At 53.8% G+C, this 70,116-nt stretch overlaps 2 protein-coding genes across 2 annotated transcripts; one reads left to right on the forward strand and one right to left on the reverse strand.

Annotated features, from left to right (window-relative positions):
- Nucleotides 1–31,216: 31,216 nt before the first annotated feature.
- LOC135880899 (interleukin-8-like) lies at nt 31,217–32,683 on the forward strand. Its single transcript, XM_065407284.1, has 4 exons — nt 31,217–31,286; nt 31,377–31,509; nt 32,272–32,361; nt 32,632–32,683. Exons 1-4 carry the CDS (start codon nt 31,217–31,219, stop codon nt 32,681–32,683), a joined length of 345 nt encoding a protein of 114 aa, XP_065263356.1.
- Nucleotides 32,684–41,511: 8,828 nt separating this feature from the next.
- On the reverse strand, nt 41,512–55,766 carry TMEM72 (transmembrane protein 72). The gene is made up of 5 exons (XM_065407118.1): nt 55,697–55,766; nt 43,938–44,004; nt 43,538–43,609; nt 42,579–42,718; nt 41,512–41,975 (listed from the first exon to the last, which is right to left on the reverse strand). Exons 1-5 carry the CDS (start codon nt 55,764–55,766, stop codon nt 41,512–41,514), a joined length of 813 nt encoding a protein of 270 aa, XP_065263190.1.
- Nucleotides 55,767–70,116: the final 14,350 nt, after the last annotated feature.

Consider the following 70,116-nt stretch of genomic DNA (forward strand, 5'->3'; position numbering starts at 1 on the left):
GCGAGCCCCAGCATGGAGCAATGGCGAGGTGCTGGACCTCATCAGTGTTTGGGGGGAGGAAGCTGTACAGTCCCAGCTGCGCTCCAGCCGTAGGAATTACGATACCTTCGGGAAGGTATCAAAGGACATGATGGAAAGGGGCCATGACCAGGACACCCTGCAGTGCAGGATTAAAGTGAAGGAGCTGCAGAGTGCCTACCGCAAAGCCCGCGACGCAAATGGCCGCTCGGGTGCTCCCCCCGCGACCTGCCAATTCTACAAAGAGCTGGATGCGATACTTGGGGTTAACCCCACCTCCACTCTGAGCACCACCATGGACACTTCAGAGCCGGTGTGGGGGGGGAGGAGGAAGAGGAGGAGGAAGAGGAGGAGGAAAACGGGAGTGATGGTGGTGGGCCGGATGGAGACACCCCGGAATCCCTGGAGCCATGCAGCCAGGAGCTCTTCTCGAGCCAGGAGGAAGGTAGCCAGTCGCAGCGGCCGGTACTTGGTGGAGGACAAACAGAAGAGCATGTTCCCGGTAAGCGGGGTTTTTTTTCGGGAAGGAATTTTTTCGGTGCAGGCTCTTTGGGAGAGGAGGGTTAGGCATGCATGCCTAGATGCGGAATAGTGCATTGATGTGGTTTATCACATCGCGGTAATCGGCCTCAGTAATCTCCTCGAATGTCTCATCCAGAATGTGTGCAATGTGCTTGCGCAGGTTTATCGGGAGAGCCACTGTGGTCCTTGTCCCAGCCAGGTTAACGTGTCCGCGCCACTGTGCCGTGAGGGGCGGGGGGGACCATTGCTGCACACAGGCAAGCCTCATATGGGCCAGGGCGGAAGCCGCATTGCAGTAGAAGACCCTCCCTTGCTTCCCAGGTCACCCTCAGCAGCGAGATATCGTCCAGGACGAACTCCTGTGGAAAATGTTGGGACAGTGTTCAGTGTAGGTGCCCCCTGAAGCTGTTGGCTCTCCCCAAGGCACAGAAACCCAGAGGACAGTGCAGCCCTGAAACAATCAGTCCCCCTTACTCACCATTTTGAGGCTCCCGTAGGATATGTGTGCTCTGTTTTGGATGGGAAAATTATGCAATTGTGTAGACCCTGTGTGTTTTCTACTCCTTAAGTGCGGGGGGAATCATTATTCTGTCTGGTATAAACAATGCTGCCTCTGTTAAATGTTGCATTTTGCCTATACAGCAGCATCAACCTTGAGACCTCAGCCGTCCCTCTTATCGCCTGCTCAGAGACTCAGGAAGAGACCGCGAAAAAGCAAAGAAGACATGCTGCAAGAAGTGATGCGGCAATCTATTAAAGAGAATGAGAAAGCACAGAACTGGAGGGAGAGAGAAAGCAGGATCCGCCAGGAAAATGCAGCGCACCGGCGGCAAAGCACGGAGCACCGGCAGCAAAGCACGGATCGGCTCATAAGCATCCTGGAGTGTCAAGCAGACGCTATCCAGGAGCTCGTAGCCATGCAGAAAGAGGAGCAGTACCGCAAACGCAAACGCCCCCCCCCCCACAGCCCTTGTCCCAAAACTCATTCCGTTGTGCCCCACTGTCACCTCCAACCCACTTTCCCCAACTTCCATGTTCTTCACGCCACCCGCTGCCTCCAACACCAGTATCTTCACCACCCAGCCCTGAAAACCACGACCCTTACCCTCTGCACTCAACCCCCATCATCATGCAGTATAGCTATCCTGAAGTGCAGCACTCACTGCACAGCACACCAGACATACGCGAATCTGTGATTGTACCGTTCCCCACTCCACCCCCTTGTTTTTTTTCAATAAATAATTTTTTTTCTTTTCAATAAATGGATTCTTTGGCTTTGAAAACATTCTTTATTATTGCATAAAGTAAAAGATTCCTTAGACCAGGAAATAAACAGGCACTGCAAGTCTGCTCGTCTGCTTAGCAGACACTGATTCCCAAAGATTGGAACTACTGCACTTCACTCCCGTGCAGGGCACCAGATATCATTGCTGGTTTTCAGCCTCAAATTGCTCCCTAAAGGCATCCCTAATCCTTGCAGCCCCGCGCTGGGCCCCTGTAATTGCCCTGCTCTCTGGCTGTGCAAATTCAGCCTCCAGGTGTTGAACCTCGGAGGTCCATGCCTGAGTGAAGCTTTCACCCTTCCCTTCACAAATATTATGGAGGGCACAGCACGCGGATATAAACGCGGGGATGCTGTTTTCGGCCAAGTCCAGCTTCCCATACAGAGATCGCCAGCAGCCCTTTAAACGGCCAAAGGCACACTCCACAGTCATTCGGCACCGGCTCAGCCTGTAGTTGAACCATTCCTTGCTGCTGTCAAGGCTCCCTCTGTAGGGTTTCATGAGCCACGGCATTAATGAGTAAGTGGGATCTCCAAGGATCACAATGGGCATTTCAACTTCCCCTACCATGATCTTCCGCTCTGGGAAAAAAGTCCCGGCCTGCATCTTCCTGAACAGCCAAGTGTTCCGAAAGATGCGTGCATCATGCACCTTTCCAGGCCAGCCTGTGTTAATGTCAATGAAAAGCCCACGGTGATCCACAAGCGCCTGGAGAACCATAGAGAAATACCCCTTCCGATTAACGTACTCGGATCCTAGGTGGGGTGGTGCCAGAATAGGAATGTGCATCCCATCTATCACCCCTCCACAGTTAGGGAACCCCATTTGTGCAAAGCTATCCACTATTTCCTGCACGTTACCCAGAATCACGGTTCTTCTGAGTAGGATGCGATTAATGGCCTTGCAAACTTGCATCAACACGATTCCAACGGTCGACTTTCCCACTCCAAACTGGTTTGCGACCGACCGGTAGCTGTCTGGAGTTGCCAGCTTCCAGATTGCAATAGCCACCCGCTTCTCCACTGGCAGGGCAGCTCTCAATCTCATGTCCTTGCGCCGCAGGGTGGGGGCAAGCTCCTCACACAGTCCCATGAAAGTGGCTTTTCTCATCCGAAAGTTCTGCAGCCACTGCTCGTCATCCCAGACTTCCATGACGATGTGATCCCACCACTCGGTGCTTGTTTCCCAAGCCCAAAAGTGGCGTTCCACGGTGCTGAGCATGTCCGTGAATGCCACAAGCAATTTCATGTCGTACGCGTTACGCGGCTCGATAGCATCGTCGGACTCCTCACTCTCATTGTCACTTTGGATCTTAAGGAATAGTTCGACAACCAAATGTGACGTGCTGGCGAGATAAGTCAGCATACGCCTCAGCAGTTCGGGCTCCATTTCCCGCACACAGATCGCGCTGCACAGAAACCGTTGAAAGATGGCGCCAAAGGTGAATGGAAACAAAGGGATTTCTGGGATGCGAAGCGATGCATCATGGGGCGTTGGGACAGGACCCAGAATGCCCCGCACCCACGCTCCCTTCCCACAACTCACGGCGCCAGAATGGGAAAAGGTGCTCTGTGGGATAGCTGCCCATAATGCACCGCTCCCAATAGCGCTGCAATTGCCGCAAATGTGGCCACGACAGTGCGCTGGGCAGCTGTCAGTGTGGACAGACTGCAGCGCTTTCCCTACTCAGCTGCACAAAGTCAGGTTTAACTCACAGCGCTGTACATCTGCAAGTGTAGCCAAGGCCTAAGTGTAAAATTGGAGCAGCCAGAGTTTCTTATTTGAGGTACTGTGTCGGGGGAGATCAAATAACCCCTGATCCTTTGAAAGTTGAAGCCATTGTAAATTGGCCTGTATCCCAAACCAAAAAACAGGTCCAATCTTTCATAGGTCTGGTAATCTATTATAGAAGGTTTGTGTGCGGGGGTTCAGTGACATTGTATCTGCAATCATAGATTTATGTAAAAAGACCCAGCCAAACAAAGTCATTTGGACGAAAGCATGCCAGGAAGGATTTGATAAGGTAAAGAAGAAGTTTACGCTTGATAATTGGTTGGTGTAATCGAAGTGTAGAACTCACAGCCAATCTGGGGCTTGTGCCCCGCTTCCTAACAGTCTGCTTCCTAACTGTGCTGTTAGGTGAGTTGTCCCAGGCCTCGTAGTGCAGCAGGGAACAGACTCCAGCTCTCCAAGTCTCCAGACTGGGCACTGATGGTAGCTCGGCACAGTTAAAAGGGCATTGACACTCCTACCCAATGATCAATCCTGGTGCTACAGGGCCACCTTTTCCAGAGAGCTCAGGGCCAGCTGTTGGGAGTTGCTGAGCCCTCCAGAAACTGCAGCCTCTCTCGAAAATGCTGTGACCCGGGACCCACTCCTGGCAAGGGAGACTGGAATGGCTCAGGGAGGGCCAGCTCAGACAAAGGCTGGCTCAGTGCCTAGGGCATTAGCCTGGGACTCAGACTCAGGTTTATGGAGGGGTTCAGGGATCCCCTGGGTTCACCAAAGCATGTCACGTAAGGTCTCTACTGAAAGCCAGTGCCACACTGGCCATTGCGAGATGTGTGCCTGGGGAACGTGTGAGGAGTTATGTATCTGGACTGATTATATGTTCTCTAAGTCTGTGGGTTAAAACAGGTCACCCAAAGGTGATCCCCATGTGCTGGGCAGACAGGGGGAAGGAGACGCCCACCTTCCTCTGGCTGGTTGCATGCAAATTGTGTATCGTCTGAGCAAAATGGTAATCAATAGATTGCAGGGGCTGGAGGAAAACACAAACCCAGCCAGAGTTACCCTGCTTAGGGGTAAGACAATGAACTTTGGAAACCAGATGTGGAGTGCAGATGAACCCCCAGGGATTCCTCCAGTCAGGGAGGACAAGCTGCCATTGGACTTAAAGGGCTCTCAGCCAAACCAGTTGAAAGGGCCGCGGAAAGGCTGAGGGTGGGGGTGGGGGAAAGCTGTCATGTAGGCGACGGGGGAATGCCTTGTAATTAAGCCTAGTCTCTGGGACGCGTGTGATGTGACCATTTGTTGCCAGTTACTTCTACTCAAGGTAACTTGAATCTCTGCCCTTGGATGATACATGTGTCCTTGTTTTCACTATAACATGATCTAAGTGCTGGGCGCAAGGCCAAGCGGGGATCGGGAGCTGAATCGTGCAAGTGGGTGTGTTCTGTTCCTTTGGAAGCAGCGAACCAGAGAGTTCTGTGAGCGTCCAGTGGGGCAGGGGCTGGCACTCCAGGGATCTTCCAAGGGCTCGGGGTTGGCGTGTGCCCGTTGCTCACCTGTACTGAGAGCGAGGCCTGCGGAGGCTGGTGGGCAGGGCTTGTGCTGCCAGAGGCCAGTGGAGTCGGGAAGCTGCCCCCCAGCAGGCACAGACAAAGCTACCCCTGGGCAGCGTCATGGTCAGGGATGCAGGCTCAATTCCCTACTCTGCTATAGACTCACTGGGTGCCCTTGTGCCAGTCACTTCGTCCCTCAGATCCCCGTCTGCCCCTCCTCCCAGGGTAAGCACATTAATGGCTGTGAGGCGCTCAGACGCAATGGACAAGTCTCATGGCTGGCCGCAGGGCAGGGTTATATACAAGATGCTTGGGTGAGGGGCTGCCCCAGCAGGGTGTGCCTGTACCCCATCAGAGCGCGTGGGCCCCCTCGCTGTCCCAGCACATGAGCTTGAATGACAAACAGCTGCTTTCCACATACATAAGACCGTGTGTGTTGCACAATTGTTAGGCACAGTGACTCACTGGGAACTTCCCACCCACGCTGCCTCCCAGCCCTGCCAGCGTCCCCTTTTCCCAGCTGCTCACCTCTCTGTGCCTCTGCTGGTGACGGTTGTCTGTCTGTAACAGGGGCAGCTGCTGCATCCTAGAAGCACAGAAAGGCAGGGTCTGAGCACACGCATCACTGGGTGAGATGTCACATCTCATCCAGCTTCCCTTCCCCTGAAGAGAAGCAGAACTTGAGGGATAGCTCAGTGGTTTGAGCATTGGCCTGCTAAACCCAGGGTTGTAAGTTCAATTCTTGAGGGGGCCACTTAGAGGATCTGGGGCAAAATCAGTACTTGGTCCTGCTAGTGAAGGCAGGGGGCTGGACTCGATGTCCCTTCCAGCTCTATGAGATAGGTATATCTCCATATTATTATAGAACTCAGCACCCCATGTCTCTGCAGGGCTGAGCCCCCACGTGGGAGGCACCAATCAACCCAGCCTTGGGATTTTTCTGAGCCTGCCATGGGGCCAGTCCCACCAGTCCACCTCTCCGGGTTCTAATTCACACGCAGATGGGATGAATACCCCGGTGTGCAGAACAGCCAGGCCTGGCCACACACACACACCACCTTGCAGGCCATACAAGTGCTGAGGGGGCGAAGTGGCTTCTGGCCCAGAAATACCCCTCTGCTTGGGAAGAACTCACCCCCATGGCAGGCGCTGGGTTGGGCAGGCATAGCACCACTGAGCTATGCCCATCCCCGGCAAATCTGCATGGCAGGTGGCACAAAGAGGATGGCAATAGACGCATGTGGCTCAGATCAGGAGGAGCTTGAAGACCTGGGGCCATGCTCCCCGGCCCACTGCAGCTGCCAATGGAGAACTCCCTTGTGCAGGAGAACTCTTGTGCCCGCCACCCCCTGTTTGTGGCACAAAGGAGGGAGGGGTGCTTTGGGGGTGTCTATGCCTGAGTGGGGTGGCAAATCAGAGCCCCACTGGTGTCAGGTCACTCTGGGGCCTTATGTCAGTGGCATAAGTCAGAGCTGCCCCTTGGCTGCTCTAGCGTATGCCTGGGCTGAGTGCTACTGGTCCTTAGGCCTTCCCACAGTTCCCCCATGCACCCAGGAAGGACAGACAAGCTCTCCCATGACACACTGCAAAAGAATTCATAGAAGAGCTCTGCTGGCTCCTGCGCTAAGCACCATTGGATGTGCCGTAGCAGTCCTAGTGCCACATAGTGCAGTGCCAGGGCAGATGCAGGCACTCAAGGGTTACACTGCAGCGCCCCTGCCTCCCTCTAGCTATGTGGAGTCACGTGAGTGCAGATCACTCCAGGGAACTCTGCAATGAAAATAGAGCTGCAGCTGCCAGTCCTTAGACTTTTTGGCTGTCCAGTGGTTAGATGTTTGCTGCTGGTCCTTAGGCCACGTCTACACTACAAACATTCGTCATCTCAAGTTACATCGGCATACAGCCGCCGCAGTTAGTACAATACTTGTGTCTGCACACGTGGCACCTTGTGTCGGTGGTGCGCGTACTCTCCAGGAGCGCTTGTATCAATGCAGAGTGTGGTGCACCATGGGTAGGTATCCCATGGTGCAACTCACCACCGTCCAGCACATTGTCTTTTGGGAAGTTTTGGCAATGCATGATGGGGCTGAAATGAGTCATGCAGGGATGACTGGGAGCATGGGGTCAACTTCCCAGTTTGCAGCTGTCTCCTTCCTACAATGGCATCTGTCTCCTGTAATTTTTGCACCTTTTTTTCGAAATCGCACATACTCGTGCAGCCTTCCTCACTGTCCTCCATCTCCGACAGAAGCATGGAGCCTGCATAGCTCTGTGCTATTGTTATGAGCGTTACACGCACAGGGCGCGTGATCCTGCTGTATTTGCAGAGCCGCAAGAAGAACCGAATGAGTGGGGAACATGATTCTTTGGAGGACAGATTGCTATGGGACATACTGAGAGCCAATTCAAGGTTGTTGGTGGCATTCACAGAGCAGCCGCAGATGGTGGAGTGCCGCTTCTGGGCCCGAGAAACAAGCACTAACTGTGGGATCACGTCGTAATGCAGGTTTGGGATGATCAGTGGCTGCAGAACTTTCGGATGTGCAAGGCCACCTTCCAGGATCTGGGCGCTGAGCTCACCCCAGCCCAGGAGAGCTGAGCTGACAGTGGAGAAGTGAGTGGCAATCGCACTGTGGAAACTTGCAATGCCAGATTGCGTCCAGTGAGTGGGAATCAATTTGGAGTGGGGAAATCCACCGCAGGGGCCATTGATTCTCAGCAATGTGCAGGACATAGTGGATGGGTTTGCAGCAATGGGCTTCTGTCAGCGGTCCCTGATGTAGTCTCACATGGGGTCTCTACTGCTCCCTGTCTGGCTTTCTTTGGTTAGCCCCTAATCAGGGCAGTTCTTAGCCCCCTGGCCTCTAATTAGGCCCTGGAGTCTGCTTTGGTCCCTTTGGGCCTTGTTTCTGGAGGCAGCCTGGTACAGAGGTGTTGCCCTTTCACTGTCCCAGGCCTTTCTGCCCCCTTTCCTTCTCTGAGCCCTCTCCTTTTATAGCAGGCCTTGTTTCCCTTATTGGTTGCAGCTGTGGGTGCCTGCCTCCATGACTGGCAGTTGTGGCAGCTGCATAGGGGTGTGGTTAGCCTCCCCTCCCTCTACTGCCTCTGCTCAGTATGAGGTTTGTAGACCCCATTACTGCAATGGGACGATAGCTGGCATGCATTTTGGCACTAGCCCACCCTGCCACAGAGTACCTCAACAGAAAGGGCTACTTTTCTGTGGTTATACAAGCATTGGTGGATCACTGGGGATGCTTCACTGCCATCAGTGTGGGCTGGTCAGGGAAGGTGCATGCCACTCACATCTTTAAGAACACAGGCCTGATCAGAAAGCTGCAAGCAGGGATGTTCTTTCCTGACCAGCACATTACCACTGGAGATACTGAAATGCCAGTAGTAATCCTGGGGAACCCAGCCTGCTCCCTGCTCCATTGGCCCATGAACATAAGAATGGCCATACTGGGTCAGACCAAAGGTCAATCAATCCCAGTATCCTGTCCTCTGACAGTGGCCAATGGCAGGTGCCCCAAAGGGAATGAACAGACAGGTTATCGTCAAGTGATCCATGCCGTGTCACCCAATCCCAGCTTCTGGCAAACAGAGGCTAGGGACACCATTCCTGCCCATCCTGGCTAATAGCCATTGATGGACCTATCTTCCATGAATCTATCTAGCTCCCTTTTGAACAGCGTTATAGTATTGGCCTTCACAACACCCTCTGGCAAGGAGTTCCAGAGGTTGACAGTGCATTGCGTGAAAAAATACTTTCTTGTGTTGGTTTTAAACCTGCTATCTATTAATTTCATTTGGTGGTCCTTGTTCTTGTATTATGAGAAGGAGTAAATAACACTTCCTTATTTACTTTCTCTACACCACTCATGATTTTATAGACCTCTATCATATCCCCATGTGGAAGCAGAGAAAGAACTGACAGGAAGGGGATTGCAATGCATGGCAGTTTGTTAGCAAGAGTCAGGCTAGCTGTAACCCTAATAACGTGAGATTTGTAGAAGCGAGGATTGTGTGAGGCGAGTGGGAAAGAACTGTGTGAGAAGTTGTTGCGACCTTGTGTAGATAAGATGGAATGTAGACTAGAGTCTAAATAAGTGAGAAAAATAAGTTATCAGGATGACCTATGTATAAACAAAATGCAGCTGTTGCTCATTATTGTCTGTAACAAAAGGTATAAATGCTTGCTGTAATTGTTTACCTGTAGAGAGACCAGCCTAGGAGGGGGAGACCCTGTGTCCTAGTGCACTCTCACCCTCTACGCAATTGCTTGAGAAAATAAAGTATCTGACTTTGCTGCACCCAACCAAAAGAGTGAGAACTGTGTTTTTCTCCGACAATTTGGGGGCTCGTCCCGGATGGCATCGCCCGCTGAGATAGCGGCAACTGCTGTGGACCGTTCCCCTTCGAACCCCATGGCTCCATAGTAGAGGTAGGAGACCTTTTGAAATCTCTATTGGGGTATCGGAGGAGGACTGTCCGTGGGGCCGTCTGTCCCTGTTGGGCTTACGCCATCCGAACGTATTGACTGTGCAGCAGGATCAGATGCAGAGTGGTGCTGGGGAACTGTTTTGCTCCCCCAATAAGGTTAGTGTATGTGGTGCTGGGGACTTAGTTTTGCCACCCCCAATAAGGTTAATGCATAAGGGAAATGCATTAGGTATGCACCGGTGCTGAGGGGTTTTTACCGCCTGAAGAGGGGTTGTTACCGCCTCATAGTGTATTGAGTCCGGACATAAGGTACAGATGCATCGTGAAATTTAGAAATAGAGGCCTTGGTGTGTGTGTGTGTGTGTACACCAGTGTGAATGAGAGTTACCGGAAGATGCCCAGAGTATTCTGTGAAGCGAAAGCTCGTGACCAGAAATATTCTAAAGCAAGCCCCGTAACTAGAGGATCTGTAGAAGATCCGACCCACGGTGGGCTGACTCGGCCTGGCATCATCCGGCGAGGAAGCTACCTGGGTCTAGGAGTGTGTGAACCCATCTTCCCTCCCCCTTTCCTCTCTGTGTGAGCCGCTGACAGTCTGATCATCTCACTGGATGCAACGAGAGTGAGCGGTGCCGTGTCTCTGAGACCAACCGACGCTCTTTGCTGAAGGGAGGTGTAGGAGGGTCATGGCCATCCTTGTTAGCCTCTCCTGTGTGAGTACCCTGTAGGGAGAGATCCTTAGTTTATGTGCCGCTAGAGCGGACAGGGCATCCTCCCAGTGTGTGTGATTGGAAAATGGGTGGGGGCAGTCTAAGCATTCCCCCTCAGGGTACCCCAGCAGATTACATGTATGTACATTATGGTCCTAGAACCTGCAGGTATTTAGAAATTGGAATCTTTACATGCGTGAATATCCATCTAAACAATGCCCACTATAAGGTACCTTCAATCTAGATAAGATCATACATCTCAGAGGAGCTCTTAATCACCAAAAAAGCCTCTGACACACAGTGGGGGCAATTTGTCTATTGAGTAAAGGAACGGGTTAATTTGAAATTCAGCTTGGCCCAGAGATAAAGAGAAAGTTGCTCTGCGTTCAAGGTCAAAAATCAACGCAGACCATGCTAAATACAAAGAAAAACTGCTTTCAGCTCCAGATGGCTGTGAAAAAATATAGACAGAGGCAAACCAAAAGCAATACAAGTTACAGGACTGAGATTACATTTGCAAAGCTTAACTGTCCAGTGAGATCCAACAGTCTGCCTTTGCGACCCTGGATCCGGCGTGGTTTGGGGATGCTGAAGAAGCCACAGGCAGCCGGCCTGGACTGGAATCTCTGAAAAGATGCCCCAGGAGACCCCAGGGTGTAAAAGAACAGCCCTTCCAAGAGTGGAAGCAAGTTGGAGATTCTGGACAAGCTGTATAAAGGATAATCTCCCGTCCACCTCTCCCCCTTCTCTGGACGTTATACACAGACGTGGCCAGTCTGGACGTACGTGTGTGAGTATGAAAGTGGCTTAGAGCTTGGGGCATTAATGTTTTTTTCCCTGAGTGATGTGGGAGCGTTTCCAACACTCTCTGTTGTTGGTTTATTATTTTATTAATGAAGCTTTAAAATTCAGTCATAATGCACACCATCTATTTGTTTTGCCCTTGTTATTTTATGTTTGCTTTGCTTGATATTGTTGGTGTTATATGTTGAGAATTGCATGATTAAAAGTGTGCCTACTCTCAGCCGCAGTAAGTCTGAGAATCGGAGAGGGGTTTAGCATTCCTCTCTCCACCACGGTTGACCGGGAAGGGTGTCAGGTGGATCTACCCCCAGTCGTAGCAGGACTGGGCAATAGAGAAGTTGGAGAAAAGGGAAGAGTTGTGTACTTGATAACTAGAATTGAGCAATTAAGAGCATAGATCATGAACCAGGCAACAACTCAAACCTACGCCCAGGGCAAGTTGCAAGCCTTGAGACAGGACTTCCAGGAAGAAAAGGAAGCACTAGCTAAGCAAGTACCGGTCCTTCAGGGACTTGTCAAAATTTAACCATTTGTGCTCAGCATACACCGTAACAGCATTGTGTTTGCCAAAAGAGGAAATCGAATAGTTAAACGCCAATGGGTCTTGCGTTTTTGCCCAGGTGGCAAGCCTCACGAGGGAGGACTCGGGTAGCCTTGTGAGTAAGAATGTTTAAGGGAAGAGACCAGGAAGGGTGGGGGCTAGTTGAGAAGCCCACCCTCCTAGCTAAATTGGTAGTGGAACAAGCCGGTGCCCATGGAAGGGACGGTTCAGCGAGAAAAGCAGGATCGGGCCCAAGCGGGCAGGCAACAAATAGAGAGATTGGAAAACAGGTTGGAAACTTTGAGGGCATAGTGGAAGGAAAGGAGTAAGTAATTATAAGCATGGGGATTTCAAATCCCCAGGACAATAATTGGAATGGTAAAATCTGAGTTGATTGGGTATCGTTTTGGGAGACAAGCAAATGATTTAAGAAAAGAGAGTGAGAAGTTAACTCTGTAGTTGCTAGAGGGAATCAAGCAGTGAAACTTGGTAGGAATGTCTGTAAGTAATCTAGGCAAGAGGTTATTTAAGTGGAATTATTCGACTATGAATAAGTTAGTCGAATTTGCTGAAGAACACTCCTGCTGTGTACAATCTGTATTTTATAAGTTTGAGACGAATTGGTATTGTTTAAAGGTGCAAAACCGAGAATACTTTTTCCAGACACAGGAAACTAGGGTTGTTTAATATGGTATTTAGCATTTAATCCTTAAGGTGACTTAATGCTTTACAAGATTTAAAATGTTTTAAATAAAGACCAAAGGTTGTGGCTGCAGCAGGGTAGTAAAAGCCAGGAGAATAAAAGATTTGAATTTGTTTTTGGGTAAGAAAATAGCAGATAAAAGATCTGGTAAAGAGAGAGAAGGACAGTGCCCCTGGCTCTGTGTGGTCGAGCTGTCATTTTACTAGGGGTGCATGGAGATTTTGTAAGCGCAAAAGAAACAGTTACACCTTGTGTAGAAATTAATGTGACTAGTGTTGTGGAAGTTGAATTATGGAGGAAATGTGCATTTCCCCCAGAACATGTGCAGTGTATATTGTAGCAGGGATAAAAGAAATGCAAACTTACCATGCTATTTAATTAAAATCCTATTAGGCTCTAAGGGGCACTATAAATAGTGTTTTCTTTCAGATCACTGTGTGTTTGAAAGCAGGAGTTAGAAGTAAAAGGCAATCAAAAGTCTGGGAAAGTTAATTGTGTCCCTTTTTAAGTAAGAATCTTTAAGCTGTTGTCATAACGATAAAGGGAAGGGTAACAGCCCTCCTGTGTACAATACTATAAAATCCCTCCTGGCCAGAGACTCCAAAATCCTTTTACCTTGTAAAGGGTTAAGAAGCTCAGGTAACCTGGCTGACACCTGACCCAAAGGACCAATAAGGGGACAAGATACTTTCAAATTTTGGTGGGGGGGGAAGGCTTTTGTTCATGCTCTTTGTTTTGGGGGTTGTTCGCTCTTGGGACTAAGAGGGACCAGACATCAATCCATGCTCTCCAAATCTTTCTGAACAAGTCTCTCATATTTCAAACTTGTAAGTAACAGCCAGGCAAGGTGTGTTAGGTTTATCTTTGTTTTCTCAACTTGTAAATGTTCCTTTTGCTAGAGAGTTTATCTCTGTTTGCTGTAGCTTTGAACTTAAGGCTAGAGGGGGTTCCTCTGGACTCTTTGAATCTGATTACCCTGTAAAGTTATTTTCCATCCTGATTTTACAGAGATGATTTTTACCTTTTCTTTAATTAAAAGCCTTCTTTTTAAGAACCTGATTGATTTTTCCTTGTTTTAAGATCCAAGGGGTTGGATCTGGACTCACCAGGAACTGGTGGGGGAAAGGAGGGGGGATGGTTAAATTCTCCTTGTGTTAAGATCCAAGGGTTTGGATCGATGTTCACCAAGAAATTGGTGAAGAAGTCTCTCAAGGCTACCCAGGGAAGGGAATTGGCACTTGGGAGTGGTGGCAGCAAAACCAGATCTAAGCTGGTAGTTAAGCTTAGAAGTTTTCATGCAGGCCCCCACATCTGTACCCTAAAGTTCAGAGTGGGGAAGGAACCTTGACAGCTGTGGATAGCTTTGGATCCAGAAGCAAGCCAGAAAGCATCTGTATTAATGCAAATTATCTAACTGATTAGGGTAGAAGCCACTAAAACCTGGGCTGCCTATGAAACAAATACAAGCAAATATGGGGTAATTCCTCTGTTTTGCCTGAAATCAACAAGAGTATTTGTATATAAAGGAAATATTTTAAGCAATGACTGACTGCCCAGAAGGGGTAGACCTCTGTTTTTTGTCTTTCAGGTAATCAGAGAAAACTGATGCCAGCTGAACAACATTCAACGTACCATGCATTTACTGGCAAAATAGGAATTCTGTTCTGTGTTCTATGTCCTGTTTTGTGGTGTTTGTCTCATGGCCAGAATTGTTGTGTTTAATATTTTCATAGGACAGTCTAGTTCAAAATTAAATAGAAGGATTAAATAAAAAAAAGCAGATACTTGTTTTATTCAACTTGGAATACAAAGTGTTTGGATAAATCAGGAAAATGTGATATACTAAAGTCTAATACATTTGCTTAAGTAAGAAAAAGAAACTTCATTGGCCAGCTCTTTTAATTGAAAAAATTGTTGTTAAAATTTGCATACCAATAGTCTTTGGAAGCAAGGACATGAAAGGTTAACCCACTCCCCATATTGCGCATGGGATCCTTCTGGCTACCTCAGATTTCTAGCCAGAGGGCTGGGGAGGGAGGGAAGCTATTGGACACCAGATGTGTACCGAGTGGACTCCTCAAAAGTGGGTGTGCTTGTCCTGGCTTGTTGCTCCAAAGCTCTGTATATAAGTTATTTTACTGGAAGGGTGTATATGGCATACATTGAATAATAAGACTAAAGTACTGTCATGGAAAAAGTCACCCACGCATTGATTTTAGTTCACAGACTCAAGCCTGAGGCTAGTTTATTGCAATACATACCAACGTGTTGGGATGACAGTCCGAAAACTGTCATACCCAGCAGCAGCTCGCAGGCTGCTTTATTCCGTCAAACCGCAAGCATATTACAAATAATACGTCATTTATGCGAAAATAAGAGTAGGGGTCTGTTCCTTTTTCCCGGTAGCTTCCTCATTACTTACGAGAATTGGGTGCCTATTGGGTGGGAGGTTTCTTGGTGGTTTCTTGGTGGTACTTGGCACCAGTTGGGGTGTTGTTTTTCGTCAGGGTACATATTGTTCTCCGGGGGGGTTTACAGGACGCCCAAAGATGATATATGATTGGCTGATGGCAGGTAGCTGACCTTTACTAGAAGCAATTGCTTCATATAAGCCGTTACTATGTTTCATCAATGAGCAGTTATCATGTTTTTCCATCAGCCAGTTGTTATCATGTTGCTAAGGCCTTTCGCATGGCTTCCTTCCCCTCCCTCCTCTGGTCATGGCCCATGACCGTATTTGGCAGGGGATTGCACAGCCCAGTTTAGTTCAGGTTCTGGCCTGTACTGCCTTACATAAAGGCCGTCTGTGTAGTCAGCTTCTGTCAGAGGGCCTGAATTTGGGCCTTCGGTGTTACTTTGGTTGTCATTAAGAAGGCTACCTAGTTCTTTTTCCCCACAGTACTGTATAATGGCAATGTGTATGTGTTCATTGTTGGGAAAAGGTGTATGAGTGAAGAGTGGAAGTTTCCTTTATAGGTTAAAAGAAGCCAAGAAGGGGAGAAGGAAAAAGAACAGAACAAGTTAACTGGGGGAAAAAAATAGCTAGCCAGCTCAGTCCAAAGATAAGACGCTGGCTCCATTCAAGGACACTGCTTACAGCTAAGACTTGGCTGACAACCAAGAAAAGGGGGGGCTTGAATGAGCCCAAGCAGCTGTAAAATCTGCAAAACACTGCCAGGCATTAATGAAATGTGTTAGGTGTCTTTTCTCACAGGTAGAAGAAGTGCTACCCAAAGACCCCAGCAGCCCTGCCATTTATTGAAACCAGGAGACCGAGTCTACATAAAGTCCATCAACGAAAGACTGCTTTGGCTCCATGCTGGAAGGGCCCTTTCCAAGTCCTGTTAACCACCAACACTGCTGTGAAGTGCCAAGGACTGCCTACCTGGACCCATGCTTCTTACTGAAAAAAGACCCCTCCACCTTGGGAGGATTCTCTGACTGATGATAAGCCTATTTCTCTTTCTAGCTCTGCTGTGCCTTCTGGACAGCAGGGGGAAAAAAAGGCAAGGTGAAGTGCTAGTAACCTCTCCCTTGTCCACTGACAGACCTACTGTGCCTTTAGATTTTTCTAGAAGAAGCAAAACCATTACAGGGTGATGTGCTAGTAACCTCTCCCCGTATGATGCTGAACCACAACTGTTTCAGGAAAAGAGAAGAAGGAACACTCGCTCCATTGAAACCACCAAAGTCCAGGGATTCCTGACTACAAAAGATATTAAGAACTGACCCTGGTGAAGAAACAAAGAATTATACACTGGCAGGAAGAAACTTGTGGGACCCATGCTTGGGAATGTGGTATTGATTGGATTTTGGGGTTTATTCTGCAGGCTGCACCCTGTGTTTTGGATAAGTCCTTCAGCATGTATTGCCCTCCCTAATTGGATTTTAAATGACAAGTACCAAAGGCACCTTGTTGCCACTGCCCCTGCCATCACCTCCATTACACTATTACCCCTGTAACACATCCAAATACAGACAATGATATCCCATGTACAGCGAACAATTGAGTGGAAAACAAATGGATCAGTGGAGATGATGTCTGTTCCTGGAACTTGCACTGTGTTAAATGAGAGAGGCCCTTATTGTTATTTGGTCACCCAATTAGTGAATAATCAAACAAATACCCAAAGAGTTTGTTCTGCCACTGGAAATTTTACCTGCATAGAAATTATTCCAGTGACTAATAATGTTACCTGTACCTTATTGCAATACACCCCCTCTTATGCCATTAATATTAAAGCCTCCCGGAAGTACATAAAGGTGTTTAACCCACAGATGTGGTACAGTACTACACCAAAGAGAGATGTATTAGGATATCGATGGACTGTGATTAATACTACATTAGGGACTGTTAAATTTACATTGCCCTTATCCAATTTCCAGATCACCTCTACATACCCAAATTGCTCACAGGGAGCTGCCATTAGATTAGCACAACAGAGGGCTTGGGTTATTTCCTCTAGAAAGAAGAGAGACTTGACCGGATCCCTATGGGATGCGGCCAATAGTGCAGCAGCAGGTTGGAATATTTTTAGAAGCTAAGAACATGATGAGAAATTGGGACAACTAGAGAAGGCCACTGGCCTTAGTTCTGGGGTACAGCTAACCCAGGTACAGCCTGGAGTTGGTGAGTTACATGTTATTTCCGCCCTTAGTTCTATGACCCAGAAGTTGCTGACAGAGATGGTATTGAATATCACTGAGGCTGGGAAGGCATTGCAGTGAGATCTAGCATGTTCAGAAATTCAGGATTTCCTGAATGACCAGCTAATGGCCATTCAGAATGATCTTGAGCATCAGGCTTGGCCCACTGCCCTTACAGACACATCAGGAGTACCATCTGATCTGTGGCCATGGAGACATACTTGGAGATTTTCTGGGTGGATGTGCGGATGTTCACAGTGCTCCTTCCAAGCATACGGACCGGTTGGGGGTGTGGGCTCCCACATACCGAATCCTACCGGGTCCATGGGGAGGACGCATGTGGGATTGGGTAATTCACCGAGACATTTTCAAGCTAATTTTAAAAAAATTAAAAAAGAATTAATGGAGATATCCTATCTCCTAGAACTGGAAGGGACCTTGAAAGGTCATCAAGTCCAGCCCCCTGCCTTCACTAGCAGGACCAAGTACTGATTTTGCCTGAGATCCCCTAAGTGGCCCCCTCAAGGGCTGAATTCACAACCCTGGGTTTAGCAGGCCAATGCTCAAACCACTGAGCTATCCCTCAAGTTCTGCTTCTCTTCAAGGGAAGGGAAGCTGGATGAGATGTGCCGTCTCGCCCAGTGATGCGTGTGCTCAGACCCTGCCTTTCTGTGCTTCTAGGATGTGGATGTGTTAAAGCCACCACATTGCAAGATATACATTTTAATCTCACTACCACTGCAGGCAATCATATTATTTACTGGCCTGCAGATAGAATTGTGCAAGTAGCCCTTAGGTTCCAGATACCTTTTAATTGGACCAGCTTAGTACCTGATCGATTTCAAAATTTGCTTTCACAGTTACCAGAGGTTCAGAGAATCTCTGAAATACAAGGGCAAATTCACATGCTTCAAAATATATATCAAGTTGAAAAGTATGCCTTTCATACAGCTTATAGAGTGTCTACTTTATGTACTAAGTATGATGTATTGTGCTTTATGACTAAAACTGAACAACAACCCCATCATATTATTGCTATGGGAATGTTATTGCTTGTATTGCTATTAGTTAGCTTAGGATTATGTTATTGTTGTTGTAAAGGACGTACTAATAGTAATACCTTTCATGTCCATGCTAATCATGCATTGTCATTACATCCAATCAAAACCCCTAAGGTTGAAGCATCTGATGTAGAATCTGAATTCCAAGACTTAATGCAAATAGAGATTTAAGAATGTTTGTTGTACTAGTAGTACAAAAGGGGGGAGGTATGGAAGCAGAGAAAGAACTGACAGGAAGGGGATTGCAATGCATGACAGTTTGTTAGCAAGAGTCAGGCTAGCTGTAACCCTAATAATGCGAGATTTGTAGAAGCGAGGAATGTGTGAGGTGAGTGGGAAAGAACTGTGTGATAAGTTGTTGCGACCTTGTGTAGATAATATGGAATGTAGACTAGAGTCTAAATAAGTGAGAAAAATAAGTTATCAGGATGACCTATGTATAAACAAAATGCAGCTGTTGCTCATTATTGTCTGTAACAAAAGGTATAAATGCTTGCTGTAATTGTTTACCTGTAGAGAGACCAGCCTAGGAGGGGGAGACCCTGTGTCCTAGTGCACTCTCTCCCTCTACGCAATTGCTTGAGAAAATAAAGTATCTGATTTTGCTGCACCCAACCAAAAGAGTGAGAATTGGGTTTTTCTCCAACACCCCCTTAGTCGCCTCTTTTCCAAGCTGAAAAATCCCAGTCTTATTAATCTCTCCTCATACAGAAGCCATTCTATACTCCTAATCATTTTTGTTGCCCTTTTCTGAACTTTTTCCAATTCCAATATATCTTTTTTGAGATGGGGAGACCACATCTGCACGCAGTATTCAAGGTGTGGGCATACCATGAATTTATATAGAGGCAACATGATATTTTCTGTCTTATTATCTATCCCTTGCTTAATGATTCCCAACATTCTGTTCACTTTTTTGACTGCCGCTGCACCTTGAATGGATGATTTCAGGGAACTATCCACAATGACTCCAAGATCTCTTTCTTGAGTGGTAACATTTAATTTATACCCCATCGTTTTATATGTATAGTTAGGATTATGTTTTCCAATGTGGATTACTTTGCATCTATCAACATTAAATTTCATCTGCCATTTTGTTGCCCAGTCACCTAGTTTTGTGAGATCCTTATGTAGCTCTTCACAGTCTGCCTGGGACTTAACTACCTTGAGTAGTTTTGTATCATCTGCAAATTTTGCCACCTCACTATTTACCACTTTTACCAGATCATTTATGAATATGTTAAATAGGACTGGGCCCAGTACAGATGCCTGGGGAACACCACTATTTACCTCTCTCCATTCTGAAAACTGACCATTTATTCCTACCCTTTGTTTCCTATCTTTTAACCAGTTACCAATCCATGAGAAAACCTTCCCTCTTATCCCATGACTGCTTATTTTGCTTAAGAGCCTTTGGTGAGGGACCTTGTCAAAGGCTTTCTGAAAATCTATATACACTATATCCACTGGATCTCCTTTGTCCACATGCTTGTTGACCCCCTCAAAGAATTCTAGTAGATTGGTGAGGCATGATTTCCCTTTACAAAAACCACATTGACTATTTCCCAACAAATTATGTTCATCTATGTGTCTGACAATTTTGTTCTTTATGATAGTTTCAACCGATTTGCCCGGTACTGAAGTGAGGCTTACCGGCCTGTAGTTGCCAGGGTCACATCTGGAGCCCTTTTTAAAAATTGGCGTCACATTAGCTATCCTCCAGTCATTTGGTACAGAAGCAGATTTAAATGATAGGTTACAGATGACAGTTAGTAGTTCTGCAATTTCACATTTGAGTTCCTTCAGAACTCTTGGGTGAATACCATCAGGTCCTGGAGACTTATTACTGTTTAGTTTATCAATTTGTTCCAAAACCTCTGTGACAGGTTGGATCACAGAACCCCCCTTGGGAGCTGCCACCTGATGTGCCAAGACTACTTCTACCCCTGCCTTCCCTGCCAGCTCGGGGCCCCAGCACCCTGTCTTGCTGAGCCAGACACTCCCATCTGCTCCAACAAAGACCCAGGGTCTGAATTACTTTCCCCAAAGCTGCAGGTTTACCTGAAAGCAGCTAACAGAAGTGTTCCTGTCTTTAACACTCAGATGCCCAACTCCCAATGGGGTCTAAAGTATAAAGCTTATGCAGGGTAAACTCATGAATTGTTCGCCCTCTATATCACTGATAGAGAGATATGCATGCTGTTTGCTCCCCCAGGTATTAATACATATTCTGGGTTAATTAATAAGTAAAAAGTGATTTTATTAAATACAGAAAGCAGGATTTAAGGTTCCAAGTAGTAACAGACAGAACAAAGTAAGGGTATGTCTACACTACGGGATTACTCCGAATTTACAGAATTCGATTTTTGGCAACCGATTGTATAAAGTCGAGTGCATGTGGCCACACTAAGCACATTAATTTGGTGGTGTGCGTCCATGTACCGAGGCTAGTGTCAACTTCCAGAGTGTTGCACTGTGGGTAGCTATCCCATAGCTATCCCATAGTTCCCGCAGTCTCCCCCGCCCATTGGAATTCTGGGTTGAGATCCCAATACTTGATGGGGCAAAAAACATTGTCACTGGTGGTTCTGGGTATAGCCTCATCCCTCCTGCCGTGAAAGCAATGGCAGACAACCATTTTGCGCCTTTTTTCCTGGGTGAACTGTGCAGACGCCATACCCCGGCAAGCATGGAGCCCGCTCAGCTCAAGACAGCAGTCATGAACATTGTAAACACCTCGTGCATTATCGTGCAGTTTATGCTGAACCAGGACCTGAAAAACCAAGCAAGGAGGAGGCGGCCACGGCAGCGCAGCGACGAGACTGATGAGGACATGGACACAGAATTCTCTCAAACCGTGGTCCCTGGCACTTTGGAGATCATGCTGTTAATGGGGCAGGTTATAGCCTTGGAACGCCGATTCTGGGCCCGGGAAACAAGCACAGACTGGTGGGACCGCATAGTGTTGCAGGTCTGGGACGATTCCCAGTGGCCGCGTAACTTTCGCATGCGTAAGGGCACTTTCATGGAACTTTGTGACTTGCTTTCCCCTGCCCTGAAGCACCAGAATACCAAGATGAGAGCAGCCCTCACAGTTGAGAAGTGAGAAGTGAGAAGCAACGCCAGACAGCTACTGGTCAGTCGGTAATCAATTTGGAGTGGGCAAATCTACTGTGGGGGCTGCTGTGATGCAAGTAGCCAAAGCAATCGCTGAGCTGCTGCTACAAAAGGTAGTGACTCTGGGAAATGTGCAGGTCATAGTGGATGGCTTTGCTGCAATGGGATTCCCTAACTGTGGTGGGGCGATAGATGGAACCCATATCCCTATCTTGGCACCAGAGCACCAGGGCAGCCAGTACATAAACCGCAAGGGGTACTTTTCAATGGTGCTGCAAGCACTGGTGGATCACAAGGGACGTTTCACCAACATCAACGTGGGCTGGCCGGGAAGGGTTCATGACGCTCGCATCTTCAGGAACACTAATCTGTTTAAACGGCTGCAGCAAGGGATTTACTTCCCGGACCAGAAAATAACCGTTGGGGATGTTGAAATGCCTATAGTTATCCTTGGGGACCCAGCCTACCCCTTAATGCCATGGCTCATGAAGCCATACACAGGCAGCCTGGACAGTAGTAAGGAGCTGTTCAACTACAGGCTGAGCAAGTGCAGAATGGTGGTAGAATGTGCTTTTGGACATTTTAAGGGTCGCTGGCACACTTTACTGACTCGCTCAGACCTCAGCCAAACCAATATTCCCATTGTTATTGCTGCTTGCTGTGTGGTTCACAATCTCTGTGAGAGTAAGGGGAGACCTTTATGGCGGGGTGGGAGGTTGAGGCAAATCGCCTGGCCACTGATTACGTGCAGCCAGACACCAGAGCGATTAGAAGAGCACACCAGGAAGCGCTGTGCATCAGAGAAGCTTTGAAAACCAGTTTCATGACTGGCCAGGCTACGGTGTGAAAGTTCTGTTTGTTTCTCCTTGATGAAAACCCGCCCCCTTGATTGACTCATTCCCTGTAAGCAACCCACCCTCCCCCTTCGATCACAGCTTGCTTTCAAAGGAAATAAAGTCACTATCGTTTAAAAATCATGTATTATTTATTAATTGATTATAAAAAGAGGGAGAGAACTGACAAGGTAGCCCGGGTGGGGTTTGGGAGGAGGGGAGGAGAAAAGGAAAAGGCCACTTCAAAAGTTCAAAATAATGACAGCCTTTTGCTTGGGCTGTCCACTGGGGTGGAGTGGCAGGGTGCATGGAGCCTTCCCCCACGTTCTTATACGTCTGGGTGAGGAGGCTATAGAACTTGTGGAGGAGGGAGGGCGGTTATACAGGGGCTGCAGCGGCACTTTGTGATCCTGTTGCCGTTCCTGAAGCTCCACCAGATGCCAGAGCATGTCCGTTTGCTCACGCAGCAGCCCCAGCGTTGCATCCTGCCTCCTCTGATCTTCCTGCCGCCACCTCTCATCTTGAGCGTCCCTCCTGCCTTCACGTTGGTCCCTCCTGTCCTCACGTTCACTGGCATCTTTCCTGTACTTTGATACCATGTCCTTCCACTCATTCAGATGAGCTCTTTCATCGCGGGTCGACTGCATGATTTCCAAGAACATTTCGTCTCGCGTGTGTTTTTTTCGCCGCCTTATCTGAGATAGCTTTCGGGACGGAGGAGGGAGGCTTGAAATATTTGCAGCTGCGGGAGGGAGGGAAAAAAGGGAGAGAAGTATTTAAAAAGATACATTTTACAGAACAATGCTTATACTCTTTCACGGTGAACAACACTATTCACATTACATAGCACATGTGATTTCGGTACAAGGTCGCATTTTGCATCTTATATTGAGTGCCTGCGGCTTTGGTGTTAGAGATCACAGACGCAGGTCCGGGCAACAGAATTCAGCTTTCATGCAGCCATGGTAAGCCATTGTCTTTCGGCTTCTGCAACCTTCATAAAAGCAGCGCCCTCCTTTCCCACATACCAAGCAAAGCCCGTTGAGTGCTGCAGTTTTCCTGTTAACGTGCAGCAGCAGAAACCAAACTAACACCCCCACCCCATCCAATTCTCTGGGATGATCGCTTTACCCCTCCCCCCACCACGTGGCTGGTATCAGGGAAGATCCCTGCAGAAACCAAACTAACCCACCCCCATCCAATTCTGTGGGATGATCGCTTTACCCCTCCCCCCACCACGTTGCTGGTATCAGGGAAGATCCCTGCTAGCCAAATGCGAAAAGCTCAGCGCCAATGCCCCCACACCGCTTGGCTAACTGCAGGGAAGGATTTCTTTTCAGCCACAGGCAAACAGCCCACTAGGAACGGCCACCTCTGTCCCCTTAATTAAATTCCCATATTTCAACCAGGTTACCATGAACGATATCACTCTCCTGAGGATAACACAGTGAAATAAAGAACGGATGTTGCTTGAATGCCAGCAAACACTGGGACCATACGCTGCCAGGCTTTGTCATGCAATGATACCAGATTACTTGCTACTAACATGGCGTGGTCAAGTGTCCTACCATGGAGGACGGAATAAGGCTGCACTGCCCAGAAACCTTCTGCAAAGGCTTTTGGAGTACCTCCAGGAGAGCTTCATGGAGATGTCCCTGGAGGATTTCCACTCCATCCCCAGACATGTTAACAGACTTTTCCAGTAGCTGTACTGGCCGCGAATGCATCCCAAGTCCTCAGAGCAAATTAACCAATAAAAAACGCTTGTTTTTAAACCATGTTTTATATTTACAAAGGTACACTCACCAGAGGTCCCTTCCATGGCCTCATTGTCTGGGATAACGCCTTGGGAGGGTTGGGAGGGTACTTCAGTCAGGCTGAGAAAAAGATCCTGGCTGTTGGGGAGAACGGAGTGCTGTGTGCTCTCCGCAACCTCGTCCTCATCCTCCTTTTCCTCATCTTCCCCGTCCGCAGAATCCTCAGGCATGGCTGAGATTACCCCCTCCTCGGAATCCACGGTGAGGGGTGGGGTAGTGGTGGTGGCCCCCCCTAGAATTGCATGCAGCTCAGCGTAGAAGCAGCATGTCTGCAGCTCTGCACTGGACCTTCCATTTGCTTCTTTGGTTTTCTGGTAGGCTTGTCTGAGCTCCTTAACTTTCACGCGGCACTGATATGAGTCCCTATTGTGGCCTCTCTCCATCATGCCCTTGGAGATTTTTTCAAATGTTTTGGCATTTCGTCTTTTGGAACGTAGTTCTGCTAGCACGGAATCCTCTCCCCATATAGTGATCAGATCCAGTACCTCCCGTACGGTCCGTGCTGGTGCTCTTTTTCGATTCTTGGACTGCATGGTTACCTGTGCTGATGAGCTCTGCGTGGTCACCTGTGCTCTCCACGCTGGGCAAACAGGAAATGAAATTCAAAAGTTCGCGAGGCTTTTCCTGTCTACCTGGCCAGTGCATCCGAATTCAGATTGCTGTCCAGAGTGGTCACAATGGTGCACTGTGGGATAGCTCCCGGAGGCCAATACCGTCGAATTTCGTCCACACTAACCCTAATTCGAACCAGCAATGTCAATTTCAGCGCTACTTGTCGGAGAGGAGTACAGAAATCGATTTAAAGAGCCCTTTATGTCAAAGTAAATGGCTTCATTGTGTAGATGGGTGCAGGGTTAATTTGATTTAACGCTGTTAAATTCGACCTAAAATCATAGTGTAGACCAGGCCTAAGTCACCAAGCAAAATAAACTAAAACGCACAAATCTATGTCTAATCAAACTGAATACAGATAATCTCACCCTCAGAGATGCTTCAGTAAGTTTTTTCCTCAGACTGGACACCTTCCAGGCCTGGGCACAATTCTTTTCCCTGGTACAGCTCTTGTTCCAGCTCAGGTGGTAGCTAGGGGATTCTTCATGATAGTTCCTCTCCCTTTGTTCTGTTCCACCCCTTTATATATCTTTTGCATAAGGCGGGAATCCTTTGTCCCTCTCTGGGTTCCCACCCCCTCCTTCCCAATGGAAAGACACCAGGTTAAAGATGGATTCCAGTTCAGGTGACATGATCACATGTCACTGCAAGACTTCATTGCCCACTTGCCAGCAGACAGGTATACAGGAAGATTTAGAGGTAAACACAGCCATCTGCAGACAATTGTCCTGGTTAATGGGAGTCATTAAGATTCCAAACCACCATTAATGGCCCACACTTTGCATAATTACAATAGGCCCTCAGAGTTATATTTCATATTTCTAGTTTCAGATACAAGAGTGGTACATTTATACAAATAGGATGACCACACTCAGTAGATTATAAGCTTTGTAATGATACCTTACAAGAGACCTTCTGCATGAAGCATATTCCAATTACATTATATTCACTCATTAGCATATTTTTATAAAACCATATAGACTGCACGTCACAACCTCCTCTAATGACACCTCAGTTTGGGACCGTTCCTCAGATCTGTCACCCAAAAAGAATGGCTCAAGTTTGGGAATCTCCCTTATCCTCAACAGTGAAGACCGATGCAAAGAATTTATTTAGTTTCTCCACAATGGCCTTATCGTCTTTGAGTGCTCCTTTAGCATCTCAATCCTCCAGTGGCCCCACTGGTTGTTTAGCAGGCTTTCTGCTTCTGATGTATTTAAAAAAAAAATTTGCTATTACTTTTGGAGTCTTTGACTAGCTGGTCTTTCTAATTATATTTTTACACTTCATTTGCCAGAGTTTTGACTAGCTGGTCTTTCTAATTATATTTTTACACTTCATTTGCCAGAGTTTATGCTCTTTTCTATTTTCTTCATTAGGATTTATCTTCCACTTTTTGAAGGATGCCTTTTTGCCTCTCACTGCTTCTTTTACTTTGTTTAACCACAGTGGCTCTTTTTTGGTTCTCTTACTATGTTTTTTAAATTGGGGTATACATTTAAGCTGAGCCTCTATTATGGTGTCTTTAAAAAGTTTCCACGCAGCTTGCAGGGGTTTTACTTTTGGTACTGTACCTTTTAATTTCTGTTTCACTAACCCCCTCATTTTTGTGTAGTTCCCCTTTCTGAAATTAAATGCTACAGTGTGGCATTTTCCCCGCCACAGGGATGTTAAATTTAATTATATTATGGTCACTATTACCAAGTGGTCCAGCTATATTCACCTCTTGGACCTGATCCTGTGCTCCACTTAGGACTAAATGTAACCCTTCTGCCCATCTAAGTTGGCAGCAACAAGGGCCGGGTTCTGTATCTAGGGGTTCCGTTTCAATAACGCAATGCAAAACCGGCTCGAGCCCCCACCCAGTGACCTGGGACAATTACATACCACCCCCCTGGGTACCTCTAAGAGGCAATACTTCCCCTCTCGCAAGCATGAAGTCTGAGTGTAGCAAAAAATGTTTAATAACATGAGGTAAACGACATCAGCATAAAATTGAAAAAACACCACAAACAGGATTCATAACACAAACCATGAGCAAAACCCTCCCCAGCAAATTGGGCTGTGTCCTTTCCCTTTGGCTCTTAAATCCAGCAACCCAAAAATCACCCAGAGTCCCCAAAGTCCAACACCCCCAAAGTCTCTTGGGTCCAGCAACCACCCAAAGTCCCAAAAGTCCAATAACCCCCAAAGTCTCTGTCCCTGGTCAGTGCAGCCCCTGAGTAAAAGGGGGGGGGGCACGCAGGGTGTTAAGGGGCACCTTACGTGATCCGAGGCTGGCCAGCCGTCTGTTTCTCCGTGGGGGTTCTGCCGCAGCCTTCACCACGAGCCAGTCCACTTTCCTGCCATCCCACGAACTGCTCCGCTCTACAAGCTGCTCCGCTCCGCTCACCGACCTGTGAGCCGTTCCAGCCGTCCCCGCAAACAGCTCCGCTCGCCATTCCTTGGGCCACTCCAACCGGCCCCGCAAGGCTCCGCGCCGCTCGCTGCTCCTCCAGTCGTCCCCACAAATTGCTCCGCCAGCTGCTGAGCAATATAGCTTCAGGCTCCCCCACTAGTTAACACAGCACTCAGTGATCTCAGCTCTTAATAACTTTAGCTCTTTTGTGATTTCAGCTCATAGTATAGTAGGGGAGCCCCAGTGCTGGTGCACCATTGGCCCAAAGTAAATTCAGCTCAGCAGCCTGTAACTAGACTCCTAATGGAAGATTGAAGGGGCACTGGCATTGTTTACTGAACAGAGAAATATCCCAATGGTTAGAGCTGCCTGCTATGTCCTGCATAGTGTCTGTGAAGCAAAGGGGGGGAAGTTTCTGCTGGGGTGGAGTGGCTGTCTGCTGAATCTGAACAGCCAGATACAGGGCTATTAGAAGAGCTCAGCGCGGAGCTATATGGCTCAGGGAGGCTTTGGAAGACCATTTTAACAGCGAGCCACAGTAGTGTGTGTTGCTGTAGTGTGCTCTACCTGGCTGTTGGGATTCCCTCTGAGACCTTTTCCATTCGGCTTATCCAGAACTCCTTGTCCAGTTCTAGGAGAACACGTCCTTCAGTTCTCTGGGATCCAAAACACTCAGGTTCCTTTATTTGGCACCCCTAATGCCAGGGCCTGCGTGGAAGTGCCCAGCTGGTGCCTGTTCCTGGAGAGAGGCGTTACTGCTGCGTGGGCAGATGATTTCTCAGCCTCGCAGTGCCACGAGCCATAACCGCATGGTCAGGCACTCTCCGTTCACTCTTGGGGATCGGGGGAAGTTTCCCAAAGGGAAGACAACAGTTTCATTTTTGCAACCCCTGACCATCTGCACCTCATGGGCATTGAGGAGGGCAGTGCTATGCTGTGTCCAGTTGCTGCCCTTTCCATGGCCCGGGGGCCTCATGACATAGAGGAGAAGGGGGACTACGCCAGCGGCGTTCGTGCCATGTCATACAGAAAGATCTGAGGCACAGCAGTGGATCCTGTCCCCCAGGAAAGCCCCATAGGGAGAGTGGAGCTGGCATCAGCCAGGCAGTGAGCCAGGAGTCGGACTCTTTGTTGGAGGGGCCCCTGATCTGCCGGAGAGCCTTGGTGGAGCAAAGCCCCTGGGAATGAATCACCAGCACTAGGCCATGCCACAACACATCCCAGTGTGGGAGGGCATGGAGAATGAGAGCGTCTGACAGCCCACAGCCCCTGCTCCTCCCCAGAGACACTCCTCATCTCAGCCTGCTAGCACCCTGCCCCACACTCCCAGCCACGCCGACAGGCTAGGCATCCCAACCCACCCACCATCACACTCACCCCTGGCTGGGGAAGGCTGGCCTCCCTGGTGGGGCAGAGCTGCGTGGCTGTCCTAGTGGGGAGTGTGTCCCTGGGGTGGGAGCAGAGGGCATGTACTGTTAAATGTGTTCTCGTTTCATAGATTCACAGACTCCAAGGCCAGAAGGGACCACTGTGATCATCTAGTCTAGCCCTCCATATAACAGCCCTGTCACAGGGTCCACTCACCGCTAGCAGTGCCTCCTGCTGGTCACTCCAGGTATTTGCTCTTTGCAGGTGCTGTAACCTGCTCTCATGGTCTCTTCACTTGTCCTGTGATGCCCTGTGGCCCCTCCAGAGCTGCAGCGTCCTCTTTGTGGCTTGGCCCTTGGGCCAGGTTGGCGTCGCTATGGCCCTCCCCTTCCAGGGTACCAAAGTCTTCCAAGCTAAACTGTGCCAGGCAGCCTGCTCGTCACTGCCTGGCCTGTGCCACTTTCCCAGTGGCTGGCAGGGGAACCTGGGCCCTCCCGCTACTCCAGGTTCCAGTCCAGGGCCCTCTCATCTGCAGCCAAGGTCTGCCCTGCCCCATGCCTTGCTGCTTTTCCTCTAAGCCTTTCCTACCAGTCTGGCTCTCCCTACCTCCCTGGGTTTGCCAGTCCAACCTCCCTCCTCCCAGGGAGTACCTGTGGGCTCCCTCGCACTATAGCCCCAATCACATCTCCCTATTTCCATGCAGCCTCCTTCAGCTCTACAGCCCCCCTGTTCCTGCCCAGCTGAGCCGCATTTAATCAATCCCTCCCCCTCCCCACTCCAGGTGCAGCCTCAGCCTGGGCAGTTAATTGTCCTCCCTGGCTACCTTAACCCCTTCCAGCCTTTGACAGTGAGCTCTTCAGTCCAGCAGAGAAAGGTCTGGAAGTTGAAGCTAGACACATTCAGACTGGATACTGGATACTTATGGACTATGATCAACTCACCCCTGAACCTTCTCTTGGTTAGGCTAAATAGACTGAGCTCCTTGAGTCTATCACTCTAAGGCAGGTTTTCTAAGCCTCTAATCATTTTCGTGGCTCTTCTCTGAACCCTGTCCGATTTATCAACATCCTGCTTGCACTGTGGGTACCAGAACTGGACACAGGATTCCAGCAGTGGTCACACCAGTGCCCGAGACAGAGGTAAAATCACCTCTCTGCCTCTACTCGAGATCCCCCCGTCCACATCCTTGCTTTGGTGGGCTTGTGTTAGGTGTGTCACATTCAGTGCAGTGTTAGCACGCAGATCTTGTAGTGTGTGCGTGTGTATCACTGCACTGCCTGTCTCCATGGTGTCTAATCACCCAATTCAAATACCAGAAGCGTCAACCCCCCCATCCCCCTGCAAGATTGGGCCCAGTGACTCCGGCCGGAGCAGGCAGGCAGGGTGCTGAGTACTGCCGGCTCCCCACTTTCGGGAGGGGATGGGCCTGCAGGGACATGCTGACTGACAGGCTGATGCTGCGCCAGCCGCCCTGCCACCGTGACAGGGAGTGACACTGACCCCTCTCCAGTGTGAGGCCGCAGGTACCCCCTCCAGGACCCCCCAATACCTCCTCCAGTGCCACCCAAGTACTCCCAGCAGCACCCCACAAATACCCCCACCAACTCCCCCAGGTAACCCCTCCCAGTACACATACACCCCTCCGGTGCCCCCCAAATATCCCCTCCCAGTACACCCCCTCCAACACCCCCAAAATCCCTGCCAGCACCCCCAGACACCCCTCCCAGTACACACACCCCCTCCAACACTCCCAAAATCCCTGCCAGCACCCCCAGACACCCCTACCAGTACACACACTCCCCTCTAGCGCCCCCAAATGCCCCCTCCCAGTACACACACACCCGTCTAGCACCCCCCAAATATCCCCTCCAGCACCCCCCAACACCCCCTCCAACACCACCCAAATACTCCCACCAGCTCCCCCAGGTAACCCCTCCCAGTACACACACCCCTTCCAGCACCTCCCAAACAGCTCTGCCAGCACCCCCAGAGACCCCTCCCAGTACCCCCACACCCCTCCAGCTCCCCCAAATACTCCTACTAGAGACCCCTCCCAGTACCCACACACCCCTCCAGCACCCCCCAACTGTATCCCCCCCAGTTCCCCCTCCCCCGGCAGTGTCCTCTATGTGGGAACTTGAAATATGGTAACCCTAGGGGTCACTCAGAGAGCCCTGCCAGCAGCAGCCGCCTGCTCCCAGCGCCTGGGCTGGGCACCATACTCATGGCAGCCTGGGGCAGGGCAGCAAGGGGCACACGGGGTCGTTCTGCTGTATGCAGGGAGAGGGACCCGGCTGCAATGGCAGGTCCCTGGGCAGCGCGAGAGGTGTGATTAGGCTGCTGAGAGGCAGATGCCCAAGGGGTTGACTACTACAGGGAGCACCTTGGGGAGCATCTCAGGGCAGCCAGGCTCTGCAGCAGGGGCCAGCTCCAGGAGGCAGCGGCAGCCGGCGCCAGGCTCCTTCAGGGCAGAGGCAAGAGCGTGTCAGGTGCAGCTTTGAGCTGTGCTGCCCGCCCTGCCTGGGGTGTGCCTGGCAATACAGAGGCAGCCTGGCTCTGGGAGCAGGGCAGGGAGGGCTGCCGGGCAGCCAGCCAGCGCCCTGGTTCCCACAGCGTGAAGAGCCAGGAGTGGGCCAGGTGGCTCCCCCCAGCTTCCGGTCCGCCGGCTCCTGGTAGGAGGTGATGGTTTTTAAACTGTGTGGCGTGCCCTCTAGGGAGGTGTGTGCCACAGAAATCGGTGGGGGGGACATGACTCCATGTGCCCCTCCACATTCCACCTCTAAGGGGAGCAAATATTCTTGCTCTCCCTGGGCTCTAAACTGCTCGGTTAGGGCTCTGTTCAAACAACAAATCAAAGGACATGGGGGGGAGCTCCCCAGTCATTCTGGCTTTGCAGCTGTCTCGCGCTCATTTCCATGGAAAGCAGAACCCTGCCAGGAAGCAGCTGATACTAACCCTCTGTTGCTGGGTTGGGCATGGGAACGCCCCCTGACTGCGGCTGCCTTTATAGAGCCCGGCTCCTGGTGTGCTGCTGCTTGTGCCACTCCCCGGAGCTAGCATGTCCCCCGTGCCCAAGGCGGCCTTCGTAGGCATGCTCCTCTTCTGCCTGTGCCCCGGGCACCGAACAGGTAAGCAGCAGAGGCCGTGCAGACTACCTGCGGGCAGGATTGCAGAGGGCGTTCACCCAAGGACTCTTAGCTGTGTCTTTTCCCATGCAGCCCTGCGGGCCCAGGCAGTCCACGTACCCACGAGGTGCATGTGCTCGAAGTTCCAAGAGAAGGTTAGTCCCAGATTCATAATGGATTTCCAGATCATTGAGAAGGGAGCCCACTGCGACCGCCATGAGATCATGTGAGTAGCGTCTGGCTGCTGTGCCAGCCAGAGTCCTCGCTTACCCCCTCCCCGCCCCCAGTGGGCTGTGATTCAGGCTCTCTTGGTTGAGAGAACCTGCCGTAGCCATGGCCATCCTCTGGCCAGGTGTCTCTGTTACCAGCAGAAGCCTTCCAGCTGCGTTACCCTTCTCTGGGGCCTCTCCCCCCCCCCCCCGCCCAGGGCAAAAGCATCTGGCCGTCCTCTTTCCCTGCCTATGTCTCCCCACACCCAGCTACCACAGGGCTCAGCCTCTCTGCTTTCCCAGGGAGGGGAGACCGTGAGCAGGCTCCCTGGGTCCCAGCACCAGGCTTCAGGGAAGTTTCACCTGGGCCGGTGTGACTCACATCTCCCTGCGGAGGTGGGTTGTGGGGGGAGGCCTTCCTCTGCCCCACTCCCAGTCACTTATCTGATTGTAGACAGGAAGGTGAACAGCCTTTCCTTTGTGCTACAGGCCAGGGGGGAAACCTCTCCTTCTCTCCACTAGCCAAGCTATTTACATTGCCACTCTCCTGGCTTGCTTGGTTCACACCTTGTTTGGCTGTTGCAGGAACAGGCACTGAACTTTGTCTTAAAATGTGTTCTCGTTTGCCTGGTGTAAATGTGGAGTGACTCTCCAGATCAGAATCAGGCCCATGATACTCGTCTGCCTGACAGCAAGACCCCAGCTCCAGTACAGGCCCCAGGGGCACCGCCAGGGCACTGGGCACTGCAGGGGACCAAACACACCTGCTTGTCTTCTAGATTAACCGTGAAGCAACGGAGAGGCCAGAGAGAAACGTGCCTCGACTCATCCAAGAGGCAAGGGAAGAATCTGCTGCACTGCTGGAAGAGGTCAGTGCTCGGAGAAATGGGCCCTGGCCCCTGTTGGCAACTGCCAGCACCTGCTCCCCAGGCTGGCCCTTCGCTGTGTGCAGTGGCAGCACTGGGCCAGATTGCGATGCTGGCTGCACAGCTGCCTGGGCTGCAGGGAGGGCAGTGGGGTCACTGCAAGCTGCTGCCAGTGCACAGAGAGCAGAGCGTGGCCTGTTTGGCTTGTCCCTCTGGGTCCCAGTGGCTGAGAGGCCCTTGGTCCTGCTCTGAAGGAGCCTCCTTCTCTTACAGACACCGGAAGGACCCCAGGAAGCAGCGCCACTGCATGAAGAGGGGGCAGTGACACAGGACCAGGGCAAAGCAGTGAGCACAATGCACAGGCAAGGCCACGCTCTGGGATCGAGGGGCAGGCCTCCCGGGGCTCCCCCTGCATGGGGACTAGCTGCGGCCACGCGAGATGAAGCAGGGAGAACTCCCCGCCCAGCTTGTGGCCCAGAGCAGGACTGTCAGCCCAGGCTGCTCTCGCAGTGAGGTGACAAGTGAGCGCGGCCTGGCCAGGCCAGGGTGGGGCTGGGCCAAGATGTGGGACCGCACACCTTGGGTTTGCCATACCCTTCCTCCCCAGTCGAGGCTTATGAGCAGGGTATCTATTATGCAGAGGTATGAGCCAGAACCTAGGGTTGCCAACTTTGTAATTGCACAAAACTGAACACCCTTGCCCGGCCCCTTTCCCTTCCCTGCCCCTTCTTTGAGGCCCCGCCCTCACTCACTCTAGCACCCGTCCCTCCAACACTCACTTTTCCCCACCCTCACTCACTTTCACTGGGCTGGGGCAGGGGGTTGGGGTGCGGGAGGGGGTATGGGCTCTGGGGAGGGGGTGTGGGCTCTGGGGTGGGGCCAGAAATGAGGGGTTCAGGTGCAGGAAGGGGCTCCAGGCTGGGGGTGCGGGCTCTGGGCTGGGGCCTAGGGGTTTGGAGTGCAGGAGCAGGCTCAGGGCTGGGGCAGGGGGTTGGGGTGTGGGAGAGGATGCGGACTCCCACTGGGGGTGTGGGCTCTGCGGTGGGGCCAGGGATGAGGGGTTTGGGGTGCAGGAGGGAATTCTGGGCTGGGGCCGAGGGGTTTGGAGTGTGGAAAGGGGCTCAGGGCTTGGGCAGAGGGTTGGGGTGTGGGAGGGCGTGCGGGAGTGAGGTCTCTGGGAGGGAGTTTGGGTGCAGGAGTGGGTTCTGACCTGGGCCAGGAGGTTGGGTGGGGGTGCAGGGTCTGGGAAGGAGTTAGGGTGCAGGAGGAGGTTCCAACCTGGGGCAGGGGATTTGGTGTGTGGGCTCTGGCTGGGTGGCGCTTATCTCAGGCTCCCTGCCTGCCCTGGCTTGGGGCGGTTCCCGGAAGCAGCTGGCATGTCTGGCCCCTATGCAGAGGCATGGCCAGGTGGCTCAGCGTGGTGCACACTGCCCGTGCCCGCAGGCACCGCCCCCGCAGCTTCCATTGGCCATGGTTCCCGGCAGGGCTGGTGCAAGGAAGTTTCGCGCCCTAGGCAAAACTTCCACCTTGCGCCCCCCCCCCCGCCCCCAGAGCTAACCCCATCCACCGCCCCCCCGTGGCAGCTAACCACGCCCACCCGCTCCTCCCACCCGAGGAGCCCCCCCCCCACCCGCACGGCAGCAACCCCACTCGCCGCGGCAGCTAACCCCCCCCACCCGGGGAGCCCCCCCTCGCAGGAGCTACCCCCCCTTGCAAGCCCCTCCTCCACGGCAGATAACCCGGCCCGGGGAGCCCCCCCCATGGAAGCTAACCCCGCCCCCCCCACAGCAGCTAACACTGCCCCCCTCCACAGCAGCTAACACCGCCCGGGAAGCCCCCCCGTGGAAGCTAACCCCGTCCCCCTCCACGGCAGCTAACCCCACCCAAGGAACCCCCCCGCGGAAGCTAACCCCACCCCCCTCCATGGCAGCTAACCCTGCCCGGGGAGCCCGCCCCAGCTCTCCTCCGCTGAGCACGCTGGCGCTGCTCTAATTCTCCTCCCCTCCCAGGCTTGCGGCACCGATTGGAGGAGAATTAGAGCGGGGGCTGTGTGCTCAGCAGAGGAGGCAGAGTGGAGGTGATCTGGGGCGGGGAGCGGTTCCCCTGTGCGCCCCCCCTGTTACTACGGGCGGCCCGCCCCGCGCCCCCCCCCCCCCCCCCCGCCCCAGCTCATCTCCACTCCACCTTCTCGCCTGAGTGGGCTTTTAGGCGCCCTCAACCACTAGGCGGCCGCCTAGTTTGCCTAAGTGGTTGCACGGGCCCTGGTTCCGGGGGCCAATGGGAGCTGCGGAGCCGACGCTTGGGGCGGGGGCAGCACGTGGAGCTTCCCTGATCGCCCACGCACCTAGGGACCGCAGGGACATGCTGGCCACTTCCAGAGAGCTGCGTGGAGCCAGGGCGGGTAGGGAGCCTGCCTTAGCCTTGCTGTGCTGCCAACCAGACTTTTAACGGCTTGGTCAGCAGTGCTGACCGGAGCTGCCTGGGTCCCATTTCGACCAGGCGTTCCGCACCATGCTCCCAATGGCTTACGGGAAGAGTGGAAAGCTCCACCCTCGCAGTGGCTGGGAGAAAGCAAAGCCCACGTCCACCCTCTTTCCCAGAGATTGAAAGCTTAGAAAGTTTAGGGCTCTTTCCATTGGGCAGGAACAATCCCAGACTGCCCTTATCTCTGCAGGCACGTTGTATAAGTTAAACTGTAAACCCGCTTCCCCCTTTCAGACTAGCTTTTCTGCCCCCCGGCCCCTCCAATGGGACATCTGCAGGATCAGTTACAGTTACACCTGACAGTTACAGTTACAGCTGCCACCCCATGAACCTGTGCCCAGCCCGTGCTGCTCAGCCCAGCCCCACTGCAGTTGTGACACCTCGGGAAGATCGGTGCATTATTTCTTGTTTGTGCTGTTGGCACCATATTGGCCACAGGATATGACAGAGACGAGGTGGAGGAGGTGATCTCTTTTATTGGACCAGCTTCTGTGGGTGAGAGAGACAAGCTTTTTGAGCCACCCTCAGCTCTTCTCCAGGTGTGGAGAGTGGTGCCCTACAACAAGTGTGAAGCCATTATGAGTCACAGTCTGTCCCACCTTCAGGGCCGGCTCCAGGCACCAGCATTCCAAGCAGGTGCTTTGGGGTGGCAATCTGCAAGGGGCGGCAGTCTGTGTGTTTTTTGCAGCCCTGAGCAGCGCGCCGAATTGCCGCTGCGGACAGCAGGGGCAGTCTGTGTGCTGTTAGGGCGGCACGTGCGTTTCCGCGGCGGCGGCCATTTGGCAGCAGCTTCTATGTTCAGCTGCCAGCAGCTGCAATTTGGCGGCTTCTGTCTTCTGGCTGAAGACAGAAGACAGAAGCTGCCGCCGAATTGCCGCCGCCGCGGAAACGCGCGTGCCGCCCTAACAGCACACAGACTGCCCCCGCCAACCGCGGCGGCAATTCAGCACGCTGCTTGGGGCGGCAAAAACAGTAGAGCCGGCCCTGCCCACCTAGGTTTCCTTCCCCAGGCCTGAGGATACAGCTCGGTGACGCTTGACAGCTTGTCCCTTCCCCCACCACCAGAGACTGGTCCAATAAACCTTCTCTCTGTCAGTACTTATTCTGCATACCAGCTGTCTCCTCGCCTCCACAGGAGGGTTGCAAAGGAACCAGGCAGGAAGGATAAAACAATAGCTCAGGGCCATACATCCCTCTCAAATGGACCAGTTCTGCAGAGAGGGTGGTTAGGTTGGGTGGTTTGAAACCTTTGCCAAGAACTACATCGATGAAGCTGCTCGATTCTCAGTGGGAAACATCCCTGCCAACAGGGGCCCTGCAGCCTCGAGCCGGCACCAGGGCTGCGCAGCCAGCGCTGAGGAGAGAGAGCTGTTAATGGTGCCACTGGCAGACGGAGGGGGCACTGGTTGGCTCGGCTGGGAGTTGATAGACACAGAGTCCAGGGGCCGCAAGGCTGACCCAGAGACTTACGGACGGAGAGCCAGGCGCTGCAGGGGTAACTTGGTGCCCAGAGAGAACAGGGCTGGAGGGGAATGCCCAGTACAGGGAAGGCACTAGACAAATGGGTCTCTGTTGTTTTTAAACCTACCTTGCTAAGCTCTGATCACCTTTTGGGCAAATAAATCACACTGGGTTTTGGAGTCTGTCATCACTGCAAACTTCCTGAGCGCAGGCCCCTGGGGGAGCAGGCAGGCAGGGTCCAGGCCTGGCTGGAGCTGCTTGGAGTTACAGGTGGTGCCTGGGAGTTGGCACCCAGAGAGCCAGATAGTGGGCGAGTAGCTGGGTGGCAGGAACACGCCCCAAAGAGAAGTGGAGCCATGGCTGGGTGAGAGCGTTCGGGGACTGCAGTCCCCCTGCTTGGCTCACACCCCCGAGTCTCACAGCGGAGAACTTAGCAGACACCGGTTCCATCGCTGGCCACAGCCAGGGATGGGGATGAATTGGATTGAAATTTCCCCTATTTGCAGGACCTACTCTGCAAACCCACAATGCAAGAGACACTTCGCCACCTTGTGGCCTTGCTGTGCCACTGCACAGCACATGGAATCCAAGCCCCCTTGCTTGGGAAACTCCTGATTAATGCTGTGATATTAATCAATCAGTGGTGCAACCTCCTCTGGAACTTGGTGGGCAGGGCTGGAAGGGACCAGGGAAGGGCAGCGAGGATGATCAGGGCCTGGAAAAACCCCTGGTGGAGAGAGATTGAAAGGCTGGGCTTGTTACCCTAGAGAGGAGACCAAGGAGAGGGATGTGATAAAAGTATATCAAATAATCGGTGGGACCCAGAAGGAAGGTCAGGGTGTCTGTTCTCCCTGTCTCTTCACACCATAACAAGGGGACATTTAACAGCTCTGAAAGGTGGGAAATTCTGAACTAATGGTTCTTCACACAGTGGGTAGTTAGCCTGTGGGACTCACTGCCACAGGATTTTGTTGCAGCCAAAAACAGCACGAGTCAAAGCCAGATTGGGCATTTATATGGAGACCAAGCCTAGCCAGAATGAGTGTGATGGGGCACCCTCTGCTCCCGTCTTCTTGGCTTCACACGCAGGCTGCTCAGGGACCTTCCTTCTGTAGCTCCCAGTGTCTGGTTTGTTTCCAGTGCTTCGCCTCTCCACCTTTTCCGTACTTCTGTAGCCAGGCTGTTTCTGGAGCCATTAGGTGTAACTACCCCTTCTCCCAAGGCCTGGGGGTGGAAAGCTGTCTCTCCACACTGCTGGCTCCCTTTATCTGGCACAGCTAGCTTTTCCCTTTGGGCGTCCTTCCTGTGCTCTGGGCCGGTGTGGGGTTGGGGCCAGAGGGAAGCCCTGGGCTGGCCTCGCTTGGCATGGCGCTGGAGGCAGGGAAGATGGCTCTCTCGGCAGAACAAGGAGCTCCCGGCGTCACTCACTTTCCCTGGCCCCGAATCACCTGGCTGCCAGGGAAGAGAAATCAGCCGCTGACAGTGCGAGGGGAGCGACTGAGTGCCACCATGGGGAGAGGGGGAGCAGCCACGGAGCCCATCCCCCCAGCTGGGTCTGTGCTCCACTGTTCCAAACCCCCTCAGCATCCCTGCAGGAGCCAGCGAAGGGCTCAGCCTGGCACAGCCATGCCCTGGTGGGGAGGGACTCAGATCCAGGGCCCCCAGTCTGGGGGGCCAGGCCCCTCTGCCCTCCTTCGTGCCAGTCCCGAGCCAGCCTCCCACACCCACCGCCTGGTGTCAGCGCCTGCCCAAGGGGCAGGGCAGTGGGGATCCGCCCCTCAGGGAACGTAGCTGACATGCTGGGATAGATGGTGATGAACACCCCAGCCTGGCGGATTCGCTGAAGGACTCCCAGGTACTCCAGTGTCACTGCACTGAGCTGGTTGGGAGGGAAACCAAGGCAAAGTTTATTCACAAAGAGCAGAGATGTGAATGATACCAAGCCAGGACAGACGCGCCGGGGCTGGTCACCACCAAACCAAACCCCACCCGCTTTCTGGTGACGAAAACGTCATTGAAGCCAGTTACTCTTTGCTGAACCTGTTTTCTTACTCACATCAAGGTACCGGCATCTCCAGCCCTGCAGACAAGGGGACCCAACTTTCACAGGCTCGCAGGGTGCTGCATCCTGTGGTCCCTCGGTGCCGGATGCTTTTTGCTTCTGCTTGTATTTCCCAAACCTCACTGTTCTGTCCCAGAGGCAAGCTGACCCGCGGCTCTTCCATCCCCTTATGTTCATATGGATAAGGGCTTCCATTGCTTTGACTCCGTACTGCTCCGGTTCACTGGAGACAGGTCGACAGCCACCTTTCACCCTGCCTGGGGGAAGCCTGCGCTTCCCCGTGTTTGGGCACCAACTTTAAAGCAGCCCACCAGCGAGCGACTGTAATTCTGCACATGGTGTTAACACATTTCACAAGGACATTCATCCCCGGTGCATCACCAGCTTTCACAAAAGCCCTGCCTCACTCCTCTCCTACTACACCCCTACCCGGATACAATTGGCTGATTCAATTGGTGATTCTTTGTGGTTCCAGCCCTCTGTTCTCCCCCGGGATGGCTGTGTGATGTTGCACTCCATATGTTTTATGGAAATATGCTTATGAGCGTGAATATGATGTAACTGGAATATGCTTTCTGCAAAAGGTCTCTTGTAAGGTATCATAACAAAGGTTATAAACTACTGAATATATTCCTCCTATTTGTATGCATGTATCATTCTTGTATCTGAAGCTAGAAATATGAAGTATAACTCTGAGGTCCTATTGTAATTATGCAAAGTGTGGGCCATTAATGGTGGTTTAGAATCTTGATGACTCCCCTTGACTAGGGCAATTAGTTGTAAATGGTTTATTTACCTGCAAGCCTTCCTGGGTATGTGTGGGCCAACCCAGGAAGAATGGAGACTAGGGGGTCTTACAGTGACATGTGACCTTGTCACATGATACAGGAATCCATCTTAATCCTTGTACTTTTCCATTGATGAGGCAGTGGTGGGGAAAAGCACAGACAAAAGATTACTGCCTTATGCCAAAGCTATAAAAGGGGGTGGAGAAGGACAAAAGGGGCTGCCAGTCATGAGAAAACCCCTGCTTACCACATGAGATGCCTGCTGGATCTAACAAAGACTGTACCAGGGGAAAGGATTGGGCCCAGACTAGGAAGGAGTCTAGTCTGTGAGAGAAGCTTATTGGAGCATCTCCGAGGGTGAGATTTACCTGTATTCAGTTTCTTAATGTATTGGGCTTAGACTTGCATGTTTTGTTTTATTTTGCTTTGTGACTTACTTTGTTTTGGCTGTTATTACTTGAAACTACTTAAATCCTACTTTTTATACTTAATAAAATCACTTTTGTTTATTAATAAACCCAGAGTAAGTGATTAATTACTTGTGGAGCAAACAGCTGTGCATATCTCTCTATCAGTGTTATAGAGTGTGGACAATTTACAAATTTACCCTGTATAAGCTTTATACAGAGTAAAACGGATTTATTTGGGGTTTGGATTCCACTGGGAGCTGGGTGTCTGGGTGCTGGAGGCAGGAAACCTGCTGAGCTGTTTTTAGTTAAAGTCTGCAGCTTTTGGGGCGTGGCCCAAACCCTGGGTCTGTGTTGCAGCAGGCTAGCGTGTCTGGCTCAACAAGGCAGGGTTCTGGACTCCCAAGCTGGCAGGGAAAACGGGCTCAGAGGTAATTTCAGCACATCAGGCGACAGTCTCAAGCAGATCTCTGTGACCGAACCCATCACAGGCTGGGCCCTGATCGTCAGCCCCCCAATCCCTATCCCTGGAGATGCTGCTCCCCTGGGCAGTGGAGGGCAGGGCAGACGTTGGCGCTGGAAGATGGACCCACTCTGTCCCAGGGCCATGCTCTAGGGCATGGAAGGAGGGGGGATGGCTGCAGGGACTCAGGCAACCAGCCCTCTCCTGCAAACAGCAGGCTGGTGGGAGTGCTGTGTCCCTTGTTCCCGCATGGCCCCACAGCCACCCCAGGGGGGAGCACGAGATGGCATCTGATGCCCCTAGGCTGGCTCCGTTCCCTGCGGCTTATCAGCAATGCTGCTGTGAGAAAGCCGGCAGCCCAAGGGGGTGGGGGTTAGATCCAGCTGGCTGGGGAGCATGGCCCATGGCCAGCCACACAGCAGGATGGGGGGCTAGAGCAGACGCTGCAACTCCGCTGGTACGACCGCCTAGCACTGAGCAGATGCCCACGGAGGGGCTGGAAAATGTCTGAGAGCGAAGGCTTCACTGTCCTGGAAATACACTGAGCAGAGCCTGGCTCAGCCCACCAGGGCAGAGCCTGCATGGATCCCACGGGGGTGGGGGGGCTGGACGGTTCCCAGGGTGTACTGACACATGGCCAGAGCCTGCCAGGATCCCATGGCGAGTGGGCGGGCGGTGCCTAGGGTTTTACCAAAGCTATTATTTGGTTTTAACTGATTTTCATCTGAATTTTGGACCGCTCAAGTACATGGAAATAATGATTAGGTTAAGAAAATCCAACCCATCCCACTAGCAGACGCCTCTCTGTTAATAGTAAGTTAGTCGCAGTGTGAATGTGAGGCTGTCTGTTAAAGGAAGGCAACAGTGTGAAGGACAGACAGACAGACACACTCACCTGTGCATGTATAGCTGATGTACAGCTCAGGACATAAACCACAGCATGGAAGGGCTGTCACTTCACCACTCGGACTGGGCTCGATTTTGCGCTCTTTCCCCATCCCCCCAAGCCCTCCCAGGATTAACCCTGATATTTACCCAGAAAACTAGGAAGTGGATTTGTTTGTCCTGATTTCCACCCGTTTGCAGTGTTTGGAACACACACTGATAAAGTCCCAGGAACTGTTCAACCAAATAAAGATGGGAACTGAAGGGCTTTGCCCAGAGGCTGGTCCGGCCCCAGCAGATAAGTAGCCAGGACGGCTCCCTGAATGCCAGCGCTGCAGCCAGCCCCGGAAGCTGGCACAGCACCCGCCAGCCCCGCCCTCCAGCCGGCAGCAGAAGCATTAGTTGTGGGGGGTTGGCTGGGCTCCCGGGCACCAGGACCCCACCTGGCGGGGGCTGCCTTGCTCCAGATAGGTTGGCTTTGCCTGTGGCGCCTGGGCCGCAGGGGGAGCATGTCTGAGCCTTGAGGCCAGGCCCCGGGCCAGCAGGTGGGGAGCTTCAGGCTGTTGCCATTCGCCCCAGGCTGCGGGCGAGGTGGGCGGGCACTCAGAACAGGCCTGTGGCACTGAGGGGCGTGACGAGGAGCGGGGTCTCCGTGGCCCCGAGGATTGGGGCTGTGTCGGACGTGGTTTCCTCGGCCTCGCTCTCCGCCTCGTCTGGGCTCTCGCTGATGGAGGGGATGATCCTCACCAGCTTCTCCTGGAAGTGCACCTGCTTGCCTGGGGCCAGGGTGGGCAGGGCTGGGGCGGGCTCGGCCGGCCAGCCAGCGCCCTTGTCCTTGCTGCCCTTCAGAATGCTCTTCATGTGGCCGAGCAGGGAGGCGTGCTGCTCTCGGCGCCCCCCGGGGAAGGTGAAGGTCTGCTCGGTGTCGCCACAGCCCGTGGAGGTGGCAGCTGTGGCACAGGGGTCCACATACTGCTCCAGTGGCCCCCGCGCCTCCCGGCGCACCGGGCTCTTCTTCCGCTTGCTCAGCAGGAAGTAGGCCAAGCCGGTCAGAACCAGCATGGAGCCTGGGAAAAGGCACCGGAGAGGAGACGAGACATGGCAAAGAGCTGGGGAGGGGTCGCCAGGAAAACCGGGCCATGGCCCCTCCCTTCCATCACAGTGGAGCCATGGCCCCCTTCCTGCCACCCCTGTCCCATCACAGCCGGGCCATGGCCCCCTGCCTGGCACCCCTGTCCCATCACAGCCGGGCCATGGCCCCCTGCCTGGCACCCCTGTTCCATCACAGCCGAGCCATGGCCCCCAGCCTGGCACCCCTGTTCCATCACAGCCGAGCCATGGCCCCCTGCCTGGCACCCCTGTCCCATCACAGCCAGGCCATGGCCCCCTTCCTGCCACCCCTGTCCCATCACAGCCGGGCCATGGCTCCCTGCCTGGCACCCCTGTTCCATCACAGCTGAGCCATGGCCCCCAGCCTGGCATCCCTGTCCCATCACAGCTGGGCCATTGCCCCCAGCCTGGCACCCCTGTCCCATCACAGCTGGGTCATGGCCCCCAGCTTAGCACTCCTGTCCCATCACAACCGGGCCATGCCATCCCAGCCTGGCACCCACCACCATACCCCATTCCCCTGCCCCCCATGCTGTCCGTGGCCCCAGCGTGCTCCTCACCAGGGATGGTGACGTGCCAGACCAGGACGGGATGCAGGAAGCAGGCTACCGAGAGCAGCACATAACCCAGGAATTTCTGGAAGCTCGCTGGCTGGGTGGTTCGCTTCCAGAAGGCGTGTGCCAGGGAGTCTGGCTGGTAGCTGGGGAGAGAGGGGCAGGCGTAGGCTTGGGCAGGGAGAACCGGTCACCAGCACCAGAGGCACATGTCTGGCAGGGCTGGGTCTAAAGGCTTCTCTGGTGCCCACTGGCCCCAGAGCTCAGAGCACCAGGCCAGGCCTGGACATGGGGATGTCTAAAGCTTGAGTGGCCCATGGAGTGCAGGGGGCACAGGGCTGAGTGCCAAGCATTCTCACCCATTCCCCCAGCCCGGGGACACACCCATGGGTGCCCAGGCCCTGAGGAAGAGGAAGTGTGAGTGACGCATGCAGGCCCTGGGGGCAGCAGCCTGGCCAGCAAGCAGGGTTTGGTGCTGCCAGCAGGGGGCAGGCTCCCCTGGAGGTGAGTCTGCAGCCCCACCTGGTCAGCCCTGTACCACCAGCTGGGCGTGGGTGAGGAACAAGGGGGAGCAGGGGAAGGAGTGTGGGCAGGATGCATGGAGGTGTGGGTGGGACATATGGGAGGGTGCATGAGGAGTGCGTGGGCACGGCTCATGAGGGGTGCATGGGTGTGGGATACCCAGAGGGCATGGGCAGGACACACGGAGGTGGGGATGTGAGGTGGGTGGAGTCCACAGGGGACATGGGTGGGGAGCATGGGCAGGGTGCACAAGGACATAGATGTGGGGTAGGCGGGGTGCACAGGGGGCATGGGCAGGGCACATGGGGTTTGGGCATGGGGTGAGCAGAGGGCATGGATAGGGTGCAAGGTGTGTGGGGTGGGCGGAGTATATAGGGGCATGGGCAAGCACACAGGGTGTGGGCGTGGGCAGGACACGCAGGGCGTGGGCAGGGAGTACTCACGTGATACACATGCCCAGGAACAGGCTGACGAAGAAGGAGACTTCGCAGATGGAAACCGCTGCCCCTGAGAAACTGAAGTGGAGGACCATGAGGGCCAGGCCTGGCCACAGCCATGGGGGCGGCGGGGCCAGCGTGGGGCTCGAGGCTACCTAGTGCCGGCTAACTGGGCTTCAGAGCCCCAGCTCCCCCTGCCCAGCCATTGCACAGGGGAGGTCACAGCGCGTTGCGGCCCCAGGCCAGATCCACTGGGGCAGGCAGCGCTGCGTGGAGCTTGCAGGGCTGAGCTGCCCCATGGCTCACAGGGTCCCAGACTCCTACATTGCGAGGCCAGGAGAGGGCCACTCGGCCTGACATCTCCCAATGGCAGAGCCACTCCCCGCGGTAACCCAGCGATACTCACAGCAGGTAGACAGCCAGGCTCTGGAACTGCCCGCGCTGCAGGGTCTCCACTCCCATTCCAACCAGCACTGCAAAGAGAAGGCAGCACTGGAGTCATGGCAACGCCCACCCCATCACTGCCCTGCCTGCTCTTCACGTGGCCCTTGGCTGGGTGTGGGTGGGGAGAGAAGGCAGAGAGTCCAGTGGTTAGAGCAGAGGACTGGAGCCAAAAGGGCTGGGGTCTGTCCTTGGCTCTGCCACAGACCTTCGGCCAATCACTGAACCACTCCATGCCTCAGTTTCCCTAATGGGCTAGTGCTGCTGCTCCCCCCACTTTGCATATGGTATTGGGAGTCCCTGGGACTCAATGAGCATTGGAGTCTCCATGGCACCCTTCACTGGGAACAGCCAGGTGATCCAGTTCCTCCTGTAAAATAGTCCACTCCTCTTCTGTATTGATGGTGCATCCCAGCTTTGTGCCATCATGGCAAAGGACCACCAGCCCTGGAAACACTGTCTTGCTGTCGGCCCTTCCCCAGCTGTGTGCATGCACCCCACGGTGTAGGGGGTCGGATTGTCACCCTGGCTGGGGCTACCATCCCCTGCCCCCAGTGGTCCAAGGGGCTGCAGGAGGGGGTAGGGGTTCCAGCTTGGGGTGTGGGCTCTGGGATGGGGCCAGGAATGAGGGGTTGGGGTGCAGGAGGGGGCTCCGGGCTGGGGGGTGGAGCCGAGGGGTTCAGAGTATGGGAGGGGGCTCTGGGCTGAGGCAGGAGGTTGGGGGGTGGGAGGGCTCCGGCTGGGGGTGTGGGCTCTGGGGTGGAACCAGGGATGAGGGATTTGGGGTACAGGAGGGGGCTCTGGGCTGGGATTGAGGGGTTTGGAGGGCGGGAGGGGGATCAGGGCTGGGGCAGGGGGTTGGGGTGCGGTAGAGGGTCAGGGGAGCTGCAGATCCAGTGCTTGGGGCGCGGACAACGTGTGGAGCCCCCCGGCTGCCCCTATACGTAGGAGCCGGAGTGGGGACATCCCACTGCTTCCGGGAGCCACGCGGAGCCAGGGCAGCCAGGGAGCCTGCCTTAGCCCAGCTGCACCGCCGACCGGACTTTTAATGGCCCAGTCAGCGGCGCTGACCAGAGCTGCCAGGGTCCCTTTTTGACCGGACCTTCCAGTTGAAAACCGGACACCTGGCAACCCTACTGTGAGGGTGCGCCTGGGGACGGGGCAGGGCGAAGGGAGGCCTCAGGTGCTGTGGGCTGGCCCTGAGGCTTGTGAGTGAGTTGACCCATCTTGGGCCCTTCACGTGCCTTGAGCTCCAGGCACCAGCATGCCTAGCACCCGACGCAGGGCCAGGCCCGAGTGTGGCTCTGGGGCCAGAGCTGGAGTTTGCAGCTGGGCCTGTCTCTGCACTGGGCAAATCTGGGGTGGCGCATCCCAGCCTGGGGATAGGCTGCCCCATGGCCTAGCCAGCAGCCCAGTCCCACACACCGTTCAGCCTACAACACTCGAGCAGGGCAGAGGGCAGGCCTAAGTAGCCACCTTGGCCTCTGAACTTGGCCTTCACCCCCGCAGGCGCCCCTTCAAGCTGCCAGCACTGCCAGCGTCCCATGGTGGCTGCAGCCGCTCCTGCCCTGCAGGGTTTGCTACCATACCGGGGGGCAGGGTTTGAGAAACCCAAGGCGCCTCCTGCCCCAGGCCTTTCAGGCCGCATTGGCCTGTGGACAGACCTGGGGCGGGGGGTGACAGGGCACAGCGACCCTCTCATTCTCCACCAGGGCAGTGCCACCAACACCCACTGCTCCTGCACAAGCAGCCCCCGGCCTGGGCTGCGCCCCAGGGGACTGTCTGTGGGTGGAGGCCAGAGGGCTGGACAAGCTGCACAGGCAGCCAGCCCCGAGCCTTTGGGGAAGCCTGCAGGTACTAGGGCCCTGGTGCCATACCAGGGCCAGATAGATTCAGCCAGGCTGGGCATGGCGGAGGGCACCAGGCTGCCTGCCCCTTGGGGATGGGCTGGCACAAGTGCCCTGGTGCTGAGCCCGCGTGGGAAAGCTTTGTGGGAAATGGGCTGTAGCCACAGGGCCCCATGCAAACCCATGATCCCATGGCAGGCCCCAGAGGAGTCGTGTGTGTGTGTGTGTGTGTGTGTGTGTGTGTGTGATGGGGGTAGTACATTAGTGAGATCTCTCTGTGTGACTGTGTTTAAGCGGGAGCGGCCAGCCACAACCACCTAACATGTTTGCAAATCATTGCAGCAGGCAGTGCCGAGGGTGCTGGCTGTGTGGAGCAGGACTGGTGCTTTCCTTGGCGGTGTGTGTGCAGTGCCTGGCACGATGGGTATCTCTAGACACTGCTATAGCACACACTAGCCATTTGCAATGACCTGCCCCGGGTGTGACAGTGGTTGGTTCCTGTCCACACAGCCAGGTTAGCAGCCTCCTTCGCAGCTCAACCAAAGTGGCACCAAATATCGGTGTCTGGCTCTGATCCCAGCCAGCCATGGCCTTTGGGGACTCACAGAGGGAGCAGACTCCCCAGGGACAAGCCCTTCCCCAAGGCTGCACTGCCACCCAGGAGCGGAGGGCGAAGCCGGGCACTGCGGGGCTGCAGGCCAGGGGAGGGGCTGGCTCGCAGGTGCCTGGATGCTGGCTGGTCAGTGCCCTGTGCTGCGGCTGCATGGGAGGCAGAGCGGTTTGTTTGCCTTCCCACGGTGCCTGCCAGGACGTTGTCACAGAGCTGTGCCAGGCAGCAGGCAGCTGGCAGCTGCGTGGCTTTGAGCCAACACCTCTTGCAGGGGGACCGTCCTATTGCTGATGCTGCCCGGGTTTGGCCGAAGCTGCCCGCCTCCCTGGGGCAGGGTGAGCTGGGCAGGAGGCAGATGGCTGCTCTGCTGCTGCCTAAGCTGCTGGGATTGCTGATTCAGGAGCCACGTGCGTCCTGGATGACAAAGTGATGGCCCCAAGCCCAGCATCCACAGAGCAGGACTAGTCCGTGTGTCACGGGCCCACTGCCCTGGGCTGAGCCCGCCACTTGGGTTTGACTGAGCACAAAGTCTGGAGGCCGGCATTGGCTCCAGCTGGGGAATGTGGATCCTGCAATTTGGCCCAGGGCCCATCTCTACCTGATGCACACGGGCACACTCGCAGCATCCGGCCAGGAGCCCCTTCCCTGCTAATCTCCTTGGGCTCTACCCTGCACAGACCGGGACCTGCTGTCCCCTTTTCCCCCCCACTCCCGTGGCGGGGTTTCTCCCTCCCTCAGCACACATGGCTAGAGGGGGATAAACATTTTCCACTCATGGGGGCAGGGGGTAAACCCAAGACCCACTGACTTGCTCCCACTTGGTCAACACTGACAGCCTCAGAAGATCCCACCCTCAGTCTTTATCCAGCTCCCTGTAGCCTCCTTGCCTTCCTGGCCCTAACCACCCAGCCAGCCTTCTTGGCCTCCTTCCCTGCCATACTGTGCTTGTCCTTACTGGAAGGGCCATCCCACTGGCCTAGGCCTCCTGCCCCTACCAAGCCCTGCCCTGGCTACCTTGGGGTGGCGGATCAGTAGCGGCAGGGGAAAGCATGCCAACCATGCCAGCTATGTTAATAGTGGCTGTAGCCATGGCGATAATGCCACTTACTAAACAACAGAAAAGCACAAAGACGGGCAGGCAGCTTAGCAGCCTGGAATGAGCTTTCGCTCTGTGCTACACGGCACGGCCCCTCGGCCAACACAGCCAGGCGGGGGATTATGCACTAAGGTGGATTAAGGGTCTGAGCGCATTGAGACCCTTCCTTGGCTTGCAACTGGGTCCTGGGAGCTGCACTCCCGGGAAAGCTCCAGCCTGCCTCGTTAACCCCTGAAGGGAAGGGCAGGATGGGTGTGTTCGTGGGATGGCGAATGGGGTGGTGGGGGGTGGGGGGCTGCAAGGGGCTCTGATCCTCACAAAGGCTGGTGTGTGATGTGAAAAAAGAAGTGTCTCCCAAGCCTGTGACATAACTCCCTAGGTGTGTAACGCACAACACAACCACACACTGTGTGGGTCTGAGCTGAGTCAATGAGCTTTGCACTGAGAGCACAGCTAGGTTCCAGATACAAACATGGCTAGAACCTAAATCCTCCTACTCCAAAATCACACACCCCTTCCACTCCATCTAAAGGAGAATCATTGTCAGCAGTCTAGGGACTAAGACACACAGGTGTTCAGTTCTGGATTCCTTCCTGAAGAGGGCAGCAGTGCACACAAGCCAGTTATACTTCCAAATGGAGGAAAGGGGAAATTGTTAATAACGAATATAAATCAGAAGTTAGGAATTGTAGAAAACTGATATGGGCAGCAAAGGGACACAAGAAGAAATCAATGGCCAGCACAGTTAAGGATAATAAGAAGGAGTTTAAAAAATATATTAGGAACAAAAAGAACCCTGACAATGGTGTTGGTCCACTGCTAGATGGAAATCATAGAATTATCAGTAATAATTCAGAAAAAGCAGAAATGTTCAATAAATATTTCTCTTCTGTATTTGGGAAAAAACAGATGAAACTGTCTTATCACATGGTGAGGATAACCCTCTTTCCATTTCACTAGTATCTATGGAGGATGTTAAACAGAAACTACTGAAGTTAGATATTTTAAATCAGCAAATCCAGATAATTAACATCCAAGAGTTTTAAAAGTGCTGGCTGAGGAGCTTGCTGGACTGTTAATGTTGATTTTCAATAGCACTGGGGAAGTTCCAGAAGACGTGAAGAAAACGAATGTGCCAATTTTTAAAAAGGATAAGTGGGATGACCTGGGTAATTCTAGGCCTGTCAGCCTGACATCAATCCCAGGCAAGATAATGGAATGGCTGATATGGCACTCAATTAATAAAGAATTAAAGGAAGGTAATGTAATTAATGCCAATCAACATGTGTTTATGGAAAATAGATTCTGTCAAACTAACTTGATATTTTTTTTTGATGAAATTACAAGTTTGGTTAATAACGGTAATAGTGTTGACATAATATACATAGACTTCTGAAAGGCATTTGACTTGGTACCGCATGACATTTTGAACATATAGAACAATATAAAATTAACAGGGCAGACGTTACATGGATTAAAAACTGTCTAACTGATAGGTCTCACAATGTGACCATAAACAGGGAATCGTCATGGAGTGGGTGTGTTTCCAGTGGGGTCCCACAGAGATCAGTTCTTGGCCCTTCGCTATTTAACATTTTTATCAATTACCTGGAAGAAAACAAAATCATCACTGACAAAGTTTGCAGATAACTCAAAATTGGGGGAGTGGTAAATAATGAAGAGGACATGTCACTGATACAGAGCCATCTGGATGGCTTGGTAAATTGGGTGGAAGCAACAATATATGTTTTAATACAGCTAAATGTAAACGTGTAAACCTGGGAACAAAGAATGTAGGCCTTACTTACAGGCTGGGAATCAGTGACTCTGAAAAAGATCGGGGGCCATGATAGATAATCAGCTGAACATGAGATCCCAGTGTGATGCTGTGTCCAAAAGGGCTAATGTGATCCTCAGATCCATAAACAGGGGATTCTCAGGGAGCAGAGAGGTTATGTTATCTCTGTCTCTGGCACTGGTGTGACCACTGCTGGAATCCTGTGCCCAGTTCTGGTGCCCACAGTTCAAGAATGATGTTGATAAATTAGAGAGGGTTCAGAGAAGAGCCACGAGAATGATTAAAGTCTTAGAAAACCTGCGTTATAGTGATAGACTGAGCTATCTGAGTCTATTTAGCTTAAGTATCAGAGGGGTAGCCATGTTAGTCTGGATCTGTAAAAAGCAACAGAGAGTCCTGTGGCACCTTTAAGACTAACAGATGTATTGGAGCATGATAACGAGGTTAGTTCAATCAGGGAGGGTGAGGTGCTCTGCTAGCAGTTGAGGTGTGAACACCAAGGGAGGAGAAACTGCTTTTGTAGTTGGCTAGCCATTCACAGTCTTTGTTTAATCCTGAGCTGATGGTGTCAAATTTGCAAATGAACTGAAGCTCAGCAGTTTCTCTTTGGAGTCTGGTCCTGAAGTTTTTTTGCTGTAAGATGGCTACCTTTACATCTGCTATTGTGTGGCCAGGGAGGTTGAAGTGTTCTCCTACAGGTTTTTGTATATTGCCATTCCTGGTATCTGACTTGTGTCCATTTATCCTTTTACTTAGTGACTGTCCAGTTTGGCCAATGTACATAGCAGAGGGGCATTGCTGGCACATGATGGCATATATAACATTGGTGGATGTGCAGGTAAATGAACCGGTGATGTTGTAGCTGATCTGGTTAGGTCCTGTGATGGTGTTGCTGGTGTAGATATGTGGGTAGAGTTGGCATCGAGGTTTGTTGCATGGATTGGTTCCTGAGTTAGAGTTGTTATGGTGCGGTGTGTGGTTGCTGGTGAGAATATGCTTAAGGTTGGCGGGTTGTCTGTGTGCAAGGACTGGCCTGACGCCCAAGGCCTGTGAAAGCGAGGGATCATTGTCCAGGATGGGTTGTAGATCACTGATGATGCGTTGGAGAGATTTAAACTGAGGACTGTAGGTGATGGCCAGTGGAGTTCTGTTGGTTTCCTTCTTGGGCTTGTCTTGTAGCAGGAGGCTTCTGGGTACACATCTGGCTCTGTTGATTTGTTTCCTTATTTCCTTGTGCAAATATCGTAGTTTTGAGAATGCTTGGTGAAGATTTTGTAGGTGTTGGTCTCTGTCTGAGGGGTTGGAGCAGATACGGTTGTACCTCAGCGCTTGGCTGTAGACGATGGATCGTGTGGTGTGTCCGGGGTGAAAGCTGGAGGCATGAAGGTAGGCATAGCGGTCGGTGGGTTTTTGGTATAGGGTGGTGTTGACGTGACCATCATTTATTTGTACTGTGGTGTCTAGGAAGTGGTACTCCAATACATCTGTTAGTCTTAAAGGTGCCACAGGACTCTCTGTTGCTTATTTAGCTTAACAAAGAGAAGGCTAAGGGGTGAGTTAATTACAGTCTATAAGTACCTACATGGGGAACATATATTTAATAAATCTTCTATCTAGCAGACAAAGCTGGAACACCATCCAGTGGCTGGAAGTTAAAGCTAGGCAAACTCAGACTGGAAATAAGGCGTCAGTTTTTAGAGAGGGAGAGCAATTAACCATTGAACAATTGACCATGGGTGGTGGTGGATTCTCCATCACTGGCAATTTTAAAATCAGGATTGGATATTTTTCTACAAGCTCAGCTCTAGGCATTATTGTGGGGACATTTTCAGGCCTGTGTGACACAGGAGCTCAGACGAGATGATCACTGCCGAAAGGAGGAGGAAGTGTGGACATGCAAAACTGATTTAATTACTGCGACATAACTTAGGTCGACTTAATTGTGTGGTGTAGACTTGCCCCTCTCCTGTCACCTCCCCCAGCTCCTGGTCCATTGTTCTCCTGCAGACCCACGCTGAGGTCACCTTCCGCCTGCCAGAGTTTCCCCCTCAGTAGGGGTCAGTTCTTCAGTCCTTGGGGTTACCACTGTCTTTCCAGATCCTAGGTTCCAGGCAGTCCTTAACGACCTATCCCACGCACACCCCTCCTGGCTGCTGCTCCACCCCACAAGCAGCTTTTTAACCCTTCTGCACCCACAGGGCAGCAATCCCTAGCCAAGTCAGTCCCTGCCATGCACCTCATAGCACAGAAAATTCCCGCTGCCTCGCCTCAAGGTCCTGTGGGTTCACGTCTGCTCTGCCAGGCTGGGGCTTTACTTGGGATCTCGGGGGTGCCATGCTCACACCACGAGGGCGGGCAGGGGATGAGGCTGGAGTTTCACAGCAAAGCCCTATCTCTGTATAAACCCACAGGCGGGTCCTGGCACAGCAGGGCGTTTGGGTGGGTTTCCAGGTGCCCCCCAGACCCAGATCGGCCCATGTGCTAGTGGAGCCAGAGCTTACTTTGTGAGTGCACCTTTGTGGTTCTACATGGCGCCGAGATGGAGGACGACCGCGCCCGAAAAGCCAACGCAGAGGCTCTGTCTGGTGACTGCAGGGGGCAGGACGCTTGGTGGCTTGGGCGGGAGGCGTTGAGCCTGGAAGAGCTGTTCCCAGTAGCATCCTGCCCCCCTTTGGGCAGACTGTCCTAGGGGTGTCACTGGTCAGTAACTCACCCTCTGGGGCTTGCCTGTGGGGGGATTCGTGGAGGCACAGGCTGAACTCCTGACCCCACAGCAAAACTCCCAGGGACTGACTCAGTGGGGACAGTAGTCCAGATGGCTGACGTGGCGACATTGACAAAATCTGTCACGAGGAAGGGCAGCCATCCAAATGGTCACAGCCACCAAGACACAGCTGGGTGTATGTCCCCCCCCAACAAGTGCTGGTTCACAGGCCTGGGTTTACAGTGACCCCTGCTGGTGGGAGCACAGCGGGGCATGCAGTGCAAATGGGCCTTTGCTTGGGGATCTTTGGCAATGCCTGGTATCATCTGTGGTTTCCGACCCTATGGACTCAGGCACATCTGTTGCACCCATTTCATCTCAGCTCCGAGTCACGAGCTCTGGGTACAGGAGAATCCCCTCCGGACGGCTAACGTGCTCACCATAGACCATCACCGTGGGAACTGAAGACACTGGCTTGACTCCAGAGCAGGTCAGGAGCGCCATTGGCTATTCCGATGCCTTTGTACAACGTGTCGGGCCCTAGGCCAGTTCCTGGAAGACTGTATCGTAACTGGCATGAGCTGGCCCGCTGATCAGCTGCCCCAGCCGAACTGTCGCGGAGTGAACTCCCGTCCTGCTCCTTAGAGGCGGTCTCTCCAGCTCAGAGCTGGGGAGCTGCCCTGCTGGCTCTGTGAATGGTACAAGACTTCTGTCTCTGTGCTGTGCTCTGGCCCCTTGCATCAATACTGACATGTTCTGGGAATCTGGGCACAAAGCGCAGGGGTTTGCTGCCCTGGGGCTCTGCAGGCCCCGGATGATCATCACTACAAATGCAGGCAGAACTGAGCACAGGGGAATCCAAAGCCAGTCAGCAGGCCATGCTTGGGAGCAGGACTGGCCATCCTCTTCTGGATTCAATCTTTCTTCCGGCGAGTGAATGGTGCAGGATTGCCTCCTGATTGCTGCTCCTGTCCTGCTGATTCACAAGTGTGGGCTGAACAGTTTGGACGAAGGATCATCAGCCTGTGTGGGCTGTTTGCTTGGGCTATTTGCTGTCTGTGATTTGAGCCATGCCTAAGGCGCAGGCACAAAATTATGAATTAAACAGTTTAAACAGGAGAATTTGGAACAACTAACAATGCTTCTCCCAATACAGATTTTCAGCAGGAGTCACCTGTGCTAAAATCTGTGAAACTTTTGGGTTTCCCAACCATTCCCATCAATCATGGGACTGCCTGACCACTGACCAACAACAAACCACATGGCTCCATCAATCATGGGACTGCCTGACCACTGACCAACAACAAACCACATGGCTCCATCAATCATGGGACTGCCTGACCACTGACCAACAACAAACCACATGGCTCCATCAATCATGGGACTGCCTGACCACTGACCAACAACAAACCACACAGCCCCACCAATTACGGGGCTGCCTGATCACTGACCACCAACAAACCACATGGCTCCATCAATCATGGGACTGCCTGATCACTGACCAACCACTAACAACATGGTTTCACCAATCACAGGGCTGCCTGATCAGTGACTATCATGGCTCCACCAATCATGGGGAGCCAGCGCACTCAGAGCTTGGCTGGGGGGGGATATTTTATTTATTTGCCTCTCCAACTGGCTCTATTGAGGGCCAATCTATGGAATCACCCAACCTGCCCGAACTCTATGAGTGAGGCTGATCCATTAGCCTCTTCCTTTGGCAAGTCTCTTCGGACGGCTCTGAGCTCTGGGGTCTCTTTTCCCTGGGGTCTCCATTTCCCAACCTTTTTAGCATTAAAATAAAGGATGCAAAACCACCTGTACCTCACTGGGCAGGGAACATGATACTGAGCTGGCTGCTCCCTCCAGCGACAGCCTCAGACAACATAGGGAGAAATGAAACATGGAGACCCCTCGCTCCTTTCTGAGGAAGGCAGGTGACACTGGGCAGAGCCCAGAGCGGAGAGAGGGAAATGTACAGGGCTCTGTAGCGCAGTCCAAGGCAGTTTCCACATTGTGGGGGTGCTGACTTTCACTAACTTCCAGAGGAGCTAGAGAAGACAGCTCAAGATACTGCAAGGTAAACACCATCACCATGAGAGAGCGAGATTACACTCCAGGAAGACATCTCAACTTTGTAAGCTACTTATGATTTCAGCTTTTTATGCTCCGTTGGCACATGGCACTGGGGTCGGGCTGTCCCCTGGGCAAGCATCCACTATTATCACTGGAGCGTTAGGGGAGAGTGTGAGCCTCACTCTGTGTGTGTGATCGAGGTCTGCATAGCTGTGATCCAGCTCGTCTCCTGCACAGGCTCACCCCGCCAGTCCTATGTGCCAGTTTGTAAGAGCCCCACAGGGGAGAATCTCTCCAGTCTGCTTGCCCCGCAGCATTGCCCTTTCTAGCGGTGCCTGGCCAGCGCAGTTAGCTGCGGGGAGTACATTCCACAGCCAGCAGCCAGCGCTCTACCTGTCCGTCCATGCGTTCAGCCCCGGGATTGTGCTCGGCTTAGTTGAGCTGACCTCTTTGTCTCTTGCCCCCTGTTGCCCCAGGGCTGCGTGAGGTGTCTCCCAGAGCCTGCTGCTGCTCACCTGGGAAATGCTTTGCAATGCCCTACTCCAGCACACTAGCATCTGGAATGAAGCAGGATCTGCCAACAGGACCCACTCGCCGGCTCTAGTGAGATTCTGCACAGCTACATCTCCCAGCCAAGAATTACAGAAGCAATCACCTTCAGCACCCAGGGGTAGGTGTCATTGTCCCTGCTTTATAGATGGGGAAACCGAGGCACAGAGTGATTAAGTGATTTTCCCAAGGCCCCAGCAAATTGATGCCAGTGCCATGAATAGATTTTGTTGCTCCCACCCCGACCCTCTGCACTCGACTCTCCCCACCCTCTCCCAATGCAGCAATTTTTACCTGCAAATGGCTATTCTACACCATTGGGGTTTGCAGGGGGAGATTTTCTGCACATTCTGCCGTGGAGAAGACAGCTCAAATAGTCCCTTTTCAGCTCTCACCTAGTATGTCACCCACAGCCAAACGCAACCTCCTCCAACCGAAATTTGGTCCTTCAGCCTCGGCTAAACAGGTGGAGGAGTTTATGATGTTTGCATTGCAAGGAAAGAGCAAACAGCTCCCTGAATCTGCTCTCCGGCAGCTTAGCAGGAAGGCAGAGGAGCAATGCTGCAGCAGCATCTCCACCAGCGCTGGGGCTCCTCTCTTCATCCCGCTTGGGACAGGACAGCTTTTCCCCCTGGCTTTGCTCAGGATTTGGAGACCCCCCTCAGCCCCTTCCACTGAGCATGAGGCCCTTCCCTCCATGGATCCAGGTTACTCTGCTGCGCCAGCCCGCACCATGGGGAACTAACCTTCCTTCCCAAGAGCAGTCCCTGTGGCCCCCAGCTTGCGGGCTTTGCTGAGCCCCATCCAGCAGCCCCACCTGCCAGAGGATGCACCGACTGACACTTAGCGACGGGGAGTAACAACACCTCACACTTTGCTTCCTAGGCCCCAAGGCTCATCATCCCCAATGGGCAGATGGAGGAAGGGAGGGTGGCACAATCAGAGCCAGGAATAGAACCCAGGCGTCCGGATGCCCATGCACTGCCTGTTACTTTGCTCCAGCTGTTGACTCCCCTGAGCATGAAGGGCAATGCTGCCTCTTACCCGCTGCCGTGGAGATGCCCAGCAGTCGGCAGGTGTATTCCAGTGCAGTCCAAAAGGCCCTGTGCTTCATGGCTCCGGGAGACGAAAGCCTTCGAGCCGCCAGCTGGAATTCCTTCCCCAGCCTACATGCCTCCCTGGCCAGCTCCGTCTGCCGCCCCACCCGACCTTCCCAAGGCAAAGGCCCCGCCTGGGTCAGGTGCTGGCAGTGGAACAAGCTGCCACCACAGGGAACCGGTCGGCGCTGCCCGCTCCAGCTCCCCGAGGGGCTGGGAAATGCTGGCCTTCTCCTGGCTGTTTGTTTGTTTCCTGCATTGTTTGGAGGGCTGCGATTAATGATTGCCCAGGGGAGCGGCCCCTGGAGCCGGTGGGACAGGCAGCAGGGGGCACTGGGCCTTTCCTCCTTCTCTGGCTGGGGCAGAGCAATCTGATTAAATGCCACAGAAAGGCCTTAATGCATCGCAGTTCTGGCAGCTCAGATTAACCACTTGGCGGGAGGGGGAGGGAAGAGGGGGTGCATGGGGATTTGGTCTCCGCTCGACAGCAGCCTGTTGCTGGCAGTTCCTCAGGGATTGAAGGCATCCCGCAGACCCAAACCCCACCCGCTCCGTGCTGACAGGCCTCTGGCAGAGGATTTCCCTGGGCACCGAGCACCCAGCTGGGAACGCCCGGGGGAGCACCCAGCACCACTCAGGATGGAGAAGCATGTGCAGGGTCAGGGCAGGCACTCAAATCTATTTTGATTGTCTTGGCCCTGCAGAGCCAGCCAGGCCACGGGGCAGGGAAATGGAGTGTGCAGGGCGCGCGTGCCAGGCTGGCACTGAGGACAGACACCGTCTCACTCGGCCCTTGAGTCCAATTGCTCTGGCCTCGCCAAGAGACAAACATGGAGCTCCCAGTTCCTCTCTCGGGAGCAGAGTCCCCTGCCCGCATTTACACCATGCCCTGGGGGCCACCTTGTCACTCTGGCATCTGCACAGGGAGGGTGGATGTCACCCAAGAGGAGGCTCCATGGTTTTATGTCTGGAGCAATGCATCCATTCCAGGGGCATTTCACAGCTCTGCTGCCAACTGGCCAAGCGCAAAGGCCACCGCAGGAGCAGCATGCTGGGCACGTTCCCGCTCCCGTCAGCCAGCCCGTGGGTTCCCCACCAAGCGCTGCGGGGGAGGGAAGCACGGGGCTCACTGGGCATGGACTGTATGAGCTGGGGTCATGCATTGCCACAGCACCTAGAGGCTTCTGCTGAGCTCAGGGCCCTGCTGTGCCTGGTGCTCAGGGCCGGCTCCAGGCACCAGCCCACCAAGCTTGTGCTTGGGGCGGCACCTGGAGGGGGGCGGTGCGGTGCGGTGCTCCGGCTCCGGCCGCCAGGGAGAGCGGGGCAACGACTGGGCTCGCCGCCCTCCCCGCAGCGCTCCGGCCGCCGGGGAGAGCGGCCCGCGGCCAGGCTCGGCGCCCTCCACTGCCGTGCTGGGGGCGGCAAAAAAGCCAGAGCCGGCCCTGCCTGTGCTGCACACACCCCGGGAGAGACAGGCCCTGCCCTGCAGGGCACTGTCTGAAGGGGCACAGAACAGGCTCTGCCAGGCTCGTGTCCTGCTCACTAGCCCACACAGCCTCAGGAACGGCTGGCGTTTCAAAGGGCGGTTGCTCAAACACGCCACTGCCCCCGGCGCCAGAGCCCAGCTCCCTGCTGGTAGCTGCTGGCGCTGTGAGTGCTGGGCTGACTAACCCTCCTGGGGTGGGGCTACATGGTGACTGGCCCTGCTGCTGCTGGCCCTGCCCTAATGCAAGCACGAGGGAGAGGCTTTGGGAAGGGCCATGCGAGTGGGGGAGTGGGGGAGCCAGGCTCCAGGGGCACTGGGTGCAGGGGAGTGCTGGGCACTGCGGATGCCCTCAGCACACCCGGATGGGGGACCCAGGGCAGACCAGCCGCTGCTGTTGGATGCAGAACACCCCATGCATGTGAGCCCAACATCAGAGGGGAGCCCCAGCCAGCACATGCTGCATACTGCCTGCGAGGACTGGCACGGATGGCGATCAGGAGCCGTCCTCTTAGTCATGCACCCCAGAGCTGGGCATGCAGATCCCCAAAGGGGGGCATGTGTGTGAGACCCCGACTGACCCTCCCCTCCAGCTGGTTCCTTCTACTGTTCCAGGACAGACAGGGCAACAGGGACCACTGAGGCGGCAGAGGAAGCATGAGGCTCCTTGCCCAGGGGGCACTGTGCATTCCCAGGAGCGCAGGGGGCTGTGGGGGAGGGGGCAGTCTCTGTGTCTCACCCCTTGCTGGCTGGGGAAGTGGTGATTTCAGAGGCCTCGGTTAATCATTGCAGTGGCTGCAGGGCGACTCGGAAGGTGGCTTCCACCATCGCCAAGGTCAATCGCTCATGCTAATCGCGGTGCGAGGACTGTGGGCTTACAGCTAATGCAGGTTGTCAGGGCGCCTGGGTTCCATCACGGCTCTGCCACCGACCCCCTGAGTCATGTCAGGGGAGTCACCTCATCTCGCTATCCATCAGTGCACCCCGCTGTCATGTGTCCTGTTGCCAAAGGGCAGGGCTGGGGGAGTGGATCACCAGAAGCTGGGAATGGGCAACAGGGGATGGATCACTTGATGATTACCTGTTCTGTTCATTTCCTCTGGGGCACCTGGTATTGGCTACTGTCAGAAGACAGGATACTGGGCTAGATGGACCTTTGGTCTGACCCAGCTCCCAGTCTGGCCGTTGATCAGTGTGTGGAGCACCTGGGGCTCCAGGCCTGAACTGTGCTGCAGGGAAGCAGTGCATCCAGACGAGACTTTCCAGGGGGGTTGATTGTCAAAGCTGCTTGGAGACAGAAAAGCTCAGCCTGTGGTGCAGACAGTAACGCTCCATCCTAGGGACCAGGACTGGGTGCCTTTGCACAGGAGCAGGTATTTTGCAGGCTGTCATTTCCCCACATGCCCCCCCTGAGGGATCTGGGGAAGGTGATGCGTTCCTGACTCCCCTACATGCCATTAGATAATCTTAACCAAGCAATTACAGGACCAGAGTGTGGCAGCACCGCAGGGCTCCTGGGAAGCTAGTAGGAAAATTCTCCCCTGAACAGTTTTCCACTGGAAAACACACTGGTAAGTGGAAATCAAAAGTTTTCAGGAACGTGTCAATTTTGAGAAGTTTTGCAATGGCAAATATTGAACCGATTTGAAAGCGAAATGGAGTCTTTCATCAAGAGTTTTGTTTAGTTTCATTTCAACTTTTTCAGTTGGCTGAATCTTTTCTATGACAGTATTTCATTATCATTATTGTATTTCAATGAGTATCTTCTGCTTTATTATAGTTCATATTTTATATGAATTTATACTGTTTCAACGCTCCCTAAGCAAAGCATTTTGAGACCATCAAAACATTATAAGAGTTTCAAAGCACCTTGAGTCGGTCGTTTAAATGTTTCTGAAACAAAATATTTTGGAATTTCCATTCCACAAAAACAAAACAAAAATTTCGACTTTGTGGGGCAAAACCAAATGTGGAAACATCAGAATTTACTGCCAGGCAGCACTTCCATTTTCTGACCAGCTCTCCTGGGAGGTTTTTGCTAAGGAGCCAGATGTCTGGATGCATCCCCACTTGTCTGAGGCTGGATCTGTAGATCTGCCCAGTATTTCAGTATCCCCTTCCTGGCTGGAGCCAGGAAAATCCCACCTGATCTCTTGTGCCCCTTGACCCAGCATTGCCAATCCGAGGGCTTCAAAAATTGACATCAGGCCTCCGAAAACCATGAGATTTAAAAAATAATATGGTTGAGGTCTTTTTATTTGCTGTCTGGTTTTGGGGTCCCTTTCCGAGCTTTTCTTTGTGACCCCCAATAGCCAGAAACACCCCCTTTAAAAAAATGGCAGCCGAGTCTCTCCCATTCACATGCTTCCAAGAGCTGGGACATGATGAAAACCAGCAACTATCACGATACACTCCCACAAGCTGGCAACACTGCATCCCTGTCCAGGCCTGAATTTCCTAGGCTCTCACGTCCTGGGTCCCAACTCTGCCCAGGACACAGTGCAGCACGGCCAGCCCTGCGGATGTCTCCTAGATCACGATTCCTCAAACCAGCCTGCGGGAAACCTGCGGTGCTCGGCCTGTTCTCAGACAAACGCCTTGTGCTGCTGCCCTGGGCAGGGGCAGGGGCGACGGCCGCCCTCTCAGCTGACACCCCAGGGAATGAGCAGGACTCCCGAGCTAAAAGCAGCTGTTGCAACAGTCTGAGCTACGGACACAGGCTCCTAGCGGGGGCTGTCACAGACTCGCATCCTCTGTGGATTGAACACAGGGGGACCTGCCACACCCGCCCAGCCAGCAAGAGACTGGACTATTCCATCCAGCTGGGCCCGAAGCTACCTATTGGCCCAGCCCCTCCCGCAGCGACAGTGACGAATGGCAGCGTGGAGGAGGGCGCTCTGAGCCCCCGTCTTGGGTGAGATGACAATCTAGCGTAGCTGCCCCCCACGATGCTGCCACCACAGCATGGGGCCCAGAGCTGGACACTCGCTGCTCCCCTCCTGCATGCCCAGCCCGCAGCAAGATCAGCCCCTGCAGGGTGCCAGCCTCTGGGGGCCACCCTGCACAGTCGGGAGCTGAAGGAAGCACAAAGGCTAGTAGTGCACGATGGAGCTGAGGCTGGGCGCGTGAGCCCCTGCTCCAGGGCACAGACCAGGGCACCAGTGGGGGCGCACCAGGGCTCTGCTACATGGCGGCCCAGTGCTGCTGCAGCGTGTCAGTGTAGACCCGACAGGAGGGGTTACTGTAAGTGATCCACCACCCTGATCCAGCGCGACACTGGGGCTCTGTCAGCTGACCTGCGTCTCTCGGGGCATGGAGTTTTCACCCCGTGAGACGTCGCTTTCCAGTCACCTGGATCTGACCCAGCGACCCAGCGAGACCGATGCTGCAATGCCGGGATGGCATCGTTGCAAGGCTGCTCTGTGCCCAGCAGGTGGCAGCAGGCGCCCATCATTGCTGTGCAGCCATGGCCGGTCCCTGGTGCAGGCTGCCCTCAGCCGGATCAAGGCAGGAGGAAGCTTTCCTGGCTGAAGAGAAGGAGCCACTGCAGAGCAATGACCCTGGCGGGGGCTGGCAGAATTCCAGCTCGGAGAGGAAAATGACTCAATAGGGTTTCTAACAGAAAGGCGTGCAATTAAAGTGCTTGTGATGTGAGGCCCAGCCCCTGCAGCTGCCCCTCCACACGCTCCCCGCTCTGGGCGGACATTCCACTGGGCCTGCCGCCTCTGTCACGGAGGGGATCAAGGCACAGCTCACACAGGACCTTGATTGTCAACCACCCGCCTGCCCGTGGGTCTCCCAATCTGCCGCGATGCAAGCGGCGCGGTGTTCAGCGCCAGGACGGTTCACGGCATCACAGTGGGGGAGTCGGGTGGCCTAGTAAAAAGGCTTTGTATTAACTCACCCTTTCAGACAGTTCCCTGCTCAGGACCCAGGCAAAGAGGCACAGCTGTGTCCTGCTCCACTAGGAGGCCTTCAGGGCGCGTTTCTCTGGGGCAGGCTGGAGGACGCTAGTCTCCTGGGTGGAAGCTCTTTGGGGCAGTCTGTCGCTCTGTATGTGTACAGTGCCTGGCACAACAGGACCCTGATCTGTGCTTGGGGCCTCTACATGCTACGGTCATGACAATCTACTCAGCTTGGATGGGATGGTGCTGCCCATGGGATGCTAAAGAGTGGGAGTGGGGCTCATTCCCGTTCCTGGGGCAGGGAAGGAATTGTCCAGGGATGATGAAGTGGGGTATGGAACCTGGAGCAGGGAGGATCCAGTGAGTGTCTCCTGCCCAGCTCGCGGGAGTGTTATGTGGTGACGGGGCTGGGCCTTTCCCAGTTTCTGTCCCTCTCTGAGGGATAAGTTAATCCCATGATAGGCCTGGAATGGCAGGAAATCCCCAGACAAGCCTCCATCCTATCGCTCTCCAGACACAAACAGGCAAGTGGCTAGTGGTCTCTCTCTTCAATCCCATCCCACTGGCAATAGCAACCTTTGGGGAGGTATTCAGAACAGGGACTTGATGGCAGAGATTTTCCAAAGCACCCAAAGGATTTAGGAGCAAAGCCCACCAAAAGGCAATGGTGCACAGGCTCCTAATCCCCCTAAACATTTTTGAAGCTCTGCCCCACAGCTCATCACAGCTCCCTCCCTTCACATGGGGGGTAAGAAGGATCCCTGCCCACTGTGCCCCCCAGAAAACTCATATAGGTGAGACAACTGAACCCAAAGGAAGAAAAGCCTCCCCCCCAGTCCCTTGCTGGCAGCACAGACTGTGCAACTTCTCACTGGCACGGTCCCAGAGCGGGGTGGGTGCCTCAGCGGAGAGCCGGCCATGCCCAGAGCGAGAGCCCATCAGAACCCCTCCATGCCCAGCCTCTTCCGCAAGCATTCGACAGCCACCAAACCGCACTGGGAAAGGCTGCTGGGAGCTAGTGTCATGAACAGCCCCCCTGAACAGCAGGGCCCGGTCACCAGCGGGGCCAGTGGGCACAGTTCCGTGGGCTTGGACCGAGCGAGTCAGAATGATCCTAGCTGAGGGCCCATCAGCCTGTGTGTACCAGTCCGAGTTAAAGGGGCACCTGCCGGCTGTCTGTCTTTCTGTCTGTCTGTCTTTCTGTCAATCTGTCTCTAGTTATTTATTCTTCTCCAAAAGGAACATTCCTGCTGGGAGGGCAGAGCTCGTGGGACACAGTGCAGGAGCCAAACGCGGGTGTGAAGGGAACGATCAGAACACATCTCACTTGGTGGAGACATTTGCCTTATGGGTGAAATGAATAGGGACTATTTAACTCCCTAATCACAGACATGTTTCCCATTCAAAGCATTGCACCAACATTAAGTACATCCTCTCAACAACCCAATCACGTAAATATCTTGATCTCCATTTTAGATGGGGGAAACTGAGGCACAGAGCAGTGACGTGACCCACCCAACATAACACAGCAAGCCAGTGGCAAAATGGGGCACAGAACTATGAATTCTGCCCCTGCATTTAGACCACTAGACCATGCTGCCTCTCAGCAAGTCTATATGTATCCCCGTGGGCAGATCCATGCCATTGCACATATGTGCTTGGCTGGATCATGCTACAAATCCCTTGCTGAGATCAGCGGGTTGCTCTTGATCCAGAAAGTTACTGACAGCTTTTAGCCAGCATGAATGGACTGTCTAGTGTAGCTACATCCCTGTACCAGGAAGAATTTCAGTTACATTCATGTTTAAGGACTGGTGGTTTGGTGGAAAATTCTCCCCAGGCAGAGAGGGCCAGCACTAGGCTCAGGCACCACTTTAATCCCATCAAACCCCTCACAATAGGGTTCAAATGGGTCTTTATCCTGTACAGGGGGGACTTGCCCCCTTGGTGAAAGTCTATAAGGGGAGCTTCCACATGGACGAGGCACCACGTGCAGTTCCTTTGTCTGCATATTTGATAATGATGGCTGAAGAAGTACCTTTTCTGCTAGAAATGGGTGGGCGTGTGTGTAGTGTACAAAAGGCCAAGCTCACATCCATCCGTCCATCCATCCATTCATCAGCATGGAAGTCTTTGCCCTTTCTTTGGCAGGAGTGACTAAGCTGCTGCTGGTAAATCCCAGCCCACGTGGGAACAAACAAAGGGGCCCCCAAAGGTGTCCGAGGCACAAGGGAGATAGTGATGGATTCGCCTGGCGAAGGAGGCGTACAGCCAAGAGCCTCCAAGCTGCTTTCTGAAGCCCAATGGGCAGGCTGTAGAACTGTTTAAGTAGATAAATAGCCAGGGAGCTTTACAGGGAGTGACAGAAAAGACCTGGTTTTGGCCTCAGAAATGCACGGAAATGCTTGAGATCTTCTGAGGGATGGAGCTGGGTTATTTAAGGAGATGTTCCTGCTTGGAGGGGCTCATCCTGCAGCTCCATTACGCGCAGCATTGGCTCCAAAGGGCCATGATGCAAATCAGCAAAGCAAGAGCCATCACTCAGGTCACCACATGGCTTACGGGGGTGGTGGTGTGCGGGGGTTGAGCATGTAAAGCCGTAGGAGGAGAGGCTGGCCATGGGGAAGGAGCCCATGGACAGGCCAGGTCTCGGATCTCCTGGTGTTAGAGTGGTGTCATTCCATTGATTCCAGTGATGTTACTCCTGACAGTGGCAGGGTCATGAGAGCACAGTCAGGCCCTAGTCCCTCCAGTGGTCCAGCGCAGTATCTTGGGAGGGTTCCGACGTTTCACTCCATGGACAGTCCGTGCCGTGCCTTTCATGGTGACGCAGAAGCTTGGGTCACAGGTGAGGGTGTGTGTAACAGGCACTTCCCGCCCCCGTTCCTGTGTTGCTGGAACTAAGAAGCGTTGCAAGGGGGAGAGGCTGGAGGCCTGCAGGAGAGGAAGCAGCAAGGGGTCCTGGAGGCAGACTCACTTGATCTTCAGGCTCAGTTTAGATGAGTCTCTGGTGCTTCTGTGTGCTCCCCACAGCCTCTCTGGCTGGGAACCTGGGCTCTGGAGATCCAGAGAAGAGGCTTTCCCTGCCAGGCGTCCGGCATTGCCTTGCTTGGGCTGACTTGGAGAAGGCAAGAGGAGAGGGGCACTTTGGCATCTCCTTGCAGCCAGGACCGGCTCCAGGGTTTTGGCCGCCCCAAGCAGCCAAAAAAAAAAAAAAAAAAAAGCCGCGATGGCGATCGCGATCTGCGGCAGCAATTCGGCGGAAGGTCCTTCGCTCCGAGCGGGAGTGAGGGACCGTCCGCCGAATTGCTGGACCTGCCGCCCCTCTCCGGAGTGGCCGCCCCTCTCCGGAGTGGCCGCCCCAAGCACCTGCTTGCCAAGCTGGTGCCTGGAGCCGGCCCTGCTTGCAGCAGGAGGTGCTCCTGCGCTGGGAAAGGCTCTCAATTCACATGCCTGTTCCTCGCTGATCCATTCCCTTGGTGAAGCAATGGCTCCTCCCAGGTAGTTGGATGCAGCGCAGGAGATGGTAAGGCCTGATCGTCCTGTCTAAGTTGCCCCCCAACCAGTTTTTCTTCTCTGAATTCCTTTTCTCTCGTAGTGCTGTCAGGAGGGACTTGGAGACACAAACGATTGGCAGCAGAATTCACAGAGCTGCCAGCACCCGGCACGGGCCCCACGCAGCATTGACAGATGCGCTAGCCACAGTGCTTGCCCTTCCAGTTGAATTTCACCAGATCACAATAATGCCTCCCCATGGGTCCTCCCAGCCGCTGCTCCTCTTCCTTCCCGGCCTGTGCTGTTTGGTGCTAGAGGATGCTCCTCCTCCTGCATGTAATCAACACTTCTCACACCCACTGCAGTTCTTAGCAAGCTACAGATGAACTGCTTGGGATCGAGGAAGGCTCAATTAACCTGAAATCTTAGGCATGCCTTCTAAGCACAGGCGTGCGCCAGTGGTGTGGGGTCTTTGGCAAACAGCCGTCTGTTCCATGGGAAATGCATCCTGACCTCAGGATTTTCTAGAATCTCACTGCAAGGGCCTGCTTTATTTATCTAGCTGTGCTGGTGTAACTTTTGGATGGACTAGAGTAGGGTTACCATACGTCCGGATTTTCCCGGGGCCGGGGCCGGTGCCCTGGGGCCCGAGCCGAGCTGGAGTCGCTAGGGCCGGGGCCGGGGGTGCTCGGCCGGGGCCGGGGCCACTCGGCCGGAACCGGTGCCGGCGCCCCAGGGCCCGAGCTGAGCCGGGCCCGAGCCACCGGGGCCAGAGCCTCTTGGCCGGCCGCCGGAGGGAGCCACTCGGCCGGGGGGGGGGGGCCGGACTGGGCCGCGCCTCCTCGCGTCCCCCCCCCCCGCCGCCCCAGCTTACCTGCTGCCTGCCTGCCTGCCTGCCTGTTTCAGGCTTCCCGCGAATCAAGGGAGGGGGAGGAGCAGGGGGGCGGAGCGTTCAGGGGAGGGGGCAGAGTTGGGGTGGGGAGTTTGGGGAAGGGGCGGAGTTGGGGCAGGGCCGGGGGCAGCGCCGTATTATTGCCTAGGCCGACAAGGCCTAGGCCTTGGGCGGCAAATTTGCAGGGGCGGAAGCTCCCCTCCGCGCCCCGCCCCCCTGCTCCAGCTCACCTCCGCCTCCTCTGCAAGCGCGCCGCCGCGTCCTGTTTCTCTCCCCTTCCAGCGCTTGCTGGAAACAGCTGTTTCGTGGGGCAGGGAGGGAGGGGGAACGCCGCGCGCTGGGGGAAGAGGTGGGGCCGGGGGCGGGGATTTGGGGAAGGGATCCAATAGGGGAAGGGAGGGGGCGGAGTTGGGGCAGGGACTTTGGGGAGGGGGTTGGAATGGGGGCGGGAAAAGGGCGGAGTCGGGGTGGGGCCAGGGCGGCAATTATTTCCCAGCCTAGGGGTGGCAAAATTATTAATCCGCCACTGTCTGGGGCGGGGAAGGGGCGGGGTTGGGGCAGGGCCGGGGCCCCTTGGACTGTCCTCTTTTTCCAGGACTGCAATATGGTAACCCTAGGCTAGAGCAGTGGTTTTCAAACTGCGGGTCGCGACCCAGTAGTGGGTCATGGAATGTAAGGCACTGGGTCGCGGCGGCTCTGGTCAGCACCGCTGACCAGGCCGTTAAAAGTCCCGTCGGTGGTGCTGCCTGGCTAAGGCAGGCTAGTTCCTACCTGTTCTGACACCGCGCTGCACCCTGGAAGCGGCCAGCAGCAGGTCTGGCTCCTAGGCGGGGGCGCCACGGAGCTTCACGCGCTGCCCTCGTCCCGACCATTGGCTTCCCAGGCAATGGAAGTTGTGGGGGCTGTGCCTGCAGGCGAAAGCCACGCGGAGCCGCTTGTGTGCCCCTGGAGCTGGGCCTGCTGCTCGCCGTTTCTGGGGCACAGCATGGTCCGCAATGCCAGGACAGGCAGGATGCCTGCCTTAGCACCCCAGCTGCGCCACTGACTGGGAGCCACCCGAGGTAAGCATGCACTCCAACCCCACACCCCAATCCCCTGCCCCAGCCCTGAGCCCCCCCCAACCCAGAGCCCCTTCCTGCACCCAAACCCCTCATTTCCAGCCCCAGCCCAGAGTCCTGAACCCCTCCCACACCCTGAACCCCTCATTCTTGGCCCCACCCCGCAGCACTCACACCTGCACCCCAACCCTCTGCCCCACCCCTGAGCACCTCCCATACTCCAAACCCCTCATTCCCAGCTCTGTTGGATCACGGGCATCAACAATTTTCTTCAACTGAGTCGCCAGAAATTTTTTTTGAAAACCACTGGGCTACAGTTCACTGCATTGCCCTTCTCCAGTGTCTAAAAAAACCCAACTCCTCCCCTAGAAAAGCAGCCGGAGACCCAGAATTCAGTCTCTAAGGATTTTCAGCCAGGATTGCTCAGGGTCAACCTCCCCACGTCCAAATCCCAAAAGTAACAAAATAAATGAATTTAAGTAAACTCTTATGATAAAGCAGCAAAGAGTCCAGTGGCACCTTATAGACTAACAGACGTATTGGAGCAGGAGCTTTCGTGGGTGAATACCCACTTCTTCGGATGCATGTCACATAAGGTGCCACAGGACTCTTTCCTGCTTTTACAAATCCAGAGTAACACGGCTACCCCTTTGATATCTTATGATAAAGAAGCAAACAACAGTAATATAATTTTTACAAAATAACATGGCTATTGTATAGTCCACAGACATTATCTTCACAGTTATACATAAACATAAATAAAGAAAACAAATTAAAATCTGAACAGGTCAGTCCCCACAGAAACACAGTGAAAACAAACTGAAAGTTCCCAAAAGCTTAGGTTGAGTTCTCCTAAGTCTCAGTTAGAGTCTTTGATCACCAAATCTATACAGTCTGCTGAGTCTAAAACAACATCTTCCCTCCACTTGCTTCTAGGACTCTTCATCTGGAATCCAGGCAGACTCTTCCTCTGCTGAAATCGCTGCTAGCCAGTCAGCTAACTGATTAACCAACCACTCAGTTAAGTGTATAGATTTAAAAAAAACCTGCTGCAAGATGCTTCAGAGTTAGGGACAACAGCCTGCTTTCTGCTCCCCCAGGGCTCAGCTTCCCTCAGTTCACACGGGGCACACGGCCTTGTGCAAAGCAGCTGCCCTGACTAGTTGTCCTCCTGGAGTCTGACCTAGGGCTACCATATGTCCGGATTTCCCCGGACATGTCCGGCTTTTCGGTCTATAAATAGCCGTCCGGTGGGGATTTTTAAAAATCTAAAAATGTCCGGGATTTCCCCCCGGTCGGCTATTTATAGATAGAAAAGCGAAGGCCAAGCGCCGCTGGGCACCCAAAGCCCCTTCCCGTCTCCCCCCATCCCCTGCAGCCTTACCACGCTGTCCGGCCCGCAGCTGTCTTCCCCCTCCTCCCCTCCCCTGAACGCTCCGCCCCCCTGCTCCTCCCCCTCCCCTGCTTCCCGCGAATCAGATCTTCGCGGGAAGTCTCAAAAGAAGCAGGGGCAAGCGGGAGGCAGCAGCAGGTAAGCTGGGGCGGGGGGGGGGGCGCGAGGAGGAGAGCTCCGGGGAGGCGCGGCCCTGGCCGAGCGGCGCCCGGCTGCCCCAGCGGCTCCGGCCCGGCTCGGGCCCCAGCACCCCCAGCCCGGACCCGGCCCGGCTCAGGCCCCAGCAGCGCCCGCCCAGCTCGGGCCCCAGCACTCCCAGCCCGGACCCGGCCCGGCTCGGGCCCCAACAGCGCCGGCCCGGCTCGGGCCCCAGCACCCCCGGACCCGGCCCGGCTCGGGCCCCAGCACCCCCGGCCCGGCTCGGGCCCCAGCACCCCCGGCCCGGACCCAGCCCGGCTCGGGCCCCAGCAGCGCCGGCCGAGCACCTCCGGCCCGGCCCCAAGCCCCGCAACCCCGGCCGGACTGCAGCCCGATTCCTGGGCTCTTTAAAGCCGGCCCTGGTCAGGGGACAGGGAGGGGGGGTTGGATGGGTCAGGAGTTTGGGGGGGGCTGTCAGGGGGGCAAGGGTGTGGAGAGGGGTTGGGACAGTCAGGGACAGGGAGCGGGGGGGTTAGATGGGTCTGGGTGGGCTGTCAGGGGGGCAGGGGTGTGGAGAGGGGTTGGGACAGTCAGGGACAGGGAGCAGGGGGGGTTAGATGGGTCTGGGGTTCTGGGGGGGCTGTCAGGGGGCAGGGGTGTGGAGAGGGGTCGAGGCAGGCAGGTAGCAGAGGGGGTTGGATGGGTCAGGAGTTCTGGGGGTCCTGTCGGGGGCGGGGAGCAGTTGGATAGGGCATGGGAGTTCCCGGGGGTCTGTCTGGGGGCGGGGGTGTGAATATGGGGTGGGGGTGTGGATAAGGGTTGGGGCAGTCAGGGGACAGGTAGGGTCGTAGGGCGTTCTCAGGAGGGGGCAGTCAGGGGACAAGAAGCAGGGCAGCTTAGATAAGCGGTGGAGTCCTAGGGGGCAGTTAGTGGCAGGGGTTCCAGGAGGGGGCAGTCAGGGGACAAGGAGCGGGGGGGGTTGGGGGTTCTGAGGGGGGCAATCAGGGGGTGGGAAGTGAGAGGGAGTGGATGGGGGTGGGGCAGGGGCGGGGCTAGAGCGGGGCTCCTCCCCCCCCATGTCCTCTTTTTTGCTTGTGGAAATATGGTAACCCTAGTCTGACCCCTGACAGAGAACCTATTGGAGCTGACCCCAAACTACCACATCCAATTCCAGAAATTTATGGATGTGGAGGGCTAAATCTGCCTAGCAACATTGACCCAGACACAAATCACTCCTCCCTCCCTGCCCCCCCGAACGGGTCTCTTAAAGAGTCTCCCCGTTAGGTGCATAGGTTACACTGTCAACATTGATATTTAGTACATGTAAGAGGTCACTATAGGTTTAATAATTTGAAGAAGCAGCTTTGAGAATATTCAGAAGCTGTCCAAAGATTGGAGGGGAAAAAAGTCACCCAAGAGACGGAAGAAGTGAGAAGCGCTAGAGCTGGGCTGTGAAGTTTGTGCCAAGATTCAATCTTTGCTGGCTGCTGGCGTCTGACTGATGGCGTGGCCAATTACAGAGATGGGCTTGAGATGAAGTCCAGATCCAGATGTAAACCCTCGCATAAGTGGGAGGTATTTGGATGTGGGACTTTGGTTCAGGCTCATCTCTAATATTCACCCAACTGAAACCACCTTCAAATTCAGCTCTGCTCTGAAAAGGGACAGTGTGAAAACTGTGTGGGATTCAGGGTTACTGTCCCTCTCTGACTTCCCGACCTCAGGCTTGATTTCCCACTGCCCTGCACCTCGCGTAGTTATATACAGCAGTGCAGTGTGCACACAAGAGGCTGCTGTGCTGCTCTGGTAGCGATTTGCACCAACTAGTGACTAAATACTGTGCAGACCAGTGGAGAATCGGGCCCTGTGTCCGCTCAGGTTACAGGCAAACAGATGTATTTTCTGAACTGCCACACCTGCAAGCTCAGCCTGGGATCTGAGAGTCAAGCTGGAGCAGTGGGTCTCAAACTTTTTTACTGGCAACCCCTTTCAAACAGCAGGCC

Source organism: Emys orbicularis, chromosome 7, assembly GCF_028017835.1.
Source record: "Emys orbicularis isolate rEmyOrb1 chromosome 7, rEmyOrb1.hap1, whole genome shotgun sequence".
NCBI classification, from domain to species: Eukaryota; Metazoa; Chordata; order Testudines; family Emydidae; genus Emys; species Emys orbicularis.

Excerpts from the sequence above, each read along its gene's own strand:
- TMEM72 (XM_065407118.1), bottom strand. The coding sequence starts at position 55,766 with ATGAAGCACAGGGCCTTTTGGACTGCACTGGAATACACCTGCCGACTG. Across the intron at positions 44,005-55,696 it reads GGGCATCTCCACGGCAGCGG|TGCTGGTTGGAATGGGAGTG; the intron begins GTAAGAGGCAGC and ends TTCTCTTTGCAG. Across the intron at positions 41,976-42,578 it reads CTGGCACGTCACCATCCCTG|GCTCCATGCTGGTTCTGACC; the intron begins GTGAGGAGCACG and ends GCCTTTTCCCAG.
- LOC135880899 (XM_065407284.1), top strand. The coding sequence starts at position 31,217 with ATGTCCCCCGTGCCCAAGGCGGCCTTCGTAGGCATGCTCCTCTTCTGC. Across the intron at positions 31,510-32,271 it reads TGCGACCGCCATGAGATCAT|ATTAACCGTGAAGCAACGGA; the intron begins GTGAGTAGCGTC and ends CTTGTCTTCTAG. Across the intron at positions 32,362-32,631 it reads CTGCTGCACTGCTGGAAGAG|ACACCGGAAGGACCCCAGGA; the intron begins GTCAGTGCTCGG and ends CTTCTCTTACAG.